Source organism: Mytilus edulis, chromosome 11 (assembly GCF_963676685.1).
Source record: "Mytilus edulis chromosome 11, xbMytEdul2.2, whole genome shotgun sequence".
Classification (NCBI taxonomy): Eukaryota; Metazoa; Mollusca; class Bivalvia; order Mytilida; family Mytilidae; genus Mytilus; species Mytilus edulis.
In genome coordinates this window covers 61,325,696-61,397,784 of record NC_092354.1, presented here as the reverse complement: position 1 = coordinate 61,397,784, position 72,089 = coordinate 61,325,696, and the positions used below count along the sequence as shown (strand labels likewise).

At 33.2% G+C, this 72,089-nt stretch overlaps 4 protein-coding genes across 7 annotated transcripts in view; 1 reads left to right on the top strand and 3 right to left on the bottom strand.

Annotated features, from left to right (window-relative positions):
- LOC139496004 (uncharacterized) overlaps nucleotides 1–9,141 on the bottom strand; it is a 20,571-nt gene extending 11,430 nt beyond the window's left edge. For both annotated transcript variants that reach the window (XM_071284439.1, XM_071284440.1), the window contains exons 1-4: nucleotides 9,020–9,141; nucleotides 5,291–5,540; nucleotides 1,316–1,449; nucleotides 456–536 (exon numbers count right to left, since the gene is read on the bottom strand). In XM_071284439.1, the coding sequence (XP_071140540.1) occupies nucleotides 456–536; nucleotides 1,316–1,449; nucleotides 5,291–5,540 (465 nt within the window). In that variant the 5' untranslated portion in view covers nucleotides 9,020–9,141. The remainder of the gene's footprint in view (nucleotides 1–455; nucleotides 537–1,315; nucleotides 1,450–5,290; nucleotides 5,541–9,019) is intronic.
- Nucleotides 9,142–12,160: 3,019 nt separating this feature from the next.
- On the bottom strand, nucleotides 12,161–23,641 carry LOC139496013 (carboxypeptidase A2-like). Its single transcript, XM_071284451.1, has 11 exons — nucleotides 23,489–23,641; nucleotides 21,628–21,709; nucleotides 20,605–20,735; nucleotides 20,028–20,109; nucleotides 19,474–19,578; nucleotides 17,883–17,990; nucleotides 17,115–17,237; nucleotides 15,819–15,906; nucleotides 14,389–14,585; nucleotides 13,225–13,309; nucleotides 12,161–12,482 (listed from the first exon to the last, which is right to left on the bottom strand). The coding sequence occupies exons 1-11, from the start codon at nucleotides 23,587–23,589 to the stop codon at nucleotides 12,271–12,273; spliced, it is 1,314 nt and encodes a 437-aa protein (XP_071140552.1). The 5' UTR covers nucleotides 23,590–23,641; the 3' UTR covers nucleotides 12,161–12,270.
- Nucleotides 23,642–44,916: 21,275 nt separating this feature from the next.
- LOC139496017 (uncharacterized) lies at nucleotides 44,917–55,774 on the bottom strand. Of its 2 annotated transcripts, none has more exons than XM_071284455.1 (4): nucleotides 55,432–55,774; nucleotides 48,889–49,119; nucleotides 46,673–46,921; nucleotides 44,917–45,338 (listed from the first exon to the last, which is right to left on the bottom strand). In XM_071284455.1, the coding sequence occupies exons 1-4, from the start codon at nucleotides 55,496–55,498 to the stop codon at nucleotides 45,010–45,012; spliced, it is 876 nt and encodes a 291-aa protein (XP_071140556.1). In that variant the 5' UTR covers nucleotides 55,499–55,774; the 3' UTR covers nucleotides 44,917–45,009. The 2 variants fall into 2 exon arrangements, with proteins under 2 accessions (XP_071140556.1, XP_071140557.1); XM_071284456.1 differs by having other exon boundaries at nucleotides 44,917–45,335.
- A 1,568-nt stretch (nucleotides 55,775–57,342) lies between these two features.
- Nucleotides 57,343–66,574, top strand: LOC139496012 (zinc finger and SCAN domain-containing protein 2-like). Of its 2 annotated transcripts, none has more exons than XM_071284449.1 (2): nucleotides 57,343–57,437; nucleotides 65,226–66,574. In XM_071284449.1, exons 1-2 carry the CDS (start codon nucleotides 57,420–57,422, stop codon nucleotides 66,528–66,530), a joined length of 1,323 nt encoding a protein of 440 aa, XP_071140550.1. In that variant the 5' UTR covers nucleotides 57,343–57,419; the 3' UTR covers nucleotides 66,531–66,574. The 2 variants fall into 2 exon arrangements, with proteins under 2 accessions (XP_071140550.1, XP_071140551.1); XM_071284450.1 differs by lacking the exon at nucleotides 57,343–57,437 and adding an exon at nucleotides 57,587–57,651.
- The last annotated feature ends 5,515 nt before the right edge of the window (nucleotides 66,575–72,089 follow it).

Here is a 72,089-nt window from a genome sequence, read left to right as displayed (position 1 = left end):
GTTATAAGCCAAAAACTGCATTTGACCTCTATGTTCTATTTTTAGCAATGGCGACCATGTTTGTTGATAGATCAAAACTTCGGATACAATTTATAAATAAGATACCCTAAGGAACATTCAGTTAAAGTTTGAAAGTATTTGGCCCAGTAGTTTCAGAGGAGAAGATTCTTGAAATAGTTTACGACGACAGACGACGACAGACGACGACAGACGACAGACGACGGACGACGACGGACGCCAAGTGATGGCATAAGCTCACTTGTCCCTTCGGAACAGGTGAGCTAAAAAAAAGGAAAAATACTTACATAAGGAACACCCCTACACAAGACCTTTCTTATGTTAACTATGTTTTTTTAATGGCCAACTATCTTTGCTAACTTTAAATATAAGTATGATTAGGCATGTTTGTCATACATGTATAATAAATGAATATTTAGTTATTAATAAGTTAATACCTCGTTCTGTAATAATTTGAGGAATGGCTTAAATCTACAAATGTCCGTTAACAATGAGATACCACCAGCTTCTGCAATCGCCTGTAACGGTATTGGACAAAATACAAAACATGCAAATAATTCGTTTCTTAAGATATTGTCATGTTATTACAAAATTAATAGAAAGAACAAAGAAAGAAAGAAAGAAAGAAAGAGACTGTTCATAAGCAACGCAAAAAGGCGAAAACACTTAAAATATGAAACGGGAAAATGTGAGATACATTTACATACGACAATTATAACTTAAACGCGAATAACTCTATGCCGGTTGATAAGATATGTCTAATTTGTCTATGAAGTAAACGTTAAAAAAAATATAACTGCACTATAAATGTGTGCATTTACCCATGCAGTATTAATGTCAGGAGCCCTATATTTTTCGTGTTTGTTTAGTGTCACTCTAGCATACTGGTAAAGAATCTATCGCTGGTCATGTTGCTCCCACAAAATGCACCACGTTAAAAAATACTATTGAAGTTGATTATCAAAACAGTTAAAATGTGTAAAAACCTATTGCAATCTATTACCTCTCAATGGCATATTCAGACTGTGTAAAAAATGAATGATTTGTTTTGTTGTAGTCTTATAAGAAGGTCTCCGATTAACCAAAACATTATCTACATGTATATTCATTACTCTACAGTATTTTAGGTATAAACATGATAAATGCGCGCGCGTATTAATAAACATTAAAGTTCATACGGCAAACTTTGACTTATCTAACATGTTAGTTGTACGTTAGCGGAATCTGCCAAAGTTTTCCGATTGTCTTCAAATTTAATCAAGGAAGTCTTTCGTCTAATCAATGTAAAATTACTTACTACTCCAACGCCTTTTAAAAAATTGGTGACGTTCATGATACATGAGATTATTCCTATATTCAGGTCACGTGTCTCGTCATCTTTGAAAAGTAAGTCGTTGTAATCTTTAAATTTCATTAGTTCTAGCATTGTTTCTGAAAAATAATTTTATAGAGAATAAGATGAATAATGTATAACAGAAGCAATGATTCTTTCTTTTGTAAGACCTTGCGGCTTTTATATCGGAACAGTGGGATGAAAATAGTTCTGACATAAACATATATGTTAAAATTGAGAATGGAAATGAGAAATGTGACAAAGAGACAACAACCCGACCATAGAAAACAAGAATGTGTCCAAAGTACACGGATGCCCCACTCGCACTATCCTTTTCCATTTTCCATGGAATTGGGTAATTATCTAATTTGGCATTAAAATTAAAAAGATCATATCATAAGCAACAAGTGTAGTAAGTTTCAAGTTGATTGGACTTCAGCTTCATCAAAAACTACCTTGACCAAAAACTTTAACCTGAAACTCCCACTTTCATTTTCTATGTTCAGTGGACCGTGAAATTGGGGTCAAAAGTCTAATTTGGCTGAAAAATTAGAAAGATAATCTCATAAGCAACAAGTGTACTAAGTTTCAAGTTGATTGGACTTCAGCTTCATCAAAAATTACCTTGACCAAACAAAAACTTTAACCTGGACGGACGAACAGAACCACAGACGGACGGACGGACGGACGAACGGAGCCACAGACCATAAAACATAATGCCCCTATACTATCGTAGGTGGGGCATAAAAACAACAGCAGAAGGTCACCAACAGGTCTTCAATGTAGCGAGAAATTCCCGCACCCGGAGGCGTCCTTCAGCTGGCCCATAAACAAATATATACTAGGTTATATATATATATAGCACGGCTCTTACGAATTAAGATTTTTAATGCATCGAAAACGCGTAGCGTTTGAGTGCATTAAAAATTTTAATGAGTAAGGCGTGGCTATATATGATCTGTAATATGACCAATGAATATGCTATATTATACAGACATTAAATATGTTAATTATTAAGGCGTGGCCAAAATGACGTTATTCCCGCTAAAATTCTGCACGAGCTCTTGTATGCTAGAAGCTTAAAAAGTCGCAGGCAATGGTTGATTTTTTAAGGCGACGATGAAGAAAACCTTGTCTTCTCTCAAATCTCCAAACAAGATGCTACTGGAAGATTTATAAGATTTATTGGTCGAAACAACAAGGCGTTCAAAGGTGGTTTAGGCGATTTATGGCTGGATAATAAAGATAACAAACACTATGCAAGAGGTAAGTGTATACGTATTTAAATTATTTAAAAAACATGTTTTTAAAACGGCAATTAGCATATCACGTTTTATGTATTTTTGAAACAAAAAGAATGACAAAACCGTGACAAATTTGTTTCAGGCTAAATCGTATAAACTTGAAGAAATCTGAAGACTCCGATATTAAAAGCACGTGGTTGTCTTTTATTTTCACTTTGTCCGTCCATTCGTCCGTCCGTTTGTTTGTTTGTCTGTCCGTCCCTCAAAAGCTAGTTATTGTGGGCGCTTCATCTCAAGAACCTCTCGAGCAAGACAGTACGGGGTTGCTGACTGGCCTATATCAATTTCTGAATCTTCAGCTGTTTCCCATAAAATATTTAAATATTGCCGGTGAGAGACCCTTTCTAACTAATCAGATGAGTTTTTTAGTTTTTATATTAATTTTAAACTTGTTAATAAATACCACTTGTTATTTCTTTCTGTTTCTTTACATGCAACATAAGTTTAGCGGAGGGAAATACATTTTAAAGTTCATAATTCTTCTTTTGCAGGTCCAAGATGCACAGTTGACTTCTATGAAACATACTTGAAGGCAATTGGATCTGGCGTATTTTATCGCAAACAACTTATTTCTGATGTCCAAGATAAGCATCGCTACGAAAAGTCCGCTTTAGGAGTGAACAAGTTGAATGGTTTAATGCGTGAAATGTGTGAAAAGGGGGGCTTGGTTGGCAACTTTACCAACCACTCGGGAAAAAGAACATGTGCTACTGCGCTATATCAAGCAGGAATAGATGAGCAACAGATTATGGAAAGGACTGGGCACCGCTCTACGAAAGGCGTTCGAACATACAAGACCGCTAACAGTAACATTCAAAAGCGAGTATCGGATGTCTTGAACTCCCCGTCCGATCGTGATATGAATGACAGTTTACAGGAATCCGTTCAAACCAAAACTGCTGTGGCCGAACCGTTTGAAAAGGATTTGAACAAGAAACACTGTCTGGGTGATATCACAAATACATGCCGTTTGAATGATTCTGGTGCCGTTACATTCTCAAATTGTAACTTTAATTTTCATTGAATTAATATGTTGCCGAGTTATTAACTGACTAACTTTGAATTTGTTTCATTTATGTAAAGCATAACGGTGGGCTTTTTTTATATTTTCACTTGAATGTATAAATTACAGTACTAGTAATTAAATTTCATTTTATTCAGTTTTTGCTATTTTCAGAGATATTCCCTGTGAGGTTCTACACAAGAGTTTAATTTTAGTTCCAATCTTAGAAAAAAAACACACACTATTCTCTTCTTTCAAGTAAAAGACGTTTGTTTATGTAAAAAAAAGAGGTGGAGCCTTACTGTGCACTTTCAGTGAAGTTAATGCACTGCTTTTTGGCTCCTCCCACCAATGGTTTTCTAATGGGAGATTGTTGAATAATCCTACGACAGTGCAATAACGTTCAAATCGGGAAGTTAATGCACTCCTTTCAAAAAGATCAGATTTTAAAGCACACAAAAGATCAATGAAATTAGTAAAAATCATATTACAATTCAGTGATAATGAACGCCATACTAATTTCCAAATTGTACACAAGAAACTAAATTAAAATAATACAAGACTAACAAAGGCCAGAGGCTCCTGACTTGGGACAGGCGCAAAAATGCGGCGGGGTTAAACATGTTTGTGAGATCTCAACCCTCCCCCTATACCTCTAGCCAATGTAAAAAAGTAAACGCATAACAATACGCACATTAAAATTCAGTATTTTTCATAACAAAGATTGCAGAATAAAACTGCCAATTTTGCAATAACTGTAATCATCTTGTAGAAAATAAACAGACAATTGCTGTAACTAAATTTTTCTCGATTGACAAAAAAAAAATGATAATGGAAATGGGGAATGTGTCAAAGAGACAACAACCCGACTAAAGAGCAGATAGCAGACGAATGCCACCAATGGGTCTTCAATGAAGCGGAAAAAAAAAACTCCTGCACCCGGAGGCGTGCTTTAGCTGACCCCTAAAGAAATGTATACTAGATCAGTGATAATGGACGTTATACTAAACTCCGAAATATACACAGAAGAAACTAAAATTAAAAATCATACAAGACTAACACATGCCATAGTCTCCTGACTTGGGACAGGCGCAAAATTGAAGCGGTGTTGAAATTGTATATGTTTTCTGAAATTTCAACCCTTCCCTATACCACTAGCCAATGTAAAAAAAATAAACACACAACAATTCGCACAGTAAAACTCAGTTCAGAAGGAGTCCCGAGTCCGATGTCAGAATAGGTAACGAATGAAACAAAACAAAATGACAATGATACATAAATTAACATAAATTAACAAAGGACTACTAGCAATTACTAATGCCAGCTCCAGCCTTCAACTAAACTGATTGAAAGATAATGTTTTCATCATATGAATATCAAGCACAATCCTTCCCGTTAGGGTTTCAGTACTATAACATCATAAAATAAACGAGAAGAACATAGCCCGTATCATGCCAACATCTGGTTTTAGAATAAATGTATTCACTTCCGATGCAAAGACCCTTTAAGTGAATCAATATCAAAGCTGAAATATGCAATCTTTAATGACCTGACAACAGTATCGGAACTATATCCCTTCTTAATAAGTCTGTTTAAAGGTTTTGTTTGCTTTTGAGAAAATATTGTACTTACCAAAAACTTTAGTCTTAACTAGAGCTTTGTCATAGTTCTTTGACTGCTTCTTGTCGTCACCGTACACAGCGAGCATGATCCTCTCCACACATTCTAATTTCTGATGACTCTCGCCATGGCGTAGAATAGAATTGATGGTTTCTAAAGTTGAACACAGGGTCTTCCTGTCTGTTGTTACGTCTATTGTAGGAATAACAGCTGCTGGTAATTTTCCGATATCTTGATCTTTTGGTGGCTTTATGCTAAACATCTGAAAATTTAAACCAATTCTCAACTTATATTTTTTTAAATTTTGATATTTTTTTTCTATAATTAATTGTGAAACAGGAGTGTCTGGTTAAAGGGTCATTCATTTCTGCATTTTATTTTTGTTTATTTTTTTTTCCTTCTTTTTTTTCTTGATACATTGTTCCCTTTTCTTTATATTTCAATATTTCATTACTGTAGGAATAACAACTACTATGAATTTTCTGATATCTTGATGTTTTGATGGCTTTATGCTAGATGTCTGAAGATTTACACATAAACTGTGAAGACGGATACTTGGAGGTTTGGGTTAGGGGTCTTTCCTTTCTGTATTCTTTAACATTTTAAGCATTTTTCTCTATTTTTTTATACTTTTTGTTCCTTATTCTATATGCATTATATTTTAGCACCCCATTATTCTCTTTTCTTTATTTTTTTTTTCTGTAAATTTGGAGTAGGTCCGGTAAGGACCGATTTTGGCCTCAAATTTCAGGTTCATCTGACGAAAGACTTTGACCACTTTTTAAACACTTAAGTGTCTATTTTATTTGAATTCATTAGTTTATGTGGAAGATTTTAACAGATTTAGTCATTAAAAACCATCCGGTTCAAGCTCAAATATGAAAAATCTACCAAATATGCCGAAAAATGTCATTTTTCAGTTGGTTTTTGGTAAAAATGAAAGTGGCCGCATCCGTGTTCATCCTCAACCTTTATATATGTTATGTATTATCATCAAATACAACTTACGTTTTAATATTAAGGATGAACACGAATGCGGCCACTTTCGTTTTACACGAAAACCGTCTAAAATTTAACTAAAATGTTAGAATTATGAAGATTTCAGTAATTTAGCATGACTTAATGGTGCTAGTACCGGATAAATTTGCATTGTATTGTCAAAAAACAGCCCATATGTATGTAGCAGAAGCATTCTACTGTCTAATGAATAACTAAAAGTTTACATTTTAACAATTTTGTAAAACTGCTATATTTTGGGGCCAAAAAGGGGTCTTACTGAACCTACTCCTTTCGCCAATTATTCTCTATTCTAGTAACCCCATCCAGACCCTCATACTTCTCAACTTAATTATAGTTTGCTAAATTTTGCTTGTTTGCTATATTGACTAAGATGTATTCGTTTCTACCAAGCTTATTGATGACAGCGTACATGTACCTGTTTAACAAATAACACACATGTAAGAACGAATTAAGTGTAAACGAAAGAAACAGAGTTTTTATTGTTGTTCCTCAACTAAAAGTCACAATGAGGCATTCACAATGCATCAAAACCGCTCATCTCTCTGTAAATTTAATACTACTCGTAGCACCGGTTTCAACAGAATGCTTTTGATCACGCTACAAGAAGTAAAGAAATTAAGAAAACGCCATAATAAATTGTCCATCAATCTCACGGTTACATTAAGATCTATACAGGAAAATAAGTTTGAAAAGGACAATTAATTACAGTGTACTACATAAAAACATTTGATAATAATTACATTAGATGTATGTTTCATTACAATACGTTATTTTGATTGGCTAATTAAGCAGTTGTATCACTCAATAAAACTTCTCATTCATGATGACACGAGGTCCCACAATAAAGTGCACAGGTAAATGAAATAAAAACTTGATAAAAGGCGTGTTTTCATGATCCTATAGGTAAAAATGTAATTATAAGTATTGAATGCTTTTTTTGTAATTTTATAGGGTTGTAAAAGCGTTGACCGTGCGCACATTTTAAGTATGAAGCGCTTCCGCGCTTCATACAAAATGTACTTCGGTCAACGCTTTTACACCCCAATAAATTTACAAAAAAGAGCATTCAATTCTTAAATCAAAATTGCAATTTGGATTTGGCTTATCTTTGAAGGTCATAGGGTAATCTATATATGATTAGTTCTACGTCAGTTAGACTCTGTTGGAATTGTGTTTCATTTCATTAGCAATCATACAACATCTCCTTTTTTATACTGCCAAAAAAAACCTAGGAAATAAGAATCTACACACAAGGAAAATTATTTCATGAATGAATACACCATAACTGTAAATAAAAGGTTTAAGAACATACACCTGAAGCACGAAGACAGGTTTTAGGACCTCCACACATTATAAATTTTGAATTGGGTACGTATCAGTTATACAACATTCCACAAAAAAGACCTCTATAGGTCAGCAATAGACAAGTCTCCTTACTACATCTGAAGCTTGAAAGTCGAAATAAGTTGTGAAAATTATAACAACTACCGAAGATCTGCAGAAATTCAATGCACAAAGGACCCCAGTTTTGCTTCTAACTATAAGTAAGCAAATTGATATTTGTCCTAAAATAGACTTGTTGTTCATTGGTTGTCGTTTGTTGATGTGGTTCATAAGTGTTTCCCCGTTTCTTGTTTTTTATATAAATTAGACCTTTGGTTTTCCTGTTTGAATTGTTTTACGCTAGTCATTTAAGGGCCCTTAATAGCTTGATGTTCGGTGTGAGCCATGGCTCTGTGTCGAAATCCGTACTTTGACCTATAATGGTTTACTTTTTACACATTGTGACTTAGATGGAGAGTGGTCTCATTGGCACTCGTAACACATCTTCTTAATTATTTCTATATAGTATAATGTGACGGTATATAGATTACTTCTTCCGAATGTTTTGTATTAAGTGAGTAAATAATGGCCATTAAGTGACTAATAACGAATTAACTTTTGTCTATGATAGCTGCCGGTACGAATTCAATAAATCATGTGTATGCATGTTACAGTTATTTTTGTTTAGCTAGCAACTTAATTGCTATATCTATAATGGCCTTTAAATTGTATCCATTTCATTAAACAATAGAACACTTACAATAAATTCAATGTCATTGTTTCTTTTTCCCGGTCCGTTTGTCAATAACGGTTTGGTGATATGAAGTCAAATTTAACAACAATTTTTTTTTTTTTTTGTCAAGGTACAGAAGTTAATTTCAAGGTGATTTGTTGATGAAGGTATATCTGTCTGTTGTTGGAGACTGTATATACTCTCCCCTGATGTGTCTTTTTCTTTTTTATGTCGATTGGAAACATCTACCGATTATTTCCGTTTTTTGATAGAAAATTATGCATTTTATCAATTTCATTCAAAATAAATATGTACCTACATGTATGTATATTTTATTTTATATTAATACTAAAGAAGATGAGTTTGGCGATAAATGCCACCCATGATCGTATTGCACCACATGTTAAGTATATTATGGCTTTGGTTTTATAAATGTGTATGTTTTTTTTCTTCTTTTTCTTTGACAAATAAAAACAGAAAAGGCCTACTAGTTCGTTCATTTTAACATAAGATAGTTACGTCCCTTTTCTTCCCATAGACACAAGTCAACAATACTACATGGTTTCTACATGACATTGTGAAGTAATAATCAAATATGCAATAAATTTGCCATATCGTCTTGTCACAATTTCGCATGCGTTGTTTAAAATGTGTATTGCACTCACCTTGATATATAGAATCTTTAAAGTGTGTAGTAAATAAATATTCACCTCAATATATCACATTTAAACGTACACAAAAAAAAATCGATGTTAATCATGTTAATTATCTATAAATATGATTTTAAGTCAGGTATTCTATTTTTAACTTTTTGAATAAATATGTTGACGTGACGAATTTAAAGAGAATATTGAAGTTTGAAAAGTTAATATGATGTACGGTATTTGGTTTCGAATGAATAATTCTTAATTTGGAGGGAATGTATTCTGAGACAGAAAATTTCATATATTATTTTGCTTTTATTTGTGTCCAGAAGTATTCTTCTCCTTTTTCTGTCACCGAAGAATCCTTCTATCTTACACTTAGGGAGCTACAATGTACCATTTGATTTTTATGGGAGGGCTAGGATGAAAAATGTTGTCCTGCTTTTTTTTTTAGTTGTAGTCTCTGTCCTGCCTTTTTATTTTTTACTCTATTCGGTCCTGCTTTTTTTTTTACTAGTTTATCCTGACTTTTTTTACACAAATTGTCATCCTGCCTTTTTTATTACCTAGTTGCTCATCCTGCCTTTTTTTTTACTCAAAACTCCTGTCCTGCCTATTTTTTTCAAATTTCATCCTAGCCCCCCCCCCCCCCCCCCCCCTAAAAATCAAATGGTAGCTCCCTTATGGTGTTAGAAAGGGTATTGTATTACTTTTTGATATACTTAAGCCTTTATTAGAGAATCCCGAAAAGTTTTCAGAATGTATTTCATTTCTCGTTTGAAGGCAGGAGAACAATGTGATACTTTTTAGGGAGCTACCATTTGATTTTTAATGGGGGGAGGGGAGGGGGCTAGGATAAATAATATTGTCCTGCATCTTTTTAAGCTGTAATCTCTGTCCTGCCTTTCAATTTTTCACTTTATTCGGTCATGCCTTTTTTTATTAGCTTATCCTGACTTTCTTGACATAAATTGTCATCCTGCCTTTTTTGCCAAATTGCTCATCATGCCTTTTTTTTACCTCAAAACTTTTGTCCTGTCTTTTTTTAAATTTCATCCTAGCCACTATGCACACACACCTTTTTCCACTAAAAATCGAATGGTAACTCCCTTATCAATTTATTCACTACACCTTGCAGAGGGTTAAACTTAGATCATTTGTATGGTGTTAAAACCATTATTGTTAAACCCTTACCAAAGCTTTGACCTACTTGAATCCATGTATAACCTACTTTAATTAATTACCCCTAGATTTAACTAGCGTATGAAAATACGTTTATCCCTGGTGTTTTCAAAACCGATTGTGAATTATATCATATATATGTTAAAGATGGTGTCCATTTCGGTATCGCCGCGATATAGCCTTTTTGTGCTAATGCGGTGTAAAGCAACCAACAATCAATCAATCAATCCATTTCGGTATGTTGGATGTATAAATGTGGTACCCAACACCTTCCCTTAAAATTAAATTGGCTCGTTTAATTTTCATAAAATTTTGACAAAGTATTTACTTCGACCCTTTGACAAAAATATAAAAATTTCAAAAAATTTTAAACAACCGTTTTTTCATGAAATTACACTGGTTATATAGCATGTTGACAAACACTAATTTTGATCATTGAGAAGCTCAATAATCCCTTTCTCTTCTTGTAGTGTTAGATACCACCTTAAAAGTCACATCAGGACTGAATCCACACGTGGAATACGGTAAATCCTTATTAGTTCATGGATCCTTGCACCATTCCTTGATCGGTTCATTGTGATAGGAAAATTGTGTCCTTGATAGACTTATAGATTATTATTGGTCATCTCAACGAGAATGCATTTCTCTCTTGAACCTGTACGGCGAAAGAGAGAAAAGCAATCGAGATGAGATGACCAATGATAGTCTGTTTATCGCTGTTTTACCTGCAAGTTATTTTCATTGACAATGGACAAATGCGTCAGTAGCTTCTAGCGATAATTTTTCATAAATACTACTGTGCTAAGAAAGGAAATTATCAGTCACTAGTATCAAAGCAAAATTTCGTAAAATAACATTTATCAGTATCAGTAAAATTTCCTGACATTCTTTCTCGTTGTTCCACTAAGTCGAATTTTCAAACTGGAATTAATCATTTGTCCACGCGCGGAATTTCTATGAAATATTTGTCACTGAACATTAAACAAACAAGAGTCCATCAAACAAGCATCTGCAATCACAGATACGGGGCCATTTGTTTATGTTACAGACCTCATCTTTATAGTTTCTTAGGGAGCTACCATTTGATTTTTAGGGGGGGGGGCTAGGATGAAATTTGAAAAAAATAGGCAGGACAGGAATTTTGAGTAAAAAAAAAAGGCAGGATGAGACACTTGCAAAAAAAAAAAAAGTCAGGACGACAATTTAGGTAAAAAAAAGTCAGAATAAACTAAAAAAAAAAAAGGCAGGACCGAACAGAGTGAAAAATAAAAAGGCAGGACAGAGATTACAGCTAAAAAAAAATGCAGGACGAAAATTTTCATCAATAAGACTATTTACCGGGTTTGAAATAACATGAGCAACACGACGGGTGCCACATGTGGATCAGGATCTTCTTACCCTTCCGAAGTATCTGAGATCACCCCATGTATTTGGTGGGGTTCGTGTTGCTTATTCTTTAGTTTTCTATGTTGTGTTTTGTGTACTATTTTTTTGTACTTTTTATTGTTTGCCTTTTCTTTTTTAGCCATGGCTTTCTCACTTGTTATTTTATCTTCTATGTGTTCTGGTTATCACTTTTAGAAAGTTTATCGAATGTGGATTGAAGTAAGAAGCATATAACCGACTTCAAGCAGACTTATATACGCAACATATGGAATTTATTTGACCCTGCATCGTAGCCTTATATACGCAACATATGGAATTTATTTGACCCTGCATCGTAGGAAAATACAAATAGAGTCCGAACACCTGACAAAAATATATACCTAATCTGATTACATCCTTAAAGTAAAAGGTACTGTAAAAGGTGTGTGTATGAATATTGTTATGCCATAGTTTTCGGTGTTTAATAGACATTATTATTATAATGATTAACTATATTATGATCCGATTCATTTCAGATTGTTAACAAATAAACTGTTGAACATCAACTCCCGTCAGAAACAACATACATTTTTAAGAAATAAATGAAAAGTAGAATTGGGGATGCGCCTCATTTTTAATCAGAAACAATATAAATTAAATAGATTAAATCAAATAAGTCCTGTTATCGTTGCGTCGTACGGGTCATTTTATCAATTTTGGATTTTCTACTTTCGGCCGGTAGCGTTATCATCTGCATAGATCTCTTCTGCAAATTTCCACAGCGATGCAAATGTCTCCTCAATTGTAGGGGCAATCTGGTTTTCCGGAAGTTCAAAACCCCAAGAGCTTCCACTTCCAGGTCGAAGTTCATAAGTAAAAGAGTATTTGATGCCGTTGTTCAGCTTCATATGGTCATAGGCTCCTCCAGAAGCAACATCTGCAAATTTAAAGATACAACTGTCAATTTTTAGGCCAATGTATATACAAGAACTTGATGTTTTTCCCAATTGCTTCCTATGTAAAAAGTTTCAATTTTAAGTATTTATGGTCGGAGAGAGATTTATAAGAGAGTACTGGTTATCGAAATGTTTAATATAGCTGGTAAATGTCAGATGCTTTAGTCAGATTTTATTTAATTGAAATTTGGTTATGTTCTTCAATTCACAGCTGTAGTATGATTGCCACATGTGACAATGCGTAAAGAAATCCACTTAACTTACAGTAAGGTTCTTTTACTTTTAGCGTTTTTTTGTTTTTTTGCTTTGCATTTTGTGTTAGTGATGGCTACCCCATATCATTTTTTCTCTATTATATGGTAATAAAAATTTGCAAATAGTTGAGAAGAATTGTTGTTTCTTAGTTCCCAAATATTTTACAGTGACATTCCTAATTTCCCTTCCTTCATCTCGATGTATCCCCTATTTCAGGACTTTCATATTGCATTACACAAGATAATTACCATCGGAAAATAAGAAAACAACAATCAATAAATCAATCATGGTAAATAGACATCTTCTTGAAAGCAATTAGTTTATGGCTATCGGTTTTGGATGGCTAGATTTAATTGGTTGTTTTGTTGTTTATACACTCGGGCAATTCTATAATATATGTTTAGTGTTAGTGTCAATAGCGTCAACTTAAGTTTTTTTTTCCTGTACTGTTTTATATATTTTACTTACACAGTATATCTGGAGGTGTTCCAACAAGGTAGGCAGTGTTATAGTATGATTCCAGTTCAGCCTCTGCACTCCTAGCTATCCTTAACTAAATAGAAAAATAATGAAATACTATATAATTACTATGTTCGTTTTCAAATCAACCGGATGAATTGATATGTCTGGTGAATATCAAAAAGTTAGGGATGACCCTCGTGTCACTGAAAAAGTAAATAAATTAATGATCCTCGTGTCATATAAAAATAATGACCCTCATGTAATGGAAAAAGTAATTATCTTCACGTCATGGAAAAAAAAATTACCCTCATATTATGGAAAAAGCAGGTCATGGATAAAGTAATGATCCTTATGTCATGGGAAAATTAATAACACTCATGTCATGAAACACGTAGCGACTATCATGTCATGGAAATGTAATGACCCTTATGTCACAGAAAAAGTTATGACCCTCATGTCATGACCAAAAGGTTATCACCCTCATGTCATGACAACGATAATGACCATCATGTCATGACAAAAAAGCTATCACCCACATGACAGGAAAAAAATAATGACCCTCAAGTCATGGAAAAAAGTAATGTCCCTCATGTCATGGAAAAGGTAATAACCCTCATGTCATGAAAAAAGTAATGACCTTTTCGTCATGGAAAAAGTAATGACCCTCACGTCATGGGGAAAAATAATGACTCAGATGACATAACAGTCATTAATATTTTAATGACTTGAGGGTCTAACTCGAACAATATTGTAGTTTTCTATATAAATTCCAGCTCAAATGCCAATAGAAAAAGGAAGGAAGTTATTTAAAACATCATAAAAGACAACTATCAACGTCCAGACAAGCCGATGTACGATCATGAACTGGGTATCAAAAATAAATATACGACCATTGCATTTTGAATGAATATTAAAGACTAATGTGTGGTGTAAATTTGTGGATCATGAACGGAACGGACTTTTGGTTTCTGACAGGGCTTGCTTATATAACTCCACTGTTTTGTAACATAATTATATGTAATCGTTTAGATCATAATGTTGTATTGTCTGTGGTTTTGGTGACCTTTTTAACTATTCCGTATACTTACTCAATTCTGTATTTTACTGACTTCTAGATATTCGATTCTTTGTTTTGCAAACTACTTCTTTTCTATTATGTATTGTTCTTACCAATGTGTTATAATCACTAGGTTTGGAACTCTGGTATCCCCATGGCAACAAAATATACTGAGAATAGCTGTGAATTGATATAAAAGCTACATTGTTAGTAGTTTTGATTGCTGCATCGAGTGCTGCTGTTTCTGGTTCTGACAGTGCACTGTTTCCACGGTATAAGTCTGAGCAGGTTTGACCGGATGAACCAGATCCTAACAAAAGTAAAAGTTTGTTTTCATTCGTATTAAAAAAAATCCTCTTTTTTTTTGCATTTATTACACATTGTTTTCTATTATATATGCCCATCCTTACCATACTATACGTTTAGCACTACTGGATGTTAGCTTTTCATTGTGTATTTTGTACTTTTTACAAATTTCCTGTTAACAAAACTTTGAATTTTTCGAAAAACTAAGGATTTTCTTATCCCAAGCATAGATTACCTTAGCCGTATTTGCCACAACTTTTGGGAATTTTGGATCCTCAATGCTCTTCAACTTTTTACTTGTTTTGCTTAATAAATATTTTGATATGAGCGTCACTGATGAGTCTTATGTAGACGAATCGCATGTCTGGCGTATTAAATTATAATCCTGGTACTTTTGATAACTATTGAACTCTTATATGTTATTTTTTTTTTATCAAATCAATGACCTCGCTAAAAGGATAGGACTTCCAAGCGGCTAGTGAGGATCGACAATTTCTATGTAATATGCAAATAGTTGCTAAAGTTGAAAATGTCCATATGCGATGAAAACCTGAGATGTTTTATCTAATTTACAATCCGATGAGCCTTGTGCATTATTTGTTTTAGATAACCCGAATACATGCTCTCAGCATCTTCTGGCAGATCTCTATTTTCACATCTTTACCATTATAAATTCTCAATAAACCACATACGGCTATAAATAATTTATGAACTTAATATTATGTTTTGTTCTAATTTTAAATTTTGACATATGATTTGTTTTTCATAATTATAATATATATAAAATTGAGAATGGAAATGGGGAATGTGTCAAAGAGACGACAACCCGACCAAATAAAAAACAACAGCAGAGGGTCACCAACAGGTCTTCAGTGTACAAATGTAGCGAGAAATTCCCGCACCCGGAGGCGTCCTTCAGCTGGCCCCTAAACAAATATATACTAGTCCAGTGATAATGAACTCCATACTAATTTCCAAATTGTACACAAGAAACTAAAATTAAAATAATACAAGACTAACATAGGCCAGAGGCTCCTAACTTGGGACAGGCGCAAAAATGCGGCGGGATTAAACATGTTTGTGAGATCTCAACCCTCCCCCTATACCTCTAACCAATGTAGAAAAGTAAACGCATAACAATACGTTAGATGTCAGAAGATGTAACCAAAGAAAATAAACAAAATGACAATAATACATAAATAACAACAGACTACTAGCAGTTATATATTCTTGATACCTCCAAAATTTGAATTCCAATTTCTGTTCAAGTCAACTCCTTGGCAATTACCATTGTTTTGTCGCCTGTTCTTTCTCCAAAGTCTCGACTAAAATTTAAACAAAATATATTTAAGGTGGTACCTAACACTACAGGGAGATAACTCTGTAATATCAGCTAAACGTTTTAATTACGTTGCGTTGTGAAGGCAATATAAAGCTTCTCAATGATCAAAATTAGTGTTTGTCAAACTGCTATATAACCAGTGTAATTTTTCTGATAAAACGCTTGGTTCAAATTATTTAATTTTTTTATATTTTTGTAAAAGGGTCAAAGTAAATACTTTGTCAAAATTTTATGAAAATTAAACGAGACAAATTAATTTTAGTGAAAGTGTTGGGTACCACCTTAAGCGGAGAACGTGTTTTCGTAGAAACATAAAATGTTTTTATAATGAAGTTTATAGTTCTTAAATCTTAGACTTTTAAAAGTTTTAGAAAGTTATTTTATAAAATAGCTCTCTATGATACTTTTCATTTGTTATTGTTCAAAAATAATTAACAGAAAGTAAGGCGTTCTGGGTTAGGATGTACATGTATTGCATCATTGGTTCAAGCAGAATGTAACGCATTCATTCTGGGTAATATTTTAATAAAAGCATACACCAACATCCAACGTTCTAGGCAATGAACATTAATCCCCAATGAAGGTATACAATTTTAATTTGGTATATTCAATTTGAATTATAATGTGGCTATGGTTCAGATAAAATCGGAATCTTGTCATTGACAGGAGAACATATTAGATAAGAAATATAATAAATTAATTTAGTTTAAACAATATTTTATTTCAAAAAAGTACACAAAATATAATTGTACAATATGAAATACATTACAGGGATTCGGAAATAAAAAGAACTTATATAAATCCGTCTCCCTTTTTAAATTAATTTATACAATTACAATATGCATTTTCATAATTCGACCAGGAGACTTTGCTACACGTTGGCGTAATGTGTTATACTGCAACGAAATCCGTACTTTTTAAGAAAGGTTACACTTGTGAGCTTCCTCGTGGGTTTTTGGATTATGTGATTACTTTACCGTTTTTTTAAGTGATTACTCGATTACCAAATATTTCATAAGTGTTTGATTTTTTAATAACCAAGAACTGTTTGATTGTTTGATTATCTTTAAAAAAAATATGATAATAAAGATTATATAATAATGTTGGCGAAAATTTGTGATTATGTGATTACCTGGACACGCCCATAAGGGGCCACTTGTAAAGCATTGTAATGACTTCTATATTTCTTACCACCCAATAGGCGTAGTCATATCCATCGGGATTATGGACAGGGACAATGTAATAGTCGTAAAGATCCAACATGGCGGTTGCTTTCTGTGCAACAACACCGGAGCCACCATATAATCTTGCTAGCTGGTGATTAAAGAAGAAAAACAAATTTGAAATAAAAAGGGTAATTATAGAATTTTTAATTAAAAAGTAAACCGTAAATAAGGATCCAAAATATATATATTTTAACTACAATTCGCAAAATCCTTTACTCATTCTCATCTAAAAGCCGTTATACTTGCATCCAATGTGAACCTTTGAATCGCATATATTTAAAGTTTGGTTTGTTTGTGCTCTTTGTTCCTTATCTGCGATTTTTAGCAATTTAAGAGCTATACTGTATGAACAGTGCGGTATGTAGCAGTTACGCTTTTTTTTACTAAGATTAGTAAAATATTTGCCTAAATCAAATTTCCCATGTCCCATTGACAACGGATGTTATAGTTACTGTTATATCATCATTCAATAGATTGAATTATAAGTACAAATGCGTCGTCAAAATTTCCTCGTATCATTTATTTATCACACAATGAAAATATTATTGTAAAACTATAGAAAATTTCCTCTTGTATAATATATTTCGCACTATAGAAATATAGAAATCCTCTAGGGACAACATTTACCAGTAGCTAACTAGCCTAGCTATATATGCTATTACCCTATATTTGAAAGTTATTAAACATAATAAATAAAATTATTAAATTGTTAAAGATTTGAGACAATATTCACATTATTAGCTGTTGCCAAACAAGTTGAAATTGTGATGAATTCTCTGGCATGGGTTCCACATTCTATCCAGACAGCCTTCTTACCACTGCCATTCAAATCTGTTGACACCTAAAATGTATAAAAACACTGTTGTCAAATATGGCCATTATAAAGCCTCATTCCCAAGATGACTGAAACATGCAAACAAAGGACTGTAATCTATTGTATTAAAGGAATGTGATGACGTGAATCTCGGGTGGTAGAGGATGTTGCAGACATTTTTGCGCCTGTCCCAAGTTATGAGCCTCTAGCCTTTGTTAGTTGTTATTATTGTAAATTTTAGTTTCTTGTGTACAATTTGAAGTTTATTGTGGCGTTCATTATCACTGAACTAGTATATGTATTTGTTTAGGGGCCAGCTGAAGGGCGCCTCCGGGTGCGGGAATGTCTTGCTGCATTGAAGATCTGTTGGTGGCCTCTGCTGTTGTCTGCTTTATGGTCGGGTTGTTGTCTCTTTGACATATTCCCCATTCCCATTCTCAATTTTATTTGTGTATGGTTTTTTTTTCATACATTGTTGTCAAGATAGTGGAATTCTATGCCACAGAGGCGCTTCAGATGGCTAGGGCATGTTCTCATGATGCCTGTATCCAATATAACTAGGACACCTCTTAGATGGACACCCTAGGGGATTATACCAAGAGGAAGACCCAGATCTACCTGGCGTCAAACAATTGAGGCAGAACTGAAGGAGCTTGACATGACCTGGGGAGAAGCCGATACAAAGGCTAAAGACAGATCTGGATGGAAATATTTTGTGGTGACCTTATGCTCCACAAGGAGCGAAAAGGATAGGTACGCAACTCTGTGAGGTTTAACTAGCCATAAAACCAGATTACATCCATCATTGTCTACAAGTACTTACGGAAATACCTGTATACCCAGTCAGGTATTTCATTATGACGGTATGTTATTCATTCGTATTGTGTCATTGTTATTTTGACGCTTGATAAGGGACTTTCCATTTTGAATTTTCCTTGTAGTTCGGTAGTTTCATTTGTTTTATTTATATCGGCGCTTATATGATTTAAAAAATCATGAATTTTAACAAAAAGGCATTTAAGACACATATCAATCAATTAGGTTGTTAATGTACAAAGACTGAACCTCTACCTTGAAACACACGACCCTGTTGTAATCAACACATGCCTCTGGACAAAATACATTAATGGTTCTTATTTAATATGTAAATATTAGATTGTCTCAATGTTGCTAATTGAACTAGTATATTTACCTTAACAGCGCATATTTGTCTTTCTTTGGTAGAAGTTTCCCCTAGATTATGGTTTCGTTAATTGAACTAGTATATATTTACCTTAACAGCCCATATTTGTCGTCCCTCTGTAGTTGTTTCCCCTACATTACGGTTTCGTTAATTGAACTAGTATATTTACCTGAACAGCCCATATTTGTCGTCCCTCTGTAGTTGTTTCCCCTAGATTACGGTTTCGTTAATTGAACTAGTATATTTACCTTAACAACCCATGTTTTTCGTCCCTCCGTAGTTGTTCCCCCTAGATTACGGTTCTATTAATTGAACTAGTACATCTACCTTAACAGCCCATATTTGTCGTCCTTCAGCAGTCGATCCTCCTAGATTAAATCTTTCCAAACGTTGTGGAACCTCTGCCTCCAAAGTGCTAAGGAAATCATCTATCTAAAACAGAGTTCAATTGACCTGAATTACACAATACAAGACAAAATCAGAAAAACGTATATGCGTACATATTCCTAGAATATTTGCTACTAGTACTGTACTAAACAGAGAAGTCATATTAAAGCCCTTCGTTGAAATGACGAGTATTTGATGTAATGAAACCTAAAGTTAAACCCATAAGAAATATGTTTTCCTTGTCGTAAGCAATACATTTTACATTAAGCATTGTTTCTAGTGCCGTACTGTTCCATACTTTTCTTGAATGATGTGCCTATGGTGACATATTCGGAACAATGTGCGCTTTTGCTTAAGATGTATCCCCTTATAATTCAGTTGTGAGTTGCTTGTGTCTATGGCATCTTATGGTGACATGTAGGTGCTTGCGTCCTTGGCATGGTAGCTGTTTCACTGATTACCATCAAATAAGCCGTTACGTCCATAAAACTCACCCCATTTAAGTCTAGGTAGGTTTGTGTGTAATCTCTTGACCCAGCATGTCTAGATAAAGATTGCCACTCAGTATCAATGCCGCTGTAATGTAAATTTTAAAATAAAATCGAAGCAAATTGCCGCTAAATTTCGCAAAATTTATATATTGTTGATAGTTTAATAAATATAATTCCACAGTCTTATTTCCTGTTGCAAGTGATAGGAGTTTATTCCTGTACATTTTGTGAAGCAGTGTGTATCTTCAGGCCAAATGTTAGATGATATATACCGGTTACTACTCAGATGGCGTTTCAATTTTATTCCTAAGAACAAAGTATGATCAGGTTTGCAGATGATAGGGATAATACAATGTTATATATGGACGGTGCAGAATAAAAAGGCCAAATACTAATAAAAGAAAAGATATAAAATGGCAAAAAAAGAAGAAAAAAAGAGAATAATTGGTTCTGAAATATAAAGAATGGAGAACAATGGTCGAAGAAATAAAGCGTAGAGAATTATGGTATAAAAAGTTAAAGAACAAAGAAATGAAAGACCCTCCATCTAGAGCTTCGTGTCTCGTGATTAGTGACCTACCGTTGAATATCTTCTTGTAAGACGGAGTATTTGAATCCTGCTCGTTCAAGTGTCTCCATACATTTCTTTTCATGTTTCGGTTCAACGTGTATATGAACATCTCCCCTCATTGGTTGTTTCCAGAAATCAAGCTAAAATGAAATTAATATTCGTTAGTATAAGCTGAAATAAGTAGTTACTGTACACACTTATTTATATTTTAATTTTGATATTGAAGCTTTAAAGAAAAAATATATAAACGTCTGTCCGTTTGATTTTAATTTTATTATCATGGTGGGTTTTTTGTTGCCTTTATTGATTTATCGTTACAGAAATTATGAATTTTAAGTCGGCAATGATGCAATGAATAGTACTAAGTAATTAAGAGATAAAAAAGCAAAAAAAGAAAAACAAGAGAGAATAATTTGTTCTAAAAACCAGAATTCAAGAATGGAAAAATTTATTTACAAATCTATCTTATAGTTTGATTTTCATTTTAGAAACCACGAATTATAATAACAAAAAACATGACAAATTATTAAAAAAATATTAAATCTGAACTGTATAAACGGGAAGATCCTTACCTAACTGATCAAAGTTAAAAAGATAAATTGAAATCAAAATTAATAAAAGAAAACAGATCTGTTCTTTTATCTGACAAAACTACGATTTTGTACAACACACCACTCTTGCGTTTCGACAGCACTGACACGATAGCTTTTAATTCAAATTTCAAATACAAAATCAATTTATACCGAAACCAATCTAAACCGGAACCTATTTAAACCGTAAATATCAGGGCATTACGATTGCGCGCTTTGCCATAACATTTGCGCAAAAATTATTACGTTTGCGCGCAGCTTTTGATAAACGTAACTGACCATTGAATATCAATTTCAAACATGATGTTTTTAGTGAAAATTGGTGATTTTGTACAATCAGTGGATTAATGATATAATATCATATAATTGATATGAATGTGTATATACCTCCAAGTCCTATTTATATCGAAACCTAATATAATTGATATGAATGTGTATATACCTCCAAGTCCGGATCATTCTGAAGCTCCCGCAAAAACTCAACTTCGAGTTGTGTCTGTGCTTTCACTGACAATAACTTGTGTCTAAAAAAAAAGGTAATAACAATTGAAATAATGTGAGGCCATAAAATAATGCAAGAATCTAATAGTTATTGCTGCAATAAAAGCCGGAATTTTGTCTCGCTTTGACGGAGTCAAAAAGCAAGACACTTGCATGATGTTTCCAGCATTGGCGGCGGAGTCAACATTGTATTAGTTTCTAATTAGGTCTGGTTAATAGTGAACCACAAGTGATAGGTCAATCATATTTGGTATGCAGTTGTATTAGCATTGGTAAATCTCATTTCCATGGAGATTATTAGGTCTTGCCACCTCAGTCCTGGTCTATTGACTTTGAAACTTTGGCTTGTTTTACATGTATTAGTTTGTGATTGGGTCCGTTTATGGGGTACAACTAGTGTTAGGTCAATGATATTTGGTATGCAGTTGTATGTACGCATTGGCAAATCTCATTTCCATGGAGATTATTAGGCCTTGCCACCTCAGTCATGGTCTATTGACTATACAACGTTTGCTTATTTTACATGTATTAGTTTGTGATTGGGTCCGTTTATGGGGTACAACTAGAGTTAGGTCAATGATATTTGGTATGCAGTTGTATGTACGCATTGGCAAATCTCATTTCCATGGAGATTATTAGGCCTTGCCACCTCAGTCCTGGTCTATTGGCTTTGAAACTTTGGCTTACTTTACATGTATTAGTTTGTGATGGGATCCGTTTATGGGAAACCACTAGTGTTAGGTCAATGATATTAGGTATGCAGTTGTATACGCATTGGCATATTTCATTTCCATGGAGATTATTCTGAAAAATTACATTTTAGGAAATTTTATTACAGTTTTAGTGCTGTTTAAATGTCAATTTAGTGTATTATTGTTGTGCTTTGTATCAATAAATATGTAGAAATAATTACATTAGATGTATGTTTCATTATAATATGTTATTCTGATTGGCTAACTGCACATCACGTGTTATTCCGTAAGCAGTTGCATTGCTCGATACAACTTTTCATTCATGATAACACGCGCTCCAACAATAAAGTGCACAGGTGAATTAAATAATAAAATATATAAAATTCGTGCTTTCATGATCATAGCTAAAAAATGTAATTATAAGTATTGAATGCTTCTTTTTGTAACTTTAGAGGGTTGTAAAAGCGTTGACCATGCGTACATTTTTAGAATGAAGCGCTTCCGCGCTTCATACAAAATGTACTTCGGTCAACGCTTTTACACCCCAATAAATTTACAATAAGAAGCATTCAATTCTTAAGTGTAACTCAAAATTTAGTACTTTAGATTTTAATTAATATTATTTATTTGTATATATTAATATTTTCACCGAAATGATTTCAATTGTTTGTGAAAAACATTGTGCCTATGAATTTATTTTGTGTTTTTGAACCTTTTTTACACAAAATGTGCTATGAAATTATTGTAAAAAATATTGTAATAGAAACTATTGTTTTTCTTTATTTTTCACAAGATTTGCCTTGGTTCATTACTTTAATGGTGGTACAACATAATCCTACATAATCCCATTGTTTACATAAAAAATCTGGGAACTCAAACATAAAATTTTACTATTTTACCTATAAAGTTCAAAATGTAGGAATAGCCAGAATAAATATGTGTGATAATAGAAACAATAAGACTTCGCAATTTTTTCTGAAATCACAATAAATAATATTTTTTTGATTAACAGTACATAAATGTTTAAGATAAATAAATAAAAGAGTAAATAATTATTATCAATCCAATGAATAAATTAATAGAATGATACATAGTAATAGATCAGCATACCCTCTATAGGAAACTCTTGGTGGTCTGTTTTTTTCTTTTTCTTTCACAGATTTACAACACACAGTTCCTATCAAGACACATAGTAGTATGACAACCTTCATCGTTCCCAGATAAATGAACTCCTGACAAGAATTATTTCGTTTTTAAAGCTGTACTTATTAAGTACAGTTGCGTTCAATTGTAACCTTCATTTGATATGCGTAAAGTATACACGTTGACAGTTTGTTGCGCATATTTGCTGACAAGTACGTCGGCATCCAAGATTACTTAGTTGTTACATGTACTCATAAAATGGTGTAATATTACCATTCATTTCGGATTTAAAAAAAACACAGTGCAAAACAAGGAAAGTCGTGGCGAAGTGGTTAGTGCCTCGGACGGCAAAGGTTCGCGGTTTGATTCCCGTTCATGGATGATGATTTCAAGGACTGAATATTCGCCTCTCCCTTGACACCATTTGCGAGTATGGTATTGAGAAACGATGATAGTCCGTCGGAAGGGGACGATAAAATGGCTTATCCGTGTTAAGAGAGAGCCGTATATCCTGCATGTTAAAGACATCCTTGTAGATTTCGAATGCCGCTAGAAGGCAGCTCTAGCACCTGCAAAGTGGAAAGGAATTAATATTAGTTGCAATAACTTGTTTCCTCATCCCCTATAAATAAACGTGTTTAAACTAAAACAATGCAACCTAAACACCAATCACGACGAGACAGACTAGTTGAACACATTGTTTGAGGTCGATGTACACTAGATCGCTTAGTTGTAACTCATTAATTGGGATTTTTTATTACCCAATTCGATTTATATATTAAACAACAAACACCATGTCTAAAGACCACAAAACAAGACAAATTATGTTTCGTACAAGTAAGGATCAAGTCAACCTCAAAGCTTTCACAAGGTCATTAACTTGCAGTTTATAATCACTTCCTTAATACTTGCGACGGCTTGCTTTAATCGAACAACATTTTATTTCAACCGTTTGAAGGAACTGAATAAGATTGAAATAAATTTCTTCTAGTTGTCTGCCCATAGATAGTTATTTGTATTCCCGCGCTTCAGAGGATATAACCATTCAGGATCATTCAGCACGACAGGGCCGACTCGATTGCGTGTTTTCCAGTTATTTTTTATATCTTGCTTATGTGAATGTATTTGATGTTATTTTAATGTTTTGATTTCAGTAGTATTTATAAATTACGGACTTTTTTTTCGACCTGATATAATGTGCAATTAAAAGCAGCCCATGCCATGATCGTGTGGGTATTCAATTTGAGCTTTAATTTGGGTTTTATTAGTGCTATGTGTCTAAAGTTAGGTAGTCTATGGACGTTAGTAATTGTAGAAAAACAGCAATAATTACCAACTTGAAGGATCGATAATTACTTGCACGAATTAGAAATTATAGATGGAGAGGTCAAAACAGATCGCAACTGTATATTTATAAAATTTGGTTGTAGAATTTTTGCAATATTGGTAATATGAGTATGTTTAATTAAAAATGAATTCTTTGAGTAAGCAAGTTATAGCTAATTACTAGCTTATACTCACCATTATTATATATTTACCGTGATAACCATTTGTATGTAAATAAGCATTAATTTTGCTATCTTTTGAGATATATTTCAACGAACCACTACTTCTTCCATCAACAAATAGCGATTTCAAAATAAAAAAAAAAACATGTCACCTCCGTTTTATTGTAGGGTTTGGCTTGCTCAATCTTTTTCTGCGTAGTGCATGTTGGGGACTGTTGGTTGTTTTTTGTCGTTTATTGTTTTAGCCATGTTATTGTCTATTTATTATTTCCAGATTATACCATTTGATTCCACCCACATGGTATATTCTCCTTGTTAAAAAAATAACTTATTTATTCTGTGCCAGAATATAATAAATTTGAAACCAGTATTTGCCCGATACCCAATATCATTTACCTTATACCTTCACTATTTGTCTGTATATCGTAAACCAGAGCTGTCTTCACTAAGTACATCCACAAGGTATCGTTACTTTACGAACCCTCGAGCTGTATTTATCTACTAACAGACGAGATGTATTTATTGATACCCATGGGATGGATTTACGTCATACCGACCCCAAACAGGATGTATTTACTAGATACCCCTATTTCTTTTACCTGATACCGCCGTTATGTGCCTTTATCATATACTTAGACTAAATAACATATGATTTTTACCGTATGATAATAGCTTTAAATTAACGTATTTTCCATATTTTTCGAATTTGTGCTTAGCGGGCTGATATGAAAAGTTTATCACAAGCTTCGATTGTTATCACATGCCTTTCCGTAACGTTATCACATGGCATTCCGGTGAAACTCGGCAAATTCCGGAAACTACACCTCAATGCTACGTTTTCAGTGAAAAACGTTACAAAGTAGTGTACAAAACAATTATTTGAATACTGGAAAGTATGTTGTGTAAAATAATTAAATTAAATTAAAAAAAAAAATTTTTTTTTTAAATATATTGAATAAATGCATTTTGAAGTTTTTCTGAAACATTATTTAGAAAGTTACTTTAAAAAAGTTGACTTTTCTAAACAATGCTCATTATGTTTATTGTTGAATTATTTTTTTTTTGTCGATTTGTCTATATTAAAATGTTTTTTTTTCTCTGTTGAGGCATATGATAGAAAGATTTCATATTGAATGAACCAAATTTTGGTCCGACGTCCCTGAACTTTTTACTCTTTCAACTTCTTTTCGGGAACCACGTAGAAGGATCAATATATGAATCTGTTATTTTTCTCTACTGTTGAAGCATATGATAAAAAGATCATAACATGTCATTTTTCATATCGCATGTATTATCAGCCCTCGGTCAATATCAGCCCTCGAGCCATGCGGCTCTTGGGCTGATATTGAACCTAGGGCTGATAATACATGCGATATGAAAAATGCCATGTAATAATCTGATATTATCGTATACCACAAAACTGTCTTAATTAAATAAGACCCAATCATTTTATCAAGCCTCCTTGTGATACCCTAATCTGCATATATAATATTCACCAAAAGATACCCTAATCTGCATATATATAATATTCACCAAAAGATTGCTTAACTATATAGATATAGGAAGATCTGGTATAAGTGCCAATGAAACAACTCTCCATCCAAATCACAATTTATAAAGATAAACCGTTATGGGTCAAGGTACGGTCTTCAACACGGAGCCTTGGCTCACACCGAACAGCAAGCTATAGAGGGTACCAAAAGATTACTAACTTGTAAAACCACTCAAACGCGAAATTCAATGGCCAAATCTATATAAAAAACAGAAACGAGAAACACTTATAAACCACATAAACGAACAACTACTATACTCAAATCTTGTATTTACTAAACACTCTCACGATACAAGAGCTGTTTATAAAATACTTTATCGGACCACAGATGAATTATCACGTTATGATTGGTTAAACGCCGTCACGTGGTGACCCCCTATGAGACCGTATGGGGTTAGTAAGTTTCATATGGGGTTCATGACGCGTTAATGGCGACGTCATCTATTAATGTTGTTGTGTTTCATTGTTTATTTTTCAACAAAACGCCGCAGAAAAAGTCCAGCGTCATATAAATTCGTTATACGGTTAACTACTGACCCCCTACGGATCCATAGAGGGTGAATAAAATTCAAAGGGGACTCGGCCTCTGGCCTCACCCCCTATGGATTTTACTAACCCTCTATGGATCCGTATGGGGTCAGTAGCGAACCATATAACTTATAGTATCTCCCAAAGAGGTGCCTTTACTATATATGCAACACAAGGTGCCTTTTAGATTGTACCTTGGAGCTTGAAGTGTGTTTTCTATAACCCAATTATTTACAATCCATTGTTTTTCTGAAACTTATCTAAATCTGTCATAGAAATAAGGACCAAGTAGCATGGGAATACAGACGATGATATATAGCCCATTTGTTTTTGTAACTATTCGTGTGCAAGTCATGCTGTATTATCTGTAGTGTTTAAATTACCGGTTATTTATTGAAAATTTATGAATAATAAATTCATATCAAAGGCCATTCACTTTTATTTCAACAATACTTTATAAACTTTTAATCCTTAGGAAGGTCGTGTTTGTTTCTAGCAGAGAAAACAATGAAATCGTAAATATTTTAGCTCTTGCGCATGGCCTGTATTTCAATGCATATATTTATATTTGGATTCTGTTCAAACGGTACACGGTAGGTATAGTCGTTTTTCGAGTGAATCTGTCCATTTTTTTCGAGTGTAGATCGGGATTTTTCGAGTGATAAAACATGCGATCAGGTCAATAAACTGTTAATTCGTAATTATAATAGTTTTTTACTTGACTACCCATCTTATTTTGAATACCATACATGTTTTGAGTAACAAAGAAGCACAATTTCCATGTATTTAACCATTAAATTCATTGTTTGTTGTTGTCCGGGCGTTTTCGAGAGGAACTGTGAAACGGTCCGTGTTTTTTTTAACGAAAATTTAAATAAGAAAAGAGGTAATCTTGACTTTGAAAAATGACTTTTCTGGTTTATAAATGTAATTCGATGATTGAAAATATCATATATTCTCAAAATATCACCAAATCATATTACTACGTTGATCAAAATTAACTTTTTTTTAATTTAATGCAAATTTTAGTTAGGAAAACGTTCTACAACAACATTCATGCATTGGCGGATCCAGGGGGGGTCCGGGAGTAAGAACCCCCCTTTTTTGGGGCCGATCAATGCATTTGAATGGGGACACTTAGCTGGAACCCCCCCCTTTATCCTGGGTTGGGAACCCACCCCCTTTTTAAAATGGCTGGATCCGCCCCTGCTTCATGTATTGAAAAAATAGAAAATATTGGAACTTTTATTAAAAAAAAAAAGGTCTTTAGAACATACTGCAGGCGACTCATAATCTTTTCAACTTTAATTTCTTTTTTTTGTTGTTGTCGCGGTTAATAATATTTTTCGTGGTGAACCTCGGAGTTTTTATACGTACAATGTATTATAGTATACCGTTGCCGTCCGTCGTCAGCATGTCGGCTAATAACCCCAAAACCCTGTAACCAATTTAGATGAAACTTCGGTGAATTATTAACATCTATTGAAGTATCTTCCCTTTCGTATTTTGTAAATTTTAGATTTTTCTGTTTCCGAGTTATGAAATTTTATTAAAAAAAAACTTGAAGCTCTAAAGAGCCTGTGTCGCTCAACTTCGTCTATGTGCTGCTGAGCCTGTGCATATTAAAAAAAGGACACTCTTCAACATGAAAGACAAGACTTAGAATAGAATTCATGACAAATTCTCGGTTTTGGTGATCGTGACTTGTTTCTATATCTTACTTTACTGAACTTTCTTGCTGTTTACAGTTATCTTTATCTATAATTGATTGATTCATAAGTTTCAGAGGAAAAGATTTTTATAAAAAAATGTTTGCGTTTCACATGTCTTATTGTCAACACTCTCATTGTGTCAAATAAAATTCCGAAAGTCGTTGGTCCACGAAATGTACATTGTCGTAACCTTTGATGGTCATCAATGACATAACGAATAGCCAATGAAAATGTCGTAATATCATCTTATCATGCTGGATAAGCAAATCAAATTAACGCAGATTTTCGTATCACACTCCGTGCAGTGTGATGTAAGAAATGGTTATTCTAACTTATTCATGCAAGAAATATATAAAAAGTCACAACCCTAATAGAATGAACCTCATTCTGTGAAAACGCGAGGGGCGTATGATGCACCAATGGCACAGCTGTTTATTTAAAACGAAAAGTAAAACACCTACTGGACAGCAGAGAAGAATCAGAAAAATGTATTGTTTGTGTTAGATGTATTTCTAATTGTACCCATCTGATGAGGTATTTCTTTTTTTAGACTGATTTTTATAGTTCATTCTTATGTTGTACTGTTACACCACTGTCCCATGTTACGGTAGTGTTGAGATCCCGCTTACATGTTTAACACCGCCACATTATGTATGAATGTGTGTGTGCCATAGCAGGAGCTTGTAATTCAGTTTTTGTCGCTTGTTGATGTGTTACACGTTTGTTTTTTGTTTACCTTTTGAACATGCATTAGGCCGTTTGTTTTATCGTTCAAATTGGTTTACGTTGGTCATTTCGGGGCTTTTTATAGCTTACTATGCGGTATATGGGCTTTTCTCATTATTGAAGGCCATACAGTGACCTATAGTTGTTAATTTTTTCCCTAATTTTGTTGAGAGATGTCTCATTGGCAATCATACCACATCTTCTTTTTTTATATGTAAACAAAAAAATTCTATGGAAGAGGTCTGCCCCCTGTCAACACAAAAAAAAATCATTAATAACAAAGAATAAAATTTTCACACACTTTATCCCATTGACAATTAACATGATTAAATCTGAATTAAATTTCATATATACATGTAGTTAGGGAGCTACCATTTAATTTTTATGGGGGTGGGGAATAGGATGAAATTTGAAAAAAATAGGCAGGACAGGAGTTTTGAGTAAAAAAAAAGGCAGGATGAGACACTTGCAAAAAAAAAAAGTCAGGACGACAATTTAGGTAAAAAAAAGTCAGGATAAACTAAAAAAAAGAGGCAGGACCGAACAGAGTGAAAAATAAAAAGGCAGGACAGAGATTACAGCTAAAAAAAATGCAGGACAAAATCCCCCCCCCCCCCTAACAATCAAATGGTAGCTCCCTTAACAATGAAATAAATAACTCATTAGTTTCATTCACTATTTATGCATACGTCTCAATCCAAATTGTCTATACTTACATTATATTGTTGACTTCATGAATATATACTGTATATGTAATTTATAACATGTGGAAAACAAAAATGTATACAAAAAATTAATGACTGATACTTTTTTATAAAGTGCAGGTGTAATAGTACATCTTTATCAAACTGATGAATGCATTGTTTTCGTGTCTTGAAAAGTACCTAATTGGAACCCTTTTCTATTGTTATTAAACGTAAATACACTGACAAATAACATTCTTAGCTATAGAAATTTTGTATAATCACTCGATAAAACAAGGACGCACTCGAAAAAACCCGGACTGCTCTCGTAAAAACCCGACCATAGACAAATGAATTTAGTCTCAAAATGTCGTTTAATGCAACAACAAGAATTTTTGTAAAGTGTCTGTATAACTACAGATATATGGATTCCCTGTGTGCATTTCCATGGACATTTGCATTGGTATGTGTATAAAAATGTTTTTTTTTCTGTTTTGGGGAATAAAAGCATTGTAAGGCGAAATTATTAACACACCTTGCATATCCTTGTATATTAAACTCAAGCTTCTATGTCATGTTTTGTCAGAAAAGAGGGACGAAAGATACCAAAGAAACAGTCAAACTCATAAATCGAAAACAAACTGACAACGCCATGGCTTAAAATTAAAAAGACAAACAGAAAAATAATAGTACAGATGTCACAACATAGAAAACTAAAGAATAAACAACACGAACCCCACCAAAAGGAAGGGTAAGCAGATCCTGCTCCACATGGGGCACCAGTCGTGTTGCTTATGTGATAACAAATCCGGTAAATAGTCTAATTCGGTAGGTCACATTCATGAAAGGGAAGGGGATTGTAGTTACGACGTAAGGAACATGCCCGATATTATTTGCGAAACAGTTATTCAATAACGGTCAATCAACTCGTGATGGCGTCTGTAAAATTTACGAAGGGATGATTTCAACTTCACCATTTGGAACTCTTGGTTTAATAGCTTCCTTGTGAGCAGCAGCCCTCTACCGAGAAAATCATGATAGGAAATGCAAGCACGGGAATATCGTATCAATTGGAAGATCTATACCCCGTATGCAGGTGCTGCTTGAATTTTGCTACTTTGAAATGGAAAGTTCACAATTGGAAAGCTGAAATCATCTGTTTTGTCGTAAAGTTTTGTTTTCAACCGACCCTCATTGAGAAAGTTTTTGATAATATTCACTCGAAAAAAAGTAGTCACACTCGAAAAAGCCAAATCAAATCACTCGAAAACCCACGATCCTAGCCGCACACTACACCTACCGTCCGGTAGCCGAGTTTAAAATACGAATGTGTTTTGCTTGCATAGTATAAAGTGCTAAATATTTCAATTTTATTTGCGGGTTTCTAAATTTGAATACATTTTTACTCTATGAAATTGAAATTGTTTAAATGAACCGAAAAAATATATATTATAAATACTGTTTTGGAATGAAGATGTATGAATGCAAGCTGGACATGAACGGTATATCATTTATAGCATATTTGGATAGATCTTTCAATATTTTGTTTAATTGAATAAGTATTGATTTTGTCTCCAGTTGATTTAAATCTAAGTAACTGATTTTTTCAGAGTAGAAAAATAATAATATCGTTTAATTTTATTTATCAAACTTTCTAGTTTTGTTGTTTCGCATATGGCCAGTAATATCTAATGGGATACCTTTACAGTTAAAGGGAAGAATAAATTGCCAAAAAAAATCGAACCGAGAACAGGAGACCAGAAACAAGACTTTAGTATAGAACAAAGAAAAGTGTGGTGCCGAATATGAATAATTGAAAATGATTAGCAAAATAATAAAAGAATATAGACAAATGGTCTAAAAATTTAAAGAATGAAGAAGTGAATGACCCTTTGCTATGCTCAGAGAGACAAACATATCAACTTTAGGACTAATTCAAATATATTTTAAGTTTATAGGAACAAATCTAGGTTAGATGGTATGATAAAACATAATCCTCAACTTCGTCACAGGAAAAATCTGTTGTTTTAGTACTACAAGCTAAGTATACTTTGAGTGTAATATGTTGTATACAGTGTTGTTAAAATACGACAGAAAGTATATATTATTGACCACGTATTCTTCTAATCTGCCTGATGTGTTTTTGGAGAGAAAGTAAATCAAGCAGAACCACTGTACCAACAATAGCGCCAAGAACGACAACTCCCACAATTCCCATATATCTAGCACTCTCCCTTTTATCGGCGACAGATATATAGTTCCGCTTCCATCTTGAGATATTTTTCTTATCCAATTTCATTTCATTCTGAAGCCCAGTAAGTCGTGGTTGTAGTATTTGCCTCAATTCCTTCTTTGCGTGCTTTTGTATATCTTGTGATGTCTTGGGTTGTTCATTATGATGGTTTTTACACGAGCATGGGCAATCAGGTTCTTCTAGGTTAAAAAAAATATACGATACATGAAAGAAAAAGAGTAGCCAATATTGGCAAAACACTACTTATTAAGAGTAGACAAATGCATGCTAGTTCACCTGAAATGTCAACTTGTTAGACGTCTCCCTATATGCAGAAAAATCATAAACAATATCTTCTTGTAACTGGATTTGAATTTTGAATCTTGCGGTTTTACGATTTTGTTTTTTGTATACATCAATTCCATTAGGGTTAAGCTACCGGTTTTTAAACTGAGAAGATAGGTATGTATTACTTGAAAAGAGTAAAATCACAAAAGAACTGAACTACAAGGAAAATTTAAAACAGAAAGTCCCTAATCAAATGGCAAAATCAAAAGCTAAAACACATCAAACGATTGGATAACAACTGCCATATTCCTGACTTGGTACAGACATTTTCTTATGTAGAAAATGGTGGATTGAACATGGTTTTATAGCTAGCTAAACCTCTCACTTGTATGCATTAAATTCCATTATATTGACAACGATGCGTGAACAAAACAAGCCGACAAGTAAAAATGTCAAACATGCAGCAGTCAACATTGTGCTGTAATAATCTTAATTACAAACAACAGCACGTATCGTTCCCGTAATCAAATTGTAATCAAGAATACTACTCCCTCAGAAAAAGTATACGTTGATGAAATATATACTTTAAATATGGCTACTCCCTTTGGATCCCTTTTAATCATATAACCCCTTACGTTACTTTATATTTTATTTTCCTGGAATTCAAATCTTTGGGCGTAAGCGATTATGGTCAAGACTAGTCACGAAAATTGCTACAGAAGCACATAATTATTCAATAATATTTCATAGTTACTTTCATTTCTATGCTTCTTTATCAAAGAAAAACGGTTACTGCAAACTCTATTTGTATTTTATCTGAATATTTCACATTTATACATGTGCACACATATTTGTAAAGGAAAATGATCAATGGCAGTACACATGTACTTGAGTATTTATCTATCATGGACTTTAAAATATGTTCGGGACTCAGATTTCCAGAAAAGAGTATCGAATACGCGATAATAGCAGGATCTGCTTACCCTTCCGGAGCACCTGAGATCACCCCAAGTTTTTGGTTGGGTTCGTTTTGCTTAGTCTTTAGTTTTCTATGATGTGTCATGTGTACTTTTATTTGTCTGTTTGTCGTTTTATTTTTTAGCCATGGCGTTGTCAGTTTATTTTTTATCTATGGGTTTGACTGTCTTTCTGTAATCTTTTGCCCCTCTTTTACAAAGTACAATTGTTAAACTCACCACTTGTTTTCCTTCCGTAAACTTCAACTTCACACAATGTATTTAATAGTTTATTTAATGTAAGGCAATGGTTTTCTACATTATTGTCTTTCGTCATATAAATTTCGACATATCGACCCCTGGTGTTTTTATCCTTAAAGTAACGTTTAAAATTGTCGGAGCTTCTCCAGTTTGATGATAACACAATTTTGAAGTTCCCTGATCGTATCCGTCCCATGATGCATCAGTAGGATTGTATAATAGAATATCAAAATCTCGAAGTCGATCAGCTGAAAAAAATAAATAGACACAAATGAGAATGGTTTTTATTGTGTTGACATTTAAAGGAGCGTTTGGACATATATTGTAATGCACAAAATGCATCAGTTGCAACCCATTGAGTTAGAACATCTCATATTTAAAGCGTACTCGACTACTACATGGTTGATAAACTGGTCGTTGGTGTTAATATAGAAAATAAGGAGATGTTGTATGATTAGCAAGGAGACAACCACATTTCCTTAAGTTCAAATGAAGTGAATGTAAACAATAACAGGGAACCGTACGGCCTTCAATAATGAGAAAACCTATAGAGTATAGTCAGCTTTAAATCTACTTTAATTTGACGTAGTAGCAGTTTGGAAGTTATATAAAGATTCGATAGCTACTGTTCAGTTGTACAGATGATGAGGATGATCGTCAGTTTTTAATCGAATGCTTCTTTTATAATAATTTGAGGTGTGAATTTGTACCAACAACAGTACAAAGAACGACAACTCCTACAATTCCCATATATCTAGCACTCTCCCTTTTGTCGGAGACAGATATATAGTTCCGCTTCCATCTTGAGATATTTTTCTTATCCAGTTTCATTTCATTCTGTAGCTCCGTAATTTGTGGTTGCAGTATTTGTCGTAATTCCTCCTTTGAGTGCTTTTGTATATCTTGTGAAGTCTTGGGTTGTTCGTTCTGTTTTTTTTCACACGAGCATGGGCAATCGGGTTCTTCTAGGTTCAAAAAGTATATGACACATGAAGGAAAAAGGTAGACAATAAAAGAAGAATATTGACAAAACAATACTTATTAACACGATTAAGAGTAGACGAATGCATGTACATTTTGATAAAAATTACGAATCGATGTTGTTCAAGTATTTACTGATACTCGAACTTTAATAATCAGAACAGCAATATAAATGGATTTTTAAGATTGAATAACATAGTCCCTCTCGTTATTTTTTCACTTGACAGTGTTTATTCCTAGGTATTTAATGCAGATCTTCTTCTTCCAGTTAAGCGGCCGCAATCAACTGTCTGATTATTCTGCCACTGTGTGTTGCGCATGAAAGTCCAAAGAAAATTTAATATATTTACATTTTGTGAAAGTTAAAATCCTATATACAGGTGCTCATTAAAAACAAATGTTTATGTTTTATGTTATGTGGTTTGAACCACGTGACCTTGTCCTTTTTGTTAAGACTACTTTCCCTAGTTGTACATTAAAAATATAAATCATATCACATCCAGTCTTTTTCCATCATGGTTCTTAAACTAAAGTGTCTTTTAAAAACTTTCATTGCCGGATATTTATAAATATGTTGTGTAAATCGATGAAAATGTCCTTAAAATTTGACTATTTACGAAATAGCTAGTATGCAATCATGTTTTTTTTTTTTTTTATCGAAATTGGCTGTAAAGTTTAGAAGCAGGTTAGATAAAACCTATCTAATAACCTGAAAATTCAAATTGCAAGGCGTTTCCCTTTGAATATGGCTTCTTTTTCGTGTTTTTCGAGGCGTGTACAAATGATTATTGTCTTTCCAAGCAATTTACGTATATGTTTACTCTTCAAGTTAAAATGATCACTAATCACATTATTTCCGTCATTAAGCTTTTAAAATTAATTTTATATAAATAAAATTCTTGAATAAGGTTGATCGCAAAAACAGCCCAAAACTTAATTGTATCAAGGCATGTGATTCAAATATTATTATTACAGAGTTTTGTTTATTCCCCATAATTAAATTATAATCAAGGATACTGATCCCTCAAAAAAAGTTTACGTTGATGAAATATTAGGTTGGTCCACTCCTGTAAAACATTCAGTATGCCTTCGGAATATACAAATATTGTCAAGAATTTCAATAACGGCCGGGAAACATACTAATGGAATATATACTTTAAATATGGTTACTCTCTTTGGATCCCTTTGGGTCATATAACCCCTTACGTTGCTTTATATTTTATATTCCTGGCTTTCAAATCCATGGGCGTAAGCGACCATGGTCACGACTAGGCCAGAAAGTTACTACAGAAGCACATATTCAATAATATTTTATAGTAATTTTCATTATCTATGCTTTTTGTAAATAGAAAAATGGTTACTGCAATCTCTATTTGTATTTTATCGGAACATTTTAAATTTATACATGTGCACACATATGTGTAAAGGAAAATGATCAATGGCAGTACACATTTACTTGAGTTTTTATCTATCATTTACTTTAAATATATTGGGGATTCAGATTTCCAGAAAAGAGTATCAAATACGCAATAATAGCAGGATCTGCTTAATCTTCCGAACCACCTGAGATCACCCCAAATTTTTTGTTGGGTTCGTGTTGCTTAGTCTTTCTATGTTTTCTATGCTGTGTCATGTGTACTAGTATCTGTTTGTTTGTCTTTTTATTTCTTAACTATGGCGTTAGCAGTTTATATTTTATCTATGAGTTTGACTGTCTCTCTGATATCTTTCGCTCTTGTATAACGAAGAACAATTGTTAAACTCACCACTTGTTTTCCTTCCGTAAACTTCAACTTCACACAATGTGAGGCACTGATTTTCTACATTATTGTCTTTCGTCATATAAATTTCGACATATCGACCCCTGGTGTTTTTATCCTCACAAGTAACGTTTAGAATTGTCGGAGCTTCTCCAGGTTGATGATAACACCATGTTCTAGTACCTTCCCATGGTACAGCAGTAGTATTGTACACAATATAAATATCAAAATCTAGAAGTCGGTTAGCTGAAAAATTTAAATCAAACACAAATGAGAATGGTTCATTATGTTGACATTTAGAGGAGCGTTTGGACATGAATTGTAATGCACAAAATGCATCAGTTGCAACCCATTGAGGTAGAACAGCTCACACTTATAGATCACTCGACTACTACACTGTTAATAAATGGTTGTTAGTATACAAATAAAGATGTATGGTATGATTACCAATGCAAAACCAAACTATCCATAAGTTCGAATGAAGTGGACATGGTGGATGTAAGCAATAATTTAAAACAGTACGTCCTTCAACAATTAAATAAAGCATATAGTCGGGTATAAATCTACCTTATTTGTAGTGGTAACAGTTAGGAAGCTGTATATAAATCTTAACAATACTATTTAAATAAAGCAGCTGATAAGGTTGATGACGAGCTTAATTTTTAATCAAATGATCCTATCGAAATAATTTGAGGGATAAACTCTTTTAGCATATTTCAAGCACTTGTCAGGACTTCGATAACTCAGATGATTCTTCCAACATTTTTTGGATGTTAACACGAGAAAACTTCATGGACAAAAACTTAAGAAGACCAGATCTTGATACTGGGATTTCATATCAATGTGTTTGTTGTTATTTCTATTTTGTTTTGGCTTGGTTATTGATAATAGATTATCTTAAAACATAGACTTATATTTGTTATATTGAATATGTGCCTTACTGCAGCAGTCTGTGCGTCCGTAGATTGTTATGATCTCTATAATAAATTCAACTTCAAGGTCGACAGCCCACCAAAAATAATCTGTATCAAATTCTGTATTAGAGCAAACTCCATGTTGAGGATAAGTCTCCCTTTCCCCATCATTTGCGAGGTGAGGTCCGTACTTTACGCTTGAATTCCTGAAGGTAGTACTTTGTCTGCATTCCTTACCAAGGGCAACATTTTCCAAATGGTCTACAAATAAAAAGAATTTGATAATTACCTCTACACCATATATGTTATATGATTCGCTAATGACCCCACTGATCCATAGAGGGTTAGTAAAATCCATAGGGTTTGATGCCGAAGACAGAATCTCCTATGATTTTTACCTACCCTCTATGGTCTGCAGGGGGTCAGTAGTGAACCGTATAACGAATTTATCGCACGCAGGACTTTTCCCGTTTTGTACAAATGTTGTAGAATAAAAGACAATGAAATACCACAACACCAATAGATGACGTTCCCATTGAATGTAGACCTGACGTCATGAACCCCCTGTGAAATTTACGTGACAGAGTTAAAACAATCAAAAAGTTATTATTTCCCCGCGGTGCGATTATACACCATGGTAGCTAAATTAAATGTTTTCATCAAAGGTTATACCAGATAATGATTTATAATGAATTATGAACTTGAATATCCCATTGGTAACTTTCGCTTTTCTTTAATGACAGCAAACTGTAGTAAATTTTAAAAAAAACCAGAAGAACCAAATCTTCTGAACATGTAAGACGACAAGAAAGTATCGTGCACATAATCGAGCCGAAATATTTCAGTTGTGAAAACAACGAAGCTGAAAGACATGATATTTTTGTTTAATAAAACTAATAGTATAACGAATATTATTTTGTTTCATTTGATTTACCATACTTGATTTACGTAATGAAAAATGGCAAACCTCCTAAAGTGTATGGTTTTGTAGTACCAGTACATTATATCGGCCATTTTTAATTTGGCGGCCATATTGGATGGTGTTTTTTTGGGATCGGCCTAAATTTGGTATATGTCATTCAATCTATTACTTTACCAAGTGCTATGGTCTTACCATAAAGAGACTAACAGTTCTTGTATCCTCTGATATCGTTTGATTTGTTTGAACTTTATAGTTGCCATTTGCTAAAGGCTTCCAGTTTAGAATTTTCCTCGGGTCTTTTTTTTCTTTTATCATACGATACTATAAGACAATATAAGCTGTGTACGGTTTTTCTAATTGGAAATAAACATCACGTATGCCTTATTTAACACACTTCTTTAGTCTGATCTTTCAATTTTTTACCGATGTTCAAATTTCGTAAATCTGTTACGAATCAAGGTAACATAAAAAAAACTTAAAGCATCACATAAACTTCAACTTGAGCGGAACAGTTGTACCGACAGGGTGATCGACACCTGATTAAAAACGAATTAAAAACATTATTGTAAGGAAATGATTTAGAACGATCTTCGTGTTTATTAACTAAAGTGTCGGCTGGCAGGGGAAATAACGAGGGGTTTGAAAAAGGAAATTAGTTTCTCCTCCTAAAACTATGAGATCTAAAAGTCTCTACAATAATAAAGGTATGGACGAAAACTTACTTCTGATCTGGTACGATACCAAAGCTTTCAATTGTATTGCGTTCTGTATACATGTATACCCTTTGTTCTAGGAAAACAACTGTATTCCATGTATATCTTTTTAGATATGTTTTACATACGCCAGGAAGGAGGAGGGAAATGGAAATGAGGAGGGTTGCAGATGGCGGTATAAAAGTAGGAATCAGTAATCCTTGACCACATACTCATTATTCCTATGTGAAAATATACTGTTTTATAAAAGATTAATTTGTTTCGAAATTACAAACTTGCTCTACTCTCCAGATTTTGAAAACACTTTTGAGATTTGATGCTAATGTAATGCCCGACAAGTCAAGTTCTTTATTTAGTTGGTAAACAAACATTACAAAATAATTACTCAAAGGACGGTTAGAGTCCTTGATTGTATTTTTTTTTAGAATTATTCAAACATTACCAGGAAAAATGGTTAATTCCCTTCTTTTTTTTTTTTGGTTTGTCGATGATATTGTTTTCTACGTGGTAAAGTCCACTTTAAAATATAAATGGGAACACGCTAACCATGTAAAAAAATACCAATATTATGGGGACCATCACACAGTCGTAGACGAAGGGGAAATAAACAACAACCGATAAACATGAATATAGCTACGAATGAAAGCAGGCGCAGAGTAAAACAAACCATAAGGAGATTAATGGAATATGAAAACAAATACAATTTTGTATTATTGCCCATTGACATCTTTTCAAAAGGGACAAAAAGGACTACACGAAGAACGTGTACGTGATCATATCCAAGGTTTATCCGTAAAATGTATGATACAAAATTGATTTGCAACGTCTGTTAACCTTGAATAACTGAGATGTAACTGATGGCACGCAGAAAGCATGATTATCTGGTAAACTGGTAAAAATAATATTAATAAATTGTTTGGTACAAATCAATGTTTCTTTTATTCAGAGTGATAATTGCATGCAAATAAAGACCAAATCTGTAGATATACGATATTCACTAGCTCTTTGTCTCTTAAGTTGTGAGTTGGAACCTGTTTGTGTCGGATTTATATGACTCTGATATAAATTAACTAAGGTTGACATGTTCTTCCACTATCAAAACGAATCCCAAAAATGATTCCCAACAAAAACCAAATAAGGGGTACACAATAGATTTTTGTCATGAATAATCCATTTATTAATTAAAAAACGATTGTTCAGAGAACAAGTGAAGGTATTTCCACCAGAATGCACTTACGATAAGAAAAATTTATAAAACCAGTATGTTCTGTCTGAACTGATAGCTTATATCACACTGATTTTCAAAATACAATGTTTGACTGTTCGATATCATATGCAAAAAATCTAAGCGACATCTTGCAAAACCACTTTACACCGAAAGACAGAAATGAAGCGGAAGAGGAAAAAAATAAAAATCTGAACAAATTCAATGTGTCTTTCCACAAGACGAATTATGAATAGCGGATGTGATTATCTTAATATGCAAGTACAAAGTCAATCGTTATACATACAAATATGAAGACGGGGTATGTGATTGCTAATGTGACAACTCTCTACCAGAGACCATTTATGTATGAGAAATGATGACAAAATACGAGAAACTTTATTTGAAATCAAGTCAATCGAAACAAACATGCGTATGAAGGATGTTCACCCCCGATGACATGGAAGATGAAGTCATTTTTGGTTCAGGAAGCTCGAGAAGTTATTCTGATCAAAAAGTGAAATACTATATTCACAATTATATTTTACGTTAAAAAAATATGTGAAAATTGCGTAGAAATTCAATCTTTAGTTTATTCCAAATTTGTTTCCCCTACTGTAGAACCCGATTATCATATACTAGTAACCCCACGTCGTGTGAAACAATCAAAGAGGCACATAGTGTTTTAAATGTTAGTGTAATTGAACGTTCTTGAAATTGAAAAGTCGTTTTTAAATACATGACAAAAAGACAATGATACTGACTTCTTTCATTTTCATGTAGCTGCTCATTTACTTATAAAATGTAATTTACAAGAAATTATCATTACATTGTGAACTATCCCAGGTCAGAAGCAAACGACAGCTTGTTTTCTGTCATCGTTATTGTGGTTTGTACTAGTGTTAAAACATGTCCGATTACAAAATAAGATGTACAAGACCCACTAGATTTTCCAGATGATTAAGTGTGTTAAGAAGAAGCAGAAAGTCTTTTTTTTTATCAAAAGATTTCAATAATTCAAAAAAATATATATTAACTGTTTTATTAAGAAACTTAACAAAAAAAGTACCATGTACATCATGTAAGAAATTTACAATTAATAAATGTATTAAAACATTTTCCATCTTACGGATCAGATCAGTATATAAGCTGGCACAAATGATTTTATACAATATGGTATCCAAAGGCAGGTTGATTTCATATTTTATTTGCGTTATCATTTTGTTTTCTGTTGATTTGTAATATAACTCGTGCGTACATAAAAATAAAAACTTGTAACGTCTGTGTCTCGGAACGGGGAAAATGCATTTATTATTTATTGACAATTTCAGAGGATGATCGAAGGGAATAATGTATCGTTGTTATTTAATCTGCGATAATATATAGTGTTGATGTGATTACTGCTTTTTTATTTGTCACAACGTTTGTCGTTTGATCGTTTTATGAGTGGGCTATTCAATACTAGATAGAAACATTTCTTAATGGAAGATTGGCATTTGTGTATACTTGAGCATACTGTACGATTATAAGTGTAAACTAATTCTAATTGTATTATACAAGTTTATGAATATAGACATTATACCAAAACACGGATCTGATTTAACTTTAAATGATCATTAACTTTTGCGTATATTTGAAACTTGAATTTATTTTTGACATTTTTACCTAATATGTCTGTTTGTTTTGTTCACACATGGTTGTCAATATAATGGAACGTTTTGCGATTTCCATACAAAGAGGGGTTAACCTATCTATAAAAACAGGTTTGGTTTACCATTTTTGTATCTATTCTTGTGATGTGTTTGAGCTTTTGGTTTTTACCATTTGGTTATGAACTTTCCGTTTAGAATTCTCCTGTTTTATGTGGTATTCTTAGATTTCACATGTATTTATGTTATAAAACAATATGCGTCTAAATATTGGTAATTGGTCAGTAAAAACTTTATGAAGGGTTATTTTACTTTCGGAGCTATAACTATAATGTTTGTGATTGTTATTTGAAACTTGTGAAGCGTTAGATGGCTTATTTCAAAATATCTGAATCAAGTTCATGATTGAACTGCTAATGATTTTTCTATGTCATTCATTACCTTAAAGGAAATTTACGAAGAAAGTGTTTATATATTTGATGCAATTTTTATCTTTGTTTCATGTTGTGTTGTGTGGAGTGTTTTACCTCGATTTAAATTATTTATGTCCAGTCGTAGATTGCCATATGTCCAACTGGCTTTAGTTAACGAGCTTAAGTCAACGGAATAACACACGGTTATTTAGATTTAGGGGTTTGTTGTTGTATTTACGGGGACACTTTAACATAAAAAGTAAAATCTTAGTTGGTGGTTAAACTAATATTGATGATATCTAGGTATATATTTCATAGTGCTAAGTGTCATGCTCTTACCATAAGGAACATACCAGTTCTGATATCCTCTGACTTCACATTTAGAATTTTCATCGGGGTCTATTCTTTTCGTTGTTTTTATACAATACCATACGACAGTCTATCTACCTTGAAGTATGTCTTATTCAACTCACTTCTGAAGTCCAATCTTTCAGTAGTTTACCGACGTTTAAATTACGAAAAAAACAAATCAAGGTAACATACAAAAATATAAAGGATCACATGAACGTCTATTGGAGCGACAATTGTTTTCCCTGAATGGTACATCGTTGCGTATGTTAAACATATCTTTGCAACACATTTTGATAGTCATATTAATTATGTGCATAAACTATCATTTCGGGATTGAAGCGGACAGAGGATAGGGAACATGTAAATCATGGGTGGCGAACGGGAGTCAGAAAGTGAGGATCTCGAGAAAAGGGGGGAAATTTGTATATTCTAGAAAGGGGGATTAATCTATTTCCATCTGCTAGTAAAGAAAGAGGAGGAAAACGGGAATGACGGTTAGAGTCCTTGAATGATGGTCTTTTTTAAGAATTGTGTAAGCATTTCCAGGCAAGTGATTTAGTTTCTCCTGTTATTTTTTGTTTATTTATTTATTGTGGTTCGGGCATTTTCTTATAGAGAAAATGGTGGATTCAACCTGCTTTTATAGCTAGCTAAACATCTCATTTGTTTGGCAGTCCATCAACTGCCATTATATTGACAACAAGGTGTAAACAAAGAGACTTATAGGTGAAATTGTCAAAAACAGGGGTACAACATACAGTCAACATCGTGTTTTAATCTTAATCAAGGCTCGTTGTTGAAGACCGTATCTTGACTTATAATGGTTGACTTTTATAGTGGTGACTAGAATGGAGAGTTGTCTCATTGACACACGTATCACAAATTCCTATACATATGCAAAGCACATAAGCACAAATAAGAATACACAAATTTACAATAGCTCAATAATATAATGTTTTGTGTATTAGTATTAATTGTCTTTTCGGTTTTTTTCATAGCAGTTGCTCTTTTGTATCTTTCGCTACTCTTATAGTTTAACCGAATGTGGAAAACTCCATTTAAAACGAGACATATATGTATACATTTTAATAATAATAAAGAGAAAGTCTATACTCGTGTACATAATGAAGCACATGTATGTGTACATGTACCGATTGCAGGATGTTGTTAACGTTAAGTTGTTTTTTAAATGTTTTACAGTTGTTTAGGGGAAGGGTTGGTGGGGTTTGGGTTTTTTTTTTAAATATTTACTGTGCCTAGTTTTGCTTTTGCACATGTGTGTCATTCTGGTTTTTTTTTCATTGGCGTATACACCTAAATTCTCTTTACTAATAATCCTCGGTGTTAAGTTGGTTTAGGTACACTGAGGTTGTCAGTTTAATTCCTGCACTAGTAGGCAATTAAGTGCGCTTGACTCAAATCTAAATTGACTAGAGTAAGTTTTCCTATCGATGGTCGGTGGTGCACTCAAGCTTCCTACGCCAAAAAACTAACCACTACGAAATAGCACAATAGTGCTAAAGGTGACGTTAAACACTAATCAATCAATCCTTTTAAAGATACAGATTATCATCATACATTTTTATATCTATTATTTCAATGTCTTGCAATCTGATTGTCGTACACTAATATATATTGTTTAATATAACTGAATATATATAATCGAGTTGTTGACTAACCCGATAAAAAAAACCATCTGTGATACCATATTCTAATGCAATGTTGCATGTAACAACAATAATTATTATTGGATGACATCTGCCGGAGTCGTTTGCAACAACTTTGCGCAATCGCAGTCGACATTGTCTGTTTATTTTCGATTTATAAGTTTGACTGTTCCTCTGGTATCTTTCGTCCCTCTTTTACGGTATATTTGAAATGTGTTGCCATCGTAAATTTTGGATTTGACAAGGCAATGTTAAATTAAGTACTGTTCTTCCTTTAATTTCTTTAATGTTCGGTTATTATCTTCATTTTTAAGAAAATAAATACGCACTAACAGATAGGCTGCATTAATGATAATTTTAATCTGGTTGATGAAAACTTAGTAGAATTTACAACTGTAGTGTTCGTGCAATAATACAATAAATGTAATTCATTAATGTTGCATCAATGTTCAAACACAATGTAAATTTTATTGACCACGTATTCTTCTGATCTGTCTAATGTGTTTTCGAAAAGACAGTAAATCAAGCAGAACGACTGTACCAACCACAGCGCAAAGAACGACAACTCCTACAATTCCCATATATCTAGCACTCTCCCTTTTGTCGGCGACAGATATATAGTTCCTTCTCCATTTGGAGATATTTTTCTTATTCAGCTTCATTTCATTCTGTAGCCCAGTAAGTCGTGGTTGCAGTATTTGTCTCAATTCCTCTTTTGAGTGCTTTTGAATATCTTGTGAAGTCTTTGGTTGTTCGTTCTGTTTGTTTTCACACGAGCATGAGCAATCAGATTCTTCTAGGTTAAAAAATATATGATACATGAAGGAAAAAGGATAGACAATAAATAAAAAGAATATTGACAAAACAATACTTATTAAGGCCTTTTTTAAAGTTTTAAAGTTTCAAGAGTAAACAAATGTATGTACATTTTGGTAAGAATAATGACAAATAATGACAAAAAGAGAATGCTTGTAAATTTTGATAACAATATGAATCGATGTTATTCTGGTTGTTTCACCGATACTCGAACTTTAATAATCAGAACAGCAATATAAATGGATTTATATAAGAATTTAATTAGTACATAGTCCCTCTTGTTATTTTTTCACTTGACATTGCTAACTCCTAGGTATTATTTGCAAATGGTTTGAACCCCGTGACTTTGTCCTTTTTGATTAGATTACTTTTCTTAGTTGTACATTATATCACATCTAGTCTTTTTCCATCATGGTTCTGAAATTAACGTGTCTTTCAAAAACTTACATTGCTCGATATTTATAAATATGTTGTGTAAATCGAAGGAAACGTACTTCCCTTTTGATCATATAACCCCTTACGTTACTTTATATTTTATATTCCTGGAATTCAAATATTTGGGCGTGCTCGATTATGATGACGTAGTCCAGAAAATTACTACAGAAGAACCTATTCAATAATATTTTATAGTTACTTTCATTTCTATGAGTGGGAGGACAGGGGGTACCCTTCTCCCTTCTCCCACCCCTCTTCTCCTTTCTCCTACCCCCTTTCTCCCTGTCTCCCTTACCTCTGTCCTCCCACATTTCTATGCTTCTTTATCAATAAAAATATGATTACTGCAAACTCTATTTGTAACGTAGTAAACATTGTCCAATTACACTTGTGCATATATATATTTGTATAGGAAAATGATCACTGACAGACGTACACAGGTACATGAGTATTCATCTATTATTGGCTTTAATAACTGGAGACTTCATTTGTATTTTATCTGACTATTTTACATTTACACTTGTGCAAATATATTTGTGTAGGAAAATGATCAATGGCAGTACACAGGTACTCCAGTATTCATCTATCATGGACTTTAAAATATGTTCGGGACTCAGATTTCCAGAAAAAAGTATCAAATACGCAATAGTAGCAGGTTCTGCTTACCCTTCCGGAGCACCTGAGATAACCCCAAGTTTTTGGTTGGGTTCGTTTTGCTTGGTCTTTAGTTTTCTATGTTGTGTCTTATGTACTAGTATTTGTCTGTTTGTCTTTCTATTATTTAGCCATGGCGTTGTCAGTTTATTTCTTATATATGTGTTTGACTGTCTCTCTGATATCTTTCGCCGATCTTTTACGAAGAACAATTGTTAAACTCACCACTTGTTTTCCCGCCGTAAACTTCAACTTCACACAATGTAAGGCAATGATTTTCTACATCATTGTTTTTTGCCATAATAATTTTGACAAATCGACCCCTTGTGTTTACACCCTCACAAGTAACGTTTAAAATTGACGGAGCTACTCCAGATTGATGAAAGCACAATGTTGAAGTTCCCTGATCGTATCCGTCCCATGATGCATCACTAGGATTGTACAATAGAACATCAAAATCTCGAAGTCGTTCAGCTGAAAAATTTAAATAGACACAAATGAGAATGGTTTTTATTATGTTGACATTTAAAGGAGCGTTTTGACATGAATTGTAATGCACAAAACGCATCAGTTGGGACAATATCCTTAATGCGCCTTGTAATGAGGAACTCAAAAGACACGTGTAAACAAAACGTGTTAATTTAGAAAGTAAGGGAACACAGAATAAATGTGTAAAAACTATGGAGCCATTAAATGTGTTCAAAGTATTAAATTTTTAAAGAACTTATTGTGTCAAAAATGGGATTTTTTTACCATGAGGAGCCACATCGCAAAAGGATACTCGGGGTTTGCTAATTTACGGGAAAATGAATCACACTTCGTACCCCGAAAATTTAACCACATATGTAAAATGTCTCAGCTTCGAAACAAGCCATTATACATATTCAAGTTTATGATATGGGCTGAGCAACAGAAGAAAACGTTACCATTACCGCCTATGTAGAAACAATTGCGCATATTGCCCCAGTTGCAACTCATTGAGATAGAAGAGCCCACACTTATGGATCACTCGACTTCTACATGGTTGATAAACTGGTCGTTGATATTTTAGTTGAATCTTCCAAATTTGTTTGAGTGTAAACATGAGAAGACTTTCCTATTATCATGGTAAATAATTGTGATTTTACTGGTAGTTCTTTTGATTAAGAAGAACAGGTTTTGATAGTGTTTTGATATCAATGTCTTTGTTTTTATTTTGTTTTGTTTTGGCCCATGATTGTGACTGAGGCTTATGGTGATATAATGATATTTATATGACATTGTAATGTCTTATTGTTGACCCAATTATTGTACTTATAATTATATGCTATTTAGAGACTGTCATTACAAAAGTGAGAGGGTTAGCGCTATAGAACCAGGTTTAATCCACCATTTTCTACATTTGAAAATGCCTGTACCAAGTCAGGAATATGACAGTTCTTGTCCATTCGTTTTTGATGCGTTTTGTTATTTGATTTTGCCATGTGATTATGGACTTTCCCAATTGATCTTCCTCTAAGTTCAGTATTTTTGTGATTTTACTTTTTATGAGTCCAGTAATTTGGAAAATAAAATATTCATTTCTATTTGTCTTTTTTTTTCATTGTGTTGCTACTAGGTATCTTTCCGATTTTTTATGATCAGTTACTTTAAGAACAGTATTGTTCATCCAACTTTGAAATATACTAGAGTAGCATACTTGGGTCAAAAAGTGTTGAAAGGTGTTTAAAATTCCTTTTAAAGGAGAGGAATGTACAAACATTATAAATCAAAAGAGAAAAAGCGCTTCGTATAGAGTAGGAAACATCACTACAACATGGAAATTCCAAAATTGTACTAATTTTATACCATTATTAGTATCTTTTTCGCATGCGCGAACCAAAATCATTCATAATTGAGAATAAGGATTATCTAATCAATTAAAGAGTGTAACCACATGAACCGATTTCAATGAATATTAATTAATTTCAATTGAGGATAAATATCAAAAGATACATGTCTTTTTATCTTAACAGAGAGAATGTGTCTTCACCTCTCTGATCTTCCATGTAGGACTTGTCTAATTTTGTGAGCTTTCATTTGTTAATGCACCACAACTTTGCTCATGTAATATCACCGTTAATTAAAACCTTAATAACGTTTGTAGAATTTGGTGTTAATACATTTAATCATATTAACATTATGAAAGGAGGTTAATAGATTTTCTTACAACATAGACCTATTATACTGATGATTCATTATTATTCGTGGGATATAATTTTTCATGGATTTCGTGGGTAAAGGCGAACCACGAATTTAAATGTTTAACAAAATACAAATGTTCTATAAGCTAGGAAGCAGACTTTGTCAAAACCACGAAATTAAATATTCACTAAAATGTAATGTTTACTGAATCCACCAAAATTGATACCCACGAAAATAAATGAATCCACATTATTTGTTATATTAAACATGTGCCGTACTGCAGCAATCTGTACGTCCGTAGATTGTAACGATCTCTATGATAAATTCAACTTCTAGGTCGACAGCCCACCAAAAATTATTTGTATCAAACTCTGTATGGGAGCACCCTCCGCCTACAGATATTGAGTTTCTGCTACCATCATTTGCTTGTAGAGGCCCATTTAAGCTTGAATTCCATCGGATAGAATTTTGTCTGCTTTCCTTTCCAAGGGCAACGTTTTCCAAATGGTCTACAAATAAAAAGAATTTGATAATTATCTAAACACAGTACAAGTTATATGATTCGCAATTGACCCCGAACGGATTCTTAGAAGGTTAGTAAAATCCATAGGGAGTGATGCCGAAGGCCGAATCTCCTATGAATTGTACTTACCCTTTATGGTCCGTATGGGGTCAGTAGTGAACCGTATAACGAATTTATCGCACGCGGGACTTTTCCTGTTGCGTTTTGTACACATGTTGTAGAAATAAAGACTGAAATCCCACAACATCAATAGATTAGTTCCCAATTAAATGTAGACGTGACGTCATGAACCCCCTATGAAATTTACGTGACGGAGTTAAAACAATCAAAAAGTTATTATATATCCGCGGTGGGATAATACACTATGGTAGCTAAATTGAATGTTTTTATCAAAGCTTATGTCAGATAAACGTTTATGCCACTGCTGGTGGACGTTTCGTCCCCGAGTGTATCACCAGCGCAGAAGTCTGCACTTCAGTGTTGACATGGATATCAATTATATGGTCATTTTTATAAATTTCCTGTTACAAAACTTTGAATTTTTCGAAAAAAAACTAAGGATTTTCTTATTCCAGAAATTGATTACCTTAGCCGTATTTGGCACAACTTTTTGGAATTTTGGGTTCCCAACTTTGTACTTGTTTGGCTTAACTATTTTGATTTGAGCGTTTCTGGTGTACTAATTTATAATCTTGCTACCTTTGATAAACAAGTGCTATAAAACTAGGTTCATCCACCATTTTCTACATTTGAAAATGCCTGTACTAAGTCAGGAATATGACAGTTGTCCATTCGTTTAATGTATTTTATCATTTGATTTTGCCATGTGATTAGGGACTTTTCGATTGAATTTTCCATTGAGTTCAGTATTTTTGTAATTTTACTTTTTACTTATTAAGTGTAATTAATAACAGGAAATTTCGATTCAGAATACTTTTTCTTGTCGTCTGCTTGACCAGAATATTTTTGTTTCCATAAATCATTTTGTTGCTAACATTATAAGTTCATTAACAAGATCGGTGGTCACTAATTTTTGCTTGTTGTGTGGTTGATATATAAGAACCAAATCGGTCGGTTTCGTTTCGTAACTGTAATATGGCACATCAAGTCTATTTTAAGGTCGTGTATGATGTATTGGAACTAAATCATTCGCAGTGGGAACGACAGCAAATATATACCACTGTTCTTGCTATAAAAAGTAAAATCACAAAAATATACTGAACTCCGAGGAAAATTCAAAACGGAAAGTTCCTAATCAAATGGCAAATTAAATCAAATGATTAAACACATCAAACGAATGTCCAACAACTGTCATATATATTCCTGACTTGGTACAGGCATTTTCAAATGTAGAAAATGGTGAATTGAACCTGGTTTTATAGCGCTAAACCTCTCACTTGTATGACAGCCGCTTCAAATTCCATTATTTTTACAACGATGCGTGACCAAAGCAGACATAATAAGAAAAATAGATACAATATGTATACAGCAGTCATCACTGTGTCACAATTTCAAAACAAACAAATATTTAACAAAAAAGCACAAAAAGCATTTATCAAATTTAAATTTCCATACACCAGTAGACACAACTACAGTAATTTCAAAGCTGAAATGGTAGTTGATCGGTCAGTGCAAACCAGTGAAGCCAATTACCTATATACATGTATGGCAAGCATGTATGTTCATTGTATTGACTTTGCTTACCCTTTTTGGGCACCTGGAATCATTTCCTGTTTTTTTGTGCGGTTTGTGTCGCTCCGTCTTCCATTTATATGCTGTGTTTTGTGTACTATTATTTGTCTTTTCAGTTTTTTTCATAGCAGTTGCTATCCGATTTTTGAATATTTCTTTAATATCTTTTCCTACTCTTATAAAAAGTATAGTTAAACAGAAGGTGGCACTGGTCTAACACAACATACAAGTAACACTTCGTTTAAAACGTAACATATATGTATTCTTCTTAATAATAGTACAGAAACAGTCTATACTGTACCTTATGAAGCAAATGTATGTGTATATGTACCGATTGCAGGAATTTGTAAATGTGAAGTTGTTTTAATATGTTTTATATTTGTTAAGGGTAATGGTGTGTGGGATTTTTTTTTTATATATTTATTGTGCTTAGTTTTGCTTTCGCACATGTGTATCATTCGGTTTTCTCATTGTCGTATAACCTAATTCCCTTTACTTATGGTCCTCGGTGGTCGGTTTGTTACCAGTCAAAATCTATGTATAATTTTTATAGAATAATTATTGTTTAATTAAATTGTAAACAAAATGCAAGTACTAAAAATCATTGCATTTTACAGGTCCAGTCCAAATACATACAACATTTTTGCTTATTTTAAACAAGATTTTTTATAACTTTTAATTTAATTTGTGTTAATTAGATAAATTTCGAATGTCTAATTAATCTTTCATCATACATATTGTCCTACAGCTATATACTCAATTGGTAATTGCAATAAAAACAAACCTTAATTGGTTATCTACCTGTCAATTCAAAGTTGACAAACATCAAAATATTAACAAACGATAATAATTCAGGGTTAAAGAGCAGTATTACTAGAATATAACAGTTATTATCAAATATATATATGAACATCTTTAAATTGTCAATATATGTACAATATCTTTTACTAAGGCCAAAGACATATAATTGTATTAATATGTCTCTTGTTAGGATAATGATGACTTTTAAATACTGTAAGTTTATTTTTTACTGAAGTATACAAATCAATCAACATGCTTTATAAAGTGAACCAAACTATCTTTACATGTTAACTATTTATCAAATAAAAATAACAAAAAGGTGAACTTCTTGACCATAAACAGTTAAAAAAATCATTGTAATTAAAAATAATCAGGATTACAGGGTATTTTGAAAAGTAATTGATTAAATTAAATTACATTAGTTTTCACATAAACAAACGACAACCACTGAATTACAGGCTCCTGACTTGGGACAGGCACATACATAAATAATGTGGCGGGTGAAACATGTCAGTGGGATCCCAACCCTCCCCCTAACCTGGGACAGTGGTGTAACAGTACAATATAAGCTAGCTAGAACGAACTATAAAAATCAGTTAAAAAAGGGTTTGTATGTATTATTAAGATTAAAAATAAAAAAAAAATAAAGGCGGTGTTATATTAATGTTTAAGAAACAAATATATGTTGCGTTTTCCTTTTACCAATATTGTCTGTTACCGACGACGCGGTAGGTGGCACATGTAGAGAAGGTCTGCTTACCCTTCCACAGCACATGAGTTACTTTCACCAATACCGTCAGTAATACTGACGACGCGGTAGGAGGCACATGTAGAGAAGGTCTGCTTACCCTTCCACAGCACATGAGTTACTTTCACCAATACCGTCTGTTACTGACGTCGCGGTAGGTGGCACATGTAGAGAAGGTCTGATTACCCTTCCACAGCACATGAGTTACTTTCACCAATACCGTCAGTAATACTGACGACGCGGTAGGAGGCACATGTAGAGAAGGTCTGCTTACCCTTCCACAGCACATGAGTTACTTTCACCAATATCGTCTGTTACTGACGACGCGGTAGGTGGCACATGTAGAGAAGGTCTGCTTACCCTTCCACAGCACATGAGTTACTTTCACCAATACCGTCAGTAATACTGACGACGCGGTAGGAGGCACATGTAGAGAAGGTCTGCTTACCCTTCCACAGCACATGAGTTACTTTCACCAATATCGTCTGTTACTGACGACGCGGTAGGTGGCACATGTAGAGAAGGTCTGCTTACCCTTCCACAGCACATGAGTTACTTTCACCAATACCGTCAGTAATACTGACGACGCGGTAGTAGGCACATGTAGAGAAGGTCTGCTTACTCTCCATAGCAAATAAGTTACTTTAGTGTTAGTATTGGTGTGGTTCATGTTTCTCAGCCTTTAGGTTTCTATGTGTTTTGTGTACTGTGTGTATTAACGTCGTCAAATAAATCAACATCAAGTACAGTGAGTTAGTCATGAAAGTTTGGTTAAGTTGGACATTATTGAGTTAATTGCTTTTAATTACAAACAATGACACGATATATACATTATATATCCAAACATACATTCAAGTATATTTGCCTATAGCTTATATCAGTGAGTGCTTGCATTAAGATATAAAGAAGAGAATAATGGACAGAAATATAGAAAAAAAAGAGAAAATGGGTTATACAATTAAAGAACACAGAATTGATGGGACCCCATCCAGACCTCATATATTACACAAAATGTTTAACGTTTGAAGTATAGAGGTGGTTTTTTTTTTATGTTAATTACCAATTATCACGTGATCGCAACAACATCAACATTACCAGTCCAAATTATGCCTTTTACCAGAAGTATGCAATTAGCAATGGACAAGTACACAGAGGTAATCTCCATCTTCGACAACAAATCATACTTTAGTCACAGCATTCAAAAGTCAGGTCATGGAATCCAAGTGATATATGCGATTTCATTTATGTATGGAGTTTCCGGGTGTTTTGTTAAAAAAAGAAGTGAAAGTATCTGTGAGTTTGGTGAAATATATCTCTTTTGACATTTGCCGTTAGGTTTGAAAAAGGAAAAAAAAAACATTTAGTATTTATTAAAGGTACACAGGATTAATATTTTAATCATATTGCATTTGGTGCATGTTGTTGGGTTTATTTTGTGCTGCTGTTGGTGTATTATGTTCTTAAAATAGTTTTTGTTGTGCTTTATTATTGAGGATGAGGCTTGTTTTTTTCTTTTGCGTTTTTTACTTATGATCTAATTATCCAGTTGTGGCTATATTGGTGGACACTGTTTTTATAGAAATGTCAAGCTATTTAAAAAATTTATTTGAATGTGTTTATTATATTTCAAAAAAAGTATAGTCAAAGCCGGGCAGGGATTCAGAGCTTTGCATAAGCATGATACGTTCATTAATTTAATTAAAATAATTTCATATATTCTGTAACAGCAAAATTTGATAACAAGAAGAATCCGTACTTTTATACCAGTACCGAAGTACTAGCTTTAATGGGCTGACGATAACCCCGGTCAACCAGCAGAGGCATTGATCCAGTGGTAATATTAACATTAACGGTACCAATTTGTCTGTACCAGATGCACATTTTCGACAATAAATGTTTCTTCAGTGATGCTCGAGGCCAAAATACTTAAAAATCAAAAGATCATAGATGACTAAATATAATACTTTAAGTTATTGTAAGACAACTAATGATTTTGTACTCGGATAAACAATTGTAGCCCCTTGTGTATATGACTTGCATGTGTTGGAACCACCCCTTTTTAAATGGACGGATCTTATAACCCATTGTTGCTCTCTATGGGGATCGAGAAACATATACAAATAACAAAAGCGTGCAGTCTTTAAGAATTTTCCCCTCTTACCACTTTATTACATATATTTTAAAACGTCATTTTTCAAATTCTATAAAAAAAAATGTTATTATTTCATGAGTTTTGAAAGAAATTGGGAACCAAGGTTAAAGGAGTAGGTCCAGTAAGATCTCTTTTTGGCCCCAAAATATAACAGTTTTACAAAAATGTTAAAATGTAAACTTTTTGTTATTTATTGGAAAGTAGAAAGCTTCTGCTACATTAATATGTGTTGTTTTTGACTATATAATGCACATAAATTATATCGGGTACAATGTACAAGCACCATTAAACATGCTAAATTACTGAAATCTTCGCAATTTTAGCATTTTAGTTAAATTTTATACACGGTTTCCGTCTAAAATTAATGTGGCCGCATTTGTGTTCATTCTTAATATTGAAATTTAAGTTGTATTTGATGATATTACATAACATATATAAAGGTTGAGGATGAACACGAATGCGGCCACTTTCATTTTTGACAAAAACTATCTGAAAAGTGACATTTTTTGGCATATTTGATAGATTTTTCATATTTGAGCTTGAATCGGAGCGTTTTTAATGACTAAATCAGTTAAAAATTTTGACATAAACTAATTGAATCAAATGAAATAGACACTTAAAAGTGTTTAAAAAGTGTCCAAAATCTTTCGTCAGATGGATCTTAAATTTGAGGCCAAAATCGGCCCTTGCCGGACCTACTCCTTTCTTAGTCTTGCGAGTCGTTTCCCGTAAAATTTTCATATGCCTTTTAAATAATATTTCTAAAACATATGCTATTAATCTGACCTACATATGTATCTTTTTCTTTCTTTCTGTTTATTTATGAACCTTCGATATTATAAAAGTAATTTAAAAAGCCTATTATTCTGATACTGAGCAGCGAAGATTATTAGCATGGAACTTACCAGACCAAATACCTTTTACAAATAGTATGCAATTTACAATCCACACGTATACAGAGATAACCTCCATCTTCAGCAACTTAGCATGCTTCAGTCACAGCATTTAGAAGTCAGGTGACCCTCATGGAATCCAGGTGATATTTGCGATTTCATTTATGTATGTAGTTTCCGGGTATTATGTTCAAAAAGTCATATTATCTGTGTGTTCGGTGAAACATATCTCTTTTGACATTTGTCATTAGGTTAAAAAAAAAAGGGGGAAATCATTCATTATTTATTAAAGGTAATATAGCGGATGTATATGTTAATCAAACTAGTGCGCATGACGTATTCTATTTTAGTGCTGCTTTTGTTATACTATATTCTTAGAATGGTTTTTCCTGTTATTGAGGTTGAAGCTTGCCTTTCTTCATTTTTGCCAGTAGCTGGTTTTTTTTAAGTGATTTAAATATTTCATACAAATCAATATGTCAAACTTGCAGATCCTAAGCCGAGATAAAAGAGGCAAACAATCATAAGAAGCAAATATTGTAAAATTTTAAAGCGCATTTTTTTTAATAAGCGCATATGTTCCACACCGATCAATATATCTTACTAATATATCACTTGAAAACAGTGAACATACAAAAATAAATGCCAAGGAAAAACTATATCGACGAGACGACGAAATAAACAGCCGAGTCATAAATGGGTTTTCAACAGAGCGAGTAAATCATACGCCTGCCATGGAGGCTGGATTCAGTTGGCCCCTTAAAACAAATGTGTACTAGTTCAATAAGAACGACATCAAACTAAACTCCGAAACATATAAATGAATCAAAATGACAAACACACAGCAATACGCAAAGTAAAACTCCGTTAAATTGAAGTTTGAGTCTGATGTCAGAAAAGGTATCAGAAGAAACTTAGCAAAATGACAATGAAACAAAAAATAACAACGGACTGCTAGCAGAGTTACTGCAAAGACCCTATGAGTGAATTAGCAATATATTTTTTTTTAATTTTATACGGCTCTGGAAATTTGTACCTCTCAACCGGTATTTTTGGCAAATACCCCTTGTAAGCATGATATAATTGTTTAATTCCACCGAATGTTCCACCTCAGAAAGTTTATTATAATCAGGTATCATATATAAAATTTCGACTTGAAGGTATAGTTTTTGTATACACTGCAGCTGTGCTATTTGCGCAGTCAACTGCATTTGACCGTATAAGCATTTCTTATCATTTTGTTTAATGTACAGTCACTGACTGTATATATATATCTCCCTTTTTATGATAATAAACTGGTTCTCGGCTGACTACTACACTTTGTTCATCAGTTTCACTGAAGCGTAATACAAGTGGATTCCAGTTTTATGTGACCGGTTGACAATTCGTTTCCGTTGAGTTTTATTTATGACGTCATTCCCGGCATTTTTACGTCATTCGGTTCAAATTCAATAGTGATGCTTTTTATCCTAAATATTTCATCTGGAACCATATATTTAGAATGACCATGAATTTGTCATATTAGAATAGAAATAATTTATTGAGTTATTTTTAGACATGGTATTCCCCATCTGCCATGGTATTTGCTAGGGTATTTCCCATCAGCCATGGTATTTGCTAATACCCCGGCATATGGAATTCCCTAATGGCAAATACCCCGGCAGAGAAAAAAAATCTCAATATATAGAAATTGGTGGAAAATTCCATGGTTCTCATCCAATCAAAATACAGCATTATTACATAAGGTGGAATTACATCATTAATACACCTTATCGCTATTTGTCCGCCATTGCTGGAAATCACACAGGTTCCCGTAAAATTTTGACGTCATAAAACAAAATGTCTGACGCCACAATGGAAAAGTGATTGTTGTTGACGTCAAAGTTCAAGCGGACGGGTCAGCCGGGAATAGCGATAAGGTGTATTAACTGACAACAGTACAGTATGGACAGGACCGAGGAAAATGATTCGCTCTCGGAGAGACTGTTTTTCCCGAGAAAATGAAGAATAAGACTCTGGTAAGTTTGGCTCTAATGAGATATAATAGGTTAGTCTATGCAAAGTTTTAATAGTCCTAGGTATATATCTATATTTATTAGCAGTCACGACAGCTCGAATGCTAATTGTAATTTTCGGAATTTTATCCGTCATTGATTTCATTTTCCATATGTGAAGTAAACTTCCGGTTTTTATGAAAAGTATTGTTCTGCTTTTTGGCTCATAAATTACAAGGTAAATGACAATGGATATATAATATAACACTAAAAAAGTACACTTTAATATCAGGCAGGTGTAATCTAATACCCATAAAACTAATCATGCTAAATTATGCCATTATCATGACACAAGTGACCTGCTTTTTAAAAGTTTCATTGATTTGTTGATAAGTCAAAAGCAAAATTTAAAGTCTAGTACATCATGCACATGTATAATTTACAATAGCCCATTTAGAAAGTTCTTTTGGTTAACCTATGTTCAAAGAGTTTATCCAAAATTGTTTTCAATTCTAATATGAAAATTTGTCCTGTGGGTGGACACTATTTCATATCTTTTACAGTAAAAATCTGTCCATTTGAGGGACACTATTCCATGGCAATGGACATTATTAAATACCAAAATTCTATGAAAAACTGTCCATGTGGACACTTTTTAACAGAACACTATTATGTCTTACAATTCCTATTAGAATCGAAATAATTCTATCATGCTATGCTCTTTGCTCATTTTAACATGGGTAGGCATTATATTTGTAAACATTTAATACCTCATTAACGCTCCGTATTAAGATATTAACAAATATAATGCCTACCCATGTTAAAATGAGCATAGAGCATGGCATGAAAGAATTATTTCTTAAATAGAATTCTTTAGAAGCAAAATCAAACTGTATGCCATTTGACATGTTTTATAGTGAAGGTTTTAAAATTTACATTTGTAACCGGAGAGCATGATTATTCTTGCAAAATTGCATGTCTTCTCCGGGACTCAAACCTTGGACCTCTGTGTTACTAGGCAATGCCTTCACCGACTGAGCTAAAGAAGTACATTTGTACTTCCTCAGATCAACTGCTTACTGCTGAATAAGTATGAAGTATCTACCGCATGTTCTAAGGGAAGCAAACCCATCACACATTTAACATTCATGTATGAAAAAATATGCCTTTTCTACAATGACAATAAAAAAAAACCTTTAACATTGTTTAACGATACTTTTCTGATGCTGCAGTCATGGTAGTCCACAAGCGTTTTAATTTAGGGAATTTTTGCATTGAAGCGCCTAAATGATACATACATTAAACAAGGAAAATAGACATGGCTGGTCACACTATTTGTATATCAGCAAGGGTTATTAATGACAATGATTTTGTAAAGAATATCGTATGTAAGAAAGTTTTGAAGTTAAGCCCAAAATTAATTAAGGATTAGTGAGATTATTTACGATGCAATCAATGATCCCATTGATTATGCCCTAACGAAAGGTAACTTTTCTGCCAAGCTATCAACATCGGAGAATAGCAACGAACCATTCTCAATTGAAAACAATGAGCCTTTGACTACAGCTTTAGAGTTCCATCCTGGAATCAAATATTTCTACTTCACAGTAAACATTAACTAATAATAATGATGTATTTATCTTCAGATACAATTTCTAATAGTAATAATTATTCTAAGATTAAGTATGCCAGGCAGCCTATTCTGTTATAATGAATATGAGGGGAAATAAGCAACATGCATCTTTAATTCAATCTGATATATTTAAAATGCCATGAGATTTACTCAAAAAGACAAACTTTATAACAAAGTGTGCTAACATTTATCAAAACACAGATAAACTTCAGTGGTCTCGCTAGCCCAAAATAGAAGGGCGCCGCGCCCTGGGTGCCCTCAGCCGCGCCCTGTGTGCCTTCATACGCGACCTTCTGCCCTGACGTCTTTTTCCAAAATTCTCTTGTGCCGTTTTGGTAAAATTGCCTTTAGTTTCATTGATTTCTGATCTCCAAGTTAATTACATATATGACACCTGTGATTGCCCCCAGGTTAATCATGTTATTACAATCAATTACAATAATGGGCCATTTCAAAAAAAAAAATGCCAGTATGGGAAATAAGTTTGAGCTGTTTTTGTTAGATTCTAAGTCCTTATTCAACCCAACTTCTTTTTTATCTTTCTTCCTTTTTTTCTACGGTTTCTCTGCCACTGCCTTTGTTTTTCTTTATATTGTTTATAAAATTTGGAATTTGAAGTTCTTCTTTCTTTAAGCTTTTTTTTGTTAGCTTGGTTTTATAGGTTTTTATTTTAAGATGGTCCAACTTCCGCTGATCAATTTTTAATTTCAGATTCAGCCAGTATTTGCGGGTTCTCTCATTCGAAGTCTCATTCTTTGAATCATTTCTTCTAGAAAATTTTGCCCTGCTTATTTCAGCAAATCTAGTAGATGTTTTAAGGAATGGAAGATTTACCAAAAGTTTCTTCATTTTACTAGCTGTCTTTCAATTATCTGTCCTAAAAATAAAGCTAATTTTCATATTTTTCTTAAATTGTTAAATTCATGTCAGGAGTGTGACGAATTACATCTGAATGGTTAATCCTTGAAACATCTTTAAATATACCATTTTAAATCAAAATAATTGTTCTATTTTGTACAAAATTCATTTCCTCACTTTCCTATATGATATTATAGTTGTACACACTTATTTCCTTTGATAAATTTGCATTACTCAGTGCACAAAAAATAGAAAAATGACTAATTAAAACTGATTGTGCCAAAACAATCATGATAAATAACACATTTAAGAGGTAAATGATATGAATATTACTTGGTTTTAACATTTCTTACACAAAGAAACTTGTGGAACTTGTTCTTGTGAAATTATGAATTGACAGAAAATGCCTTAAAAAAGCGTCACACTCCTGACATATATAATGCACTCCCACATCTATGATATAAACATATCACAGTGGTAATGATTTTTTTTCTTCTCTTTGGAATAGCCACTTCTGAAAAATAAAAAAATAAAAACATTTAAGTCCTTTGTATTGTTTGGTAGATGTTTAAAGACAGTTGTCACACTCCTGACATTTTGGGGTGCCTCTCTTTGTTTTTTTTTTAATGGTCCTAAAAAGAAAGTCCTGTTCTATGGGTAAAGATATCAGAAATTGAAATCAATGATATAGCAATGTGTTTAGTGATTTTTTGTGAAAGTTTAAAGCATTTTTCAATCTTTATAAAATATGTCAGGAGTGTGACAAAATACTGAAAATAGAAGGCTTTTTCTACATACAATTACATTAAAACGGTACAATGAAATGACATTTTGTTTTTTGCAAATGATCACAAAATCTCAGGGCTTTCAAAGTTTACTATTGTAACTGAAATATATTAAGATTCTTTTTATTGGCAAAAACTTCAATCACTAGTTACTATTATTTTTTTTCAAATTAAGCTATTCAATTTGATTGTTATTATATGATTTAGCAGAAAAGATGGAAATTTTGGTTTTAAAATTTTCCTTTTTATATTGACTTTCATTTGGAAAAGGTCAAAAATGAAGGTCTGAGCAATGTTTTCTTGACTGTTTTATTACCAAACTTGTTTTTAAGTAGTATGGTTTCTGTTAAATATTTTTGAGATGTATGCTATTAAAATTTAAGATTATTCAATGTGTCTGTTTCGTTCGGCCTGAAACTTTGGAATTATAAAATTTAAAGTATTGGTAATAGGGCAAGACAAAAAGAAATACAAAATATTAAGTTTGAAATTGGACCCCCCATGTCACACTTTTGCTTCATTTTTTTTAAAATGGCCCTAATAAAGACTTCAAAGGTGTTAATATCTAGGTAATTTAATTAGGACAATGTATCTTTTTGTCATACATTTGATGAATGTGTCAGCGAGTGTGTTTAGCTTGGGTCGGCATTTTCGATTTCCAAGTCACACAATGGACGAGTGTATAAATGAAGACTTTCATGACTTTAGAATTGAATTTAAGTCATCAAAATAAAACTATGCCTTCACAGAAATGCCTTCCATCTCAACTTGTTAGCGACAAGCACAGTTTTTAATTAACGCAAACGTGTTGGAAATTAATTTTGGAGTTAATTCCCCTGTTTTAGCTTATTACAAATTTGTGCTCCAAAAATATTATCTAGTACCTAGCTAGAGCACTGTACTTTATTGAGAATTTATAGTAAACATGATAAAACATGCAGTCTTGACTCTGAACAGCAGCCCAGGCGGCAGCCTAGGCTTGCAAAATTGCTCTCATGCCTGTAAAAATCATATCTACAGACCAACAGAATCTAACTTTAAAAAATCTAAAATTGAGCTCCGGGCTTGTAGATTAAACAGTTCATCGTGAAGACTGAACATGGTTTAGAAAACATTCAATGATACATTGTACATTTGTATATAAATCTGTAATAGAAAAGATGCCTTGATGTTAGATAAAAGTTCTCTGAAACTTAACAATACAATCCAATATCAATTTAATCTGCAGCAAAACAATTCAATGAAGTGGTTACGTATCTCAAGCTCTAATAAAAAAAATGAAGCATCTTTCAACCCACTGTCAGAGTGCATCTTGATTTGCTTGGTTTTATTAACTTCTGCTCCGGTATAAGGGATAAAATCTTGGAGTAAAAATGGTCTGAATTATGCTATAAAATCTTAATTTAAATCTATCTACTATTTTGTACAAATTCAATATAGAAAATCATATCAAGGAAAAAAATAAAATAATTTGCCTACCTACCCATACCCTAAAAACCTCAGTCGGGGGAGGGGAAACAAAGATATTTTTAATGTTGGCCTTACAAGGTTGTTTTTTTACCTAAAAAAGTTTTGGAATTATTTGGAGATTTCCTTTCACCATGTACATTTTTACATGTACATTGTACATGTGTGGCACTGTAAAGAAATATTTTACAGGTTTCCATCTATTCATTTAGATCTCCTCTTTTATTGACTCAGATATAGGAAGATGTTGTTTGAGTGCCAATGAGACAGCTCTCCATCCAAATAACAATTTATAAAAGTAAACCATTATTATTATAGGTCAATGTACAACCTGTTTAGTGGATCTCATTCATGTCATTGGGGTCTAAGCATGATGCAGGATTGGTGGATTTTTTTATAGCGTGACACTTGAAGGTTGAAGAATTGAGTGTGAAAACGGGGAAATGAAGTCCACACTGGACACAGGAAATTACATGAGCTATTAGGGCATAGAGAAGTGGGATATAGGATTCTCACTAAACATTGCTAAACAATCAGCCAGATCCTGTAGAACACCCCCTCCCCCAAATGAGATTCACTATTAAGATCATATGATACAGTCCTATTTCGTGTTGATCTGGCCCCAACTTGATTCAGCCCATTTTTTAAAGTTGATCCCACACATAAAAGATATGTGTTTATATAAGGAATAAAAATAAAGATAGGTTATTCAAAAAGGTTTTATGAATTTAATATGTAATAGCAATATAAAAGGTGGACAGTCATGACAGTAATAAGCTGCTCTTTGACAAAAATACTTTCATTATACATTAATGAGATATTTATATGACAATGTTTGAATATACTATTATTTTGAAAATGAAGGTGGTACCCAACACTTTCACTAAAATTGATTTGGCTCTTTTAATTTTTCTACTTTGACCCTTTAACAAAACTATAAAAATTTCAAAAATTTTGAACCAACCGTTTTGTCAGAAAAATTACACTAGTTATATATAGCAGTTTGACAAACACCAATTTTGATCATTGAGAAGCTATATATTTCTTTTACAACACAACTTTATTAAAACGTTTAGCTAACTTTACAGAGTTATCTCCCTGTAGTGTTAGGTACCACCTTAATCAATTTATTATAATCATGATAATAAAACATCCAATAAAAGATCAAACTATATTGTTGAGTTAATTTTGTCAATCCAGCTGATTTTAATTAAATTCAGTGATTTGTACTGGCATTACATTAGTTCATGCACATTTTTAACCGGATTTTTGTGACAAAAATGTCGGTTATTGATTTGGGGATGTACGGCGGTCGGCCGGGCGGGCGGCAATCAAATGTTGTCCGTGCATTAACTCATGAACCGTTCAACCAAAGCTTTTAAAATTTTAATATGTTATTACTGACAACTAAATGAAGGTCAAGTTGAATAATGGCGATTTTGACTTTTACTGTTCAGGAGTTATGGTTCTTGAAAGATTGAAAAATGGAGTTGTCCGTGCATTTACGCATGAACTGTTCTACCAAAGCTTCCCAAATTTTAATATGTTGTTACTAATGAAAGAATGGAGGTCAAGTTCAATAATGACGAATTTGACTTTTACCGTTCAGGAGTTATGGTTCTTGAAAGATTGAAAAATGGAGTTTCCAGTCGTGATCGTGCATTTATGCATGAACTGTTCTACCAAAGCTTCCGAAATTTTAATATGCTGTTACTGATGACAAAATGGAGGTCAAGTTCAATAATGACGATTTTGACTTTTACCGTTCAGGAGTTATGGTTCTTGAAAGATTGAAAAATGGTTTTTCCCTTCGTGTCCGTGCATTTTCTCATGAACCATTCAACCAAAGCTTTTGAAATTTTAATATGTTGTTACTGATGACAAAATAGAGGTCAAGTTCAATAATGACGATTTTGACTTTTACCGTTCAGGAGTTATGGTTCTTGAAAGATCATAAAATGGCGTTTCCATTCAGGTTGTTGCATTTACTCATGAACCATTCAATCTAAGCTTTTCAAATTTTAATATGTTGATACTGATGACAAAATGGAGGTCAAATTTGATATTGACGATTTTCACTTTCACCATTCATCAGTAATGGTTCTTGTGATATTGCCAGGACACAAATAAATGTTAATAAATCCGGTTTGCTGTCGTTGTGACAGCCTCTTGTTATTTATTATTATGGTAACATTACATTATTTTTTTATACAAACAGTACCAATTAAACTTATTTTCATTTAACTGAATATAATTCATCTGATTATTACTCCAGTATTAGGCATACTTCACTTGTCATGAAGCATTGATACATTTTCTTGGGATCGGATTGACTTGGGGCTTCATCAGTTTTATAGGGCCAGATGCATATGGGTCTAATACCATATACAGTCATAGGTCACAGCATTTTAAGACCTCATGTCTGTTCCGAGATATGGTAGTTAATTTAATCTTTCCTGTGACGTAGGCATCATAATTTCCAACACATGATATGTTGAGTGAATGGGTGAATTCTGGAAATTTGATAAAAAATATATATGGAAATCAAACCAACAAATAAGCCATAATGCAGTTGGCCATGAAAGGCTCAAGCATGGCAAATGGGAGATAATTAGTTCATACTGAATTTAGCAATATCAGTGAAAGTACAAAATGTACACTAAACCATGTAAACTGTTACTGAAGATTAGCCATACCAACATTTGCATTGTTTAGTATTGAAAAATCAGAATCAAACATTCAGTAGGAAGCCAATATTTTCTATAGCTAATTTTAGCTCCAAAAATTGCCCAAAATCATAATTTCTTTCACAATTTGTCAAAAATGTGCTTACTTTTGAGAATACAATTTACTGCTATGGAAAGTTTTGCTTATTACATGTACATTGTATACGTAGTATGAAAGATTTTGAAATACACACATTCATGACATTTAAGAACAAAATGTGGCTTTTTTTATATAATTATTTCTTGATAAAGTTCAAGGCCAAATACTAATATATCTTTGCTATACAGAACTTAAATGACTTAATTGCTCTATCATTTAATAGTAAATACTTTTATTTTACAGAATTTTAATCAGAGTGAACCAAGAATGGATTCTAAACAGTGCCATGTTTGTGGAGAAATTTTCATTAATGTTAGCGTTGTCTGGTCCCACATAAGTAGTCATTCTAGAAAGGAGATTTATGATTGTCTTGTGGCATTCAAATCATCTTTAGAAATTTTTATGAAACAATATTTCGCCTTGAAGGAGTATGTCGACTCATATTTAATCCAAGGAAATTGTAAAGATAATGACAAAAATGGTGAAAATAGTAGAACAGTGAATATGGCGGGAGAAATTAACAAGATCAATAGCACAATGAATATGGTGGAAGAAAACGATAGTAAAGTGAATATGGTGGGAGAAAACATTGGTACAGTGAATATGGCGGGAGAAAACTTGCGTTCAGATAATCACTTATTTCAAAGAAAAGATCAAAACTCTGATTCAAAAACATCCGAAAGAATTAAAAATATCAGAAAAGAAAAATGTAAAAGCAATCATGAAACAAATGAACAAATGGAAGAACCTGATGATGATGTTCTTGTTTTGTCCGAAACTGATTACAGACATGAGACAGAAATTAATCATGTTGGATTTATTTCTGATAATGATAATTGCAATAAATTTGATTCAGAAATTGAAGATAACTCTTTTTCAGAATCAAAGGGAGACAATTTAAATCCTACATCTGGAGAAACATCATTTTCAGAGCTAACAAATTTACAAACAAAATCTGAAGTAGAACATAATTTATCAGTGATAGATCTTTCCGAAGTTGAACATGAAGAGGAAGACATGGATACAAAGTTTGAGATGACATATGATCCATTAGAAAATGATCACCAAACCAAAACATATCAAGAGAAAGAAAGTGAGAAAACTGAAAATATGTATATGTATGCATCATCAAATCATAAGGGTGGAAATAATACAGATAATCATACAAACATGCCAGATATAAAACCTGTACATGTCCTGACAGGAAAAACAATTCAGATGATCGCGAGAGAAATCAGTTTAAACTCTGGAAGGGATAGAATCATGAAAGAAACAACATGTGAAGAATGTGGGAGAACTTTTGCAACTAAATTTGTCCTACGTCGTCACATGATGTCCCATACAGGGGAAAGAACTCATGCATGTCCGACATGTGGTAAAGGGTTTATCGGTAAACAAAATATGATGGTTCATCTCCGTGTTCATACTGGTGAAAAACCTTATAAATGTTCTTACTGTGGACAACAATTTTCTCAGTATGGTACATTATACCGCCATAGAAAACGTCATACCACTGACATTAGAACTGCAAACCGTACAGCATTTTAATAATGAAATAATTAGCTTTAATAAATGTTTATTGTTGTGTTTTAGATCAGAATTTGTTTCTATAAGCCTACACCTTGTAAACCAGGGAATGCACTAGGCTTATTCACAATCAGGATTTTTTTTACTTGATCTGGCGATAAACCTGGCCTGGGTAGACATAATTTTACAAACACAAATATTGGTTGGATGTAAATATTTGTTATTAATACCTAATTGCTTGACATGTAGGTCCATGTAGGTTGAGTAAGATATGATGGTAAGGATCAATACATGTTTGTCTAGCAGATTTCCTCTGACTATGATCTCATTTTCATGGTTTATTGGTCAATATTAAGGTTTTTGTGTTTTGGTCTATATACATGTATGTGAAGTATTAATAGGGCAACTACTAGTATATACGGTGTATGGAATGATTGAAAGCTGTAAGAATTTAAGTTTGCAAAAAACAAATCAAAACTGGGCTTTTTCACTTAATCCATTGAATGTGTAATGAGAGATATTTAAGTTTGTGAGAACTTAATTTCTTTATCACATGTTTAAAAAGTAAAATCACAAAAAAACTGAGCTCCGAGTTATAGCTGGCTTTTAACTATCTTTCAGTACATTTGTAACTGTGAGTACTGATATTTCAGTGCTTTGGCCTATAGGTTTTATGTTAGGTGTTAAGTGCCTCAAACTAATCTTTTGAGTATTCCTATAGCTACTGATGCACTGTTCTAGAGTATTTTCACAAACATGTTTAACCCTGTTATATTCTTTATGTGCCTGTCCCAAGTCAGGAGCCTGTTGTTCAGTGGTTGGCAATGCTTCATCACAGTCACATTGGTTTTTATGCCCCACCTACGATAGTAGAGGGGCATTATGTTTTCTGGTCTGTGCGTCCGTTCGTCTGTCCGTCTGTCCCGCTTCAGGTTAAAGTTTTTGGTCAAGGTAGTTTTTGATGAAGTTGGAAGTCCAATCGACTTCAAACTTAGTACACATGTTCCCTATGATATGATCTTTCTAATTTTAATGCCAAATTAGAGTTTTTACCCCAATTTCACGGTCCACTGAACATGGAAAATGATAGTGCGAGTGGGGCATTCGTGTACTGAGGACACATTCTTGTTTGTAAATTGTTTTGCTAAACATTAGGTGGTTGGTTTTTCTCGTGTAAATTGCTTCACATTTTGAATGTATGGGCCTTTAATCATGAGCCAAATGTACATGTATGTTATTGTTCTTTTGTCTCGCCTGCTTGAATTGTGGACAGGGTAAAGAGGAGAGAGGGGCAGGAGACAAAATGTATTAAAGTTATTAAAATTTAGCAGGAAAACAATTATTTAATAAATGAGTTAATCAAACGGTTTAAGAAAGTGCTAATAAAAAGTAAAATAACAACAAAAAACGACGCTGAGGAAAACAGAAAGTCCGTATGCAAACGGCAAAATCAAACAAATGGATAACAACTGTTAGATTCTGCATTGGTACAGGAATTTTCTTATGTAGAAAATGGTGAATTGGACCTGGTTTTATGGCTAGCCAAACCTCTCACTTGTATGACAGTCGCAGAAAAATCTCCAAAATGACATTGTAACGAAACAAATATTCCGAACGTCGTCACTAATTCATTACGATTTCTTATATTTGGAGAAAGACTAAAAACTAACAATTTCTAGAATTTTATTGTCAGCACGTGCATGTATATAGAGACACATGGCACCATCCTTGTTTTCTTTTTGTTATATACTGCTTCAAAGTTGACCGATATACATAGAATTTGGCAGAAAAGGATGACATTACTTAATATAGAGTTACATTTTTTTTACTGAGAGATATTGAAAAAATATGTAACGGAATCTGAATGGCGTTTGTTATTTTAAAAATTGTTTTCGTTTCCCCTGTCTGGTTTCGTAAGTTTCCTATTAATTCTACTGATTTAGTTTTATTTCCACCTAGCAGGGTGCACATTCAACTTCACAAATTTGATTGAGTGAACAGTGATTTTCAAGTACAATTGGAATTGATTGATTTGAGGTTGCGAAATGTCCGGTGGCAAATATTTCAGGCATATTAAGGACGAAATTAGAAATTGTGTCTTAAAAAAACATTTCTAAGGCAGCCATAAAAAAAAATGTTACTAATAAAACATTCTGTCAGTCGTAAAAGTGAAAGATTAAACAATACATGTTTTTAATATAGTATATTCTCTGTATGATGTATACGTAAACGTTTGATTAGTGTGAATAGTTGAGAACAAACCTTGCTAACTGTATTCGATGTAAGTTCAACATTTTGTCATTCGTTAAAAATGATACAATACGTAGTAGAATCACAGTATGCGAGACATATTAAGGATTACTATCAGGAAATGGTGGCGGTATTAACTATTTGTAAAAAGCTTCATACTTCAAAAGATAGTAGACCTTGATGCTTCATAATTTGTATGTAGATACCTTATGCTACGAAGTATCTGTCAGTAAAATGTCCATTGTCCTTGACATGATTTTCATTGTTCTGCGATGGCTTAAAAATTATTTTTTTTGTCTTGTGAATTTCTCAATTATGAGAGATGGGATAACAATATTTGGGATATCTGCTCCAGGCAACGTCTACACGTAACTTCACCAAACCTAAACCTAGTTTTATTGATCAGTTATCAAGGTTATATTTTCATGATTATATCCATTTCTCAGATATTAGGTCAACTATATATGATGTGTGGAATGATAGAAAAATATACATGTCTGTCTAACAAGATTTATCTGAACTTGACCTCATTGTCATGGATCTTAAAATTGTTTTCATTTTATGTCATACTAGAGGTAAAACCTTTACCCTTGAGACTTTTGACATTAAATCAATTGTTGGTAATTCTGGAGAGACATTTCAGCGTGTGCACTTTTGTCTCATTGTTGAAGCCCATGCTGGTGTCGATAGTTTTTTATATACATCCCCTTCATTTGAACTTTTGTTGAAAGTTGTCTCATTGGCAATCATACCACCTTTTTTTTATTATGGAAAATAATATACTAGTAATCATTATGTCAATGATCTTGTGTAAAATCATAATGATGAATCAGGAAACAATGAAAAATATGTAAAGATGGTACAAAATGTATATGGGTCATTAAAAAAAAAATGTCGAATTTTCAGTACACCCATGCTAAATTTTTATTTCTAATGTAATGGTTTTAATGAAAGCTTGTCGGAATTGTGATTCAGAACATTAATAATAAACACACCCTACATCTATTCGATAAGATTAAACTGCATTTAAGTCCGATTTTGGGGGTATTTGTGCGCGTACAGTGTCGTAAAAACACATTTCAAATGATTTTTTTCTAATTTTCTGATCGCCTTGATATCTGCAAGAAGGACTTTTTAAGAATGTTTAATATTACTCTAACGAAAAATCGTAGCTTCTTTACCATTGTATGTAACATATTATGTACAAACTAAATTCAATCAGCGTACGGGAGGTTCATGTCCTTCCTGTTACCGCTACTCAGTGGCGGATCCAGGGGGGGGGGGGGGTTCCGGCGGTTGGAACCCCCCTTTTTTTGGCCGATCAGTGCATGTGAATGGGAGCATATAGTTGGACCCCCCCCTTTTACTCTGGGTTGGAAACCCCCCCCCCCCCCTTTTAAAATGGCTGGATCCGCCACTGCTACTTAAATCAGCCGTGATATTGTTCTCCCTATGAATATTGAGTTAGTCAGTGTTGATTTCAAAAGTGCAAAGTAATCTTTACATTTAAAACGTCACGTTTCTTGAACGACAGTGTAAAGAAAAGAAATTTCAAGACATTTAGTGAAAAAAAATAGAGTTTACTTTTTTTCATGTCTATGCTGTTACCAACAATTTTGATTAATTACACCAACAGTGAGTATGCTTGTAAAAAGTGCAATAACGTGTAGGAAACCAAATTCACAATAGAAAACCATAATCACTTTCCCAAAGAGAGTAGTTATTTCACAACAGCAATAAAAAAAGAAGAAATTTGTTTATCCGGTTATGTCTATCCTGTTACTATGGTTGCTATGGTTACAGTAACAGGATAGACAATTGTAGACAAAAAACGTCGTTAATTTTTTTATCTTAACATATAGGTGCAAAACAAATGAAATATTTCGTTGTTTGAACTCATCTTAAGCTTATAACGTTTTAATTCCCAATAAAGCATTTGCAGGTGCAATACTGATATCGGTAACAGGATAGACAAAAAGGTAACAGGATAGACTTTTATATAGTGATAAAGCATAAACGTACGTTCCTGTTACCAATGAAATAAAGAGAAAAGTAAACTAACTTATGAGGGATTTACTTAGTTTAAACATATTCATTTATAGTGGATTGGGAAACAAGTTTTGCAACTTATATTAATCCCTTTCCATTTTGCGGGTTCGAGTGCTGCCTTGTAGCGGCATTAGCCTACTCTTTTTCGAAATCTACAAGGGTGTCTTTAACGTGCAAGAGATATGGCTCTCTCTTAACACGGGTCGGCCATTTATCGTCCCCTTCCGACGGACTATCATCGTTTCCTCAAAACCATACTCGAAGATGGTGTCAAGGGAGAGCCGAAAGAGATTTACTTGATGTTGGGTTTACATGTATTTGAAAGGGTGAAAAAATGCCGAACAATATAAATTGCTATCTTAGACTTGCATTACTGGTGGTAATTTTTACAACCTTTGAAAACCATTTTTTAGAGGCATTTTCAGTACAACCTGGAAAATCGGCAAATAATCTATTATTTTACAGAATGAATATACATAGAAGTTTATTCTCTTGAAAACTATCTAATTGGCTACGTAAAACAAGCTGAACATTTGATCTAAACTTTTTTTTTTTTTCTTAATAACCCAAAATTTCTTTTGAAAATAGTAACAGGAGAGACAAAATATTGTATCATCGATCAAAAATGTTTCAAGATATTCTTGTATGACATCATTAAGATTGCATCCTTTAATATGTTGTTCTTAAAATATTGTTTGTTTTGATTTGCTTATGTAGAGGGTTGTTTGAATAAGTAACTTTTAAAAAAAAATTTATTTCAAGTTCAACATTTTTTGAAAATGACCCATAACTGTTTGATGGTAAACACTATATATTTATATCTGAATCAAAACAATTGTATATGTAAATCCAATCAAATCAGTACACAAGAAGTGACAATTTACAGAAGTACAATATACTATGCAGACCTAGCTGTCATGCATTCGGCAATCCTCGGTAGAATCCGCTACTCTAGATGAAGGTACGGAATCGGCCGAGTTGAGACGAATGACCTGTCATGGTAATAGGAGCGCAATAATTCGTAATCCATTTTCCATAGAATGCCAGTGGTGTTCCGGATATTATTTTTGAAGAAGAAATGGATAGCAGTTCCTATTTCTAGAAATGTCAGCGTTTTATAACAGTCAAAGAAGTATTCATGGATATGAATGATCATGCAGCAAAAGTTGACTTTTAAATGAAGTTGAAAACAATGTCTTTTTTTTTTTTGGCTTAATAAAAAAGCTAATTTTTAATAGCTCGGAGCCTCCTACGTGCAGAAATTTAAATGTTTCCATACCT

What these genes read in the sequence shown, in the direction of transcription:
- LOC139496017 (XM_071284455.1), bottom strand. Translation starts at nt 55,498, where the DNA reads ATGGAGGTTATCTCTGTATACGTGTGGATTGTAAATTGCATACTATTT. An exon ending in TGTAAAAGGTATTTGGTCTG is followed by an intron (nt 49,120 to 55,431) that starts GTAAGTTCCATG and finishes TTTTATTTGTAG; the next exon opens with ACCATTTGGAAAACGTTGCC. An exon ending in TTACGGCGGGAAAACAAGTG is followed by an intron (nt 45,339 to 46,672) that starts GTGAGTTTAACA and finishes TTTTTAACCTAG; the next exon opens with AAGAATCTGATTGCTCATGC.
- LOC139496013 (XM_071284451.1), bottom strand. Translation starts at nt 23,589, where the DNA reads ATGAAGGTTGTCATACTACTATGTGTCTTGATAGGAACTGTGTGTTGT. An exon ending in AGAATGATCCGGACTTGGAG is followed by an intron (nt 20,736 to 21,627) that starts GTATATACACAT and finishes ATTTCATTTTAG; the next exon opens with CTTGATTTCTGGAAACAACC. An exon ending in GTTTGGCAACAGCTAATAAT is followed by an intron (nt 17,238 to 17,882) that starts GTGAATATTGTC and finishes TTTAATCACCAG; the next exon opens with CTAGCAAGATTATATGGTGG.